At 35.8% G+C, this 72,089-nt stretch overlaps 2 protein-coding genes across 4 annotated transcripts; both read left to right on the forward strand.

Annotated features, from left to right (window-relative positions):
• Positions 1-6,211: 6,211 nt before the first annotated feature.
• LOC123390071 (NKG2-A/NKG2-B type II integral membrane protein-like) lies at positions 6,212-13,252 on the forward strand. Its single transcript, XM_045073465.1, has 5 exons — positions 6,212-6,574; positions 7,742-7,795; positions 8,309-8,457; positions 12,482-12,585; positions 12,814-13,252. The coding sequence occupies exons 1-5, from the start codon at positions 6,376-6,378 to the stop codon at positions 12,938-12,940; spliced, it is 633 nt and encodes a 210-aa protein (XP_044929400.1). The 5' UTR covers positions 6,212-6,375; the 3' UTR covers positions 12,941-13,252.
• Positions 13,253-31,037: 17,785 nt separating this feature from the next.
• LOC101692724 (NKG2-A/NKG2-B type II integral membrane protein) lies at positions 31,038-59,063 on the forward strand. Of its 3 annotated transcripts, XM_045073074.1 has the most exons (6): positions 31,330-31,885; positions 32,290-32,367; positions 32,855-32,908; positions 34,000-34,151; positions 57,033-57,136; positions 57,380-59,063. In XM_045073074.1, exons 1-6 carry the CDS (start codon positions 31,681-31,683, stop codon positions 57,498-57,500), a joined length of 714 nt encoding a protein of 237 aa, XP_044929009.1. In that variant the 5' UTR covers positions 31,330-31,680; the 3' UTR covers positions 57,501-59,063. The 3 variants fall into 3 exon arrangements, with proteins under 3 accessions (XP_012905006.2, XP_044929010.1, XP_044929009.1); XM_013049552.2 differs by lacking the exon at positions 32,855-32,908 and having other exon boundaries at positions 31,038-31,885; XM_045073075.1 differs by lacking the exon at positions 32,290-32,367 and having other exon boundaries at positions 31,316-31,885.
• The last annotated feature ends 13,026 nt before the right edge of the window (positions 59,064-72,089 follow it).

The raw sequence follows: 72,089 nt of genomic DNA on the forward strand, positions 1-72,089 counted from the left end.
AAGGCTGTGCACAGTAATCTTAGTATAGCCACTCAGAAGAAACTATAAACAGGGAGAGCCTAGAAGCCAATATATTAATTGAAATGGAGTTCTAAAAATTATTCAAATAATCCCAGAGAAGGCAGGCACAAAGTGCACATAGTAAAAATAAATTACAAATCCAGAAGTATATAACTTGGGGAATTAACAGTTCCATAATATGAATCATATACATATGATGACATAATTAAGAAAAGAATTCTTCTATCCCAAATTCTTACTTTGATTATTCCTCCCCATGAGTGTGTGTGGCCTAGCTTCAGTTAGTATTCCTTTGGTAGATTCAATTTAAGCTATTTTCCCTTAAAATTGATATAGTGTTTTCCAGACTACAAAAGATGGATTTTGAAAAATACTTATATTCCTTATTTTTCAATTTCAAAATATATATTAACAGATAAAAAATAAAGTTCTAGTCTTTCACCCACATATCTTTGCTATTATCTTTTTCATATTAAAATCCTCTAAGTGTATATTTTGTCACAGGCAAAATTATTTCCCATATTTTTTTTAAAGATTTTATTTATTTTCATTTATTTGACAGACGGAGATCACAAGTAGGCAGACAGGCAGGCAGAGAGGGAGAGAGGAGGAAGCAGGTTCACCGCTGAGCAGAGAGCCTGATGCGGGGCTCGATCCCAAGTTCCTGAGATCATGACCTGAGCTGAAGGCAGAGGCTTTAACCCACTGAACCACCCAGGTGCCCCTACTTCCCAGATTTTAATGATCATTGTTGCTAAAGAAAAACTTCTGCAGTTTTTCTCAACCCAGGCCATTTAGGATATGGAAACTCTGCTCGAAATTGAAGATCAACCAGGAAAAAAAAAAAAAGGAAAAAGGGCAAAAAGCAAAAGAAACACACACACACACACACACACACACACACACACCAAATGACGAAATTCTTGAATATTGATTATGAAGTACACATATTTAGAGTGAATAAAAGTATAATGGATACAGAATGACTGCCAAAAAAAGAGGTTAGTTTCTGATGGTTAGACTTTGGAAAAACCCAGAGTAATTTTTAAAAATCAAAAAGAAGAATTCTACAAATGAAAACAAAAACATTTAAATGAATAATAGATGGAGTGATTAAAGAACAAATTAGAAAAGATTAGGAAGGAAGGAAGTAAATTTAAAGAACACTTGAAGGCAAAAGAAAAAGAGGGAGAAACTATAAAAGCTACAGGTGTGAGGGACAACATTTGCAGAGAGGATCAAACTGATAGGGAAAATGCAGACAAGCCATACTGGAAGAGAGCCTAAGTGATGGTAGTCAGGACTGGTTGTACATTGGATCATCCCATTCAAGAAACACAGTTTCTCATTTTTGGAAAAGATACCTTTAATGAACACCGTGCTGCATCATACTGCATAGTAAAACTATTTTTAATTCCCATCTTTCCATTTTCTGTTGAATCTATGACAAATTGGATTTATGCTCCAACAGCTCACTGGAACCATTCCCTGTTCTGTACACAAAATAACAAAATCTCATCTTACTTGACTAGCAGCAGCATTCAGCAGAGTGGATCATTCATTCCTCCCGGAAACACTTTTTCACTTGGAATCCATGGCAACATAGTTTTATGGGCTTGATTCCTATCTCATCATTGTGCTTTTGGTCTTGTTTGCTGATTTCACCTCTTCTCCTCTTCCTCTTTACAAGAGAGAGTCCCAGAGCTTATCCTAGAACTTCCTCTTATTTACATCCACTTTAAGTTTCTGGGTGACAATCTCTGTTACTTTGTTTTAAGCAGCAGATGCAAGCTGAAAAGCCCAGTTTTATACTTTCTTGCCCATATCACACCATTCACCTTAGGGCATTGCTATCTGAGTCCTTAGTCAACTGTTCCATTTGTGTGTTTCACACAAATTCACTCTTCGGATGTCCAATCCAAACACAGACTCTTAATCACACCTACTTCATGTATAATCCTTTCCAGCTCATTGAATGGAAACAGATTCAGTCTGTTTTCAGATACTCAAGGTAAAGCACATGCTTCATCCATCACCCCTTTCCTTCTTTCTCAGGCCACGTTCTCACATTAAGAGGCTTCTTTTTTTAAATTGTTTTAATTTTTTATTTTTAATAAACATATATTTTTATCCCTCGGGGTACAGGTACGTGAATCACTAGGTTTACACACTTCACAGCACTCACCATAGCACATACCCTCCCCAATGTCCATAACCCCACCCACCTTCCCCCAAACCCCCTCCCCACAGCAAACCTCAATTTGTTTTGTGAGATTAAGAGTCACTTATGGTTTGTCTCCCTCCCAACCCCATCTTGTTTCATTTATTCTTCTTCTAACCCCTTAACCCCCCATGTTGCATCTCTACTTCCTCATATCAGGGAGATCATATGATAGTTGTTTTTCTCCACTTGACTTATTTTGCTAAGCATGATACCCTCTAGGTCCATCCACGTTGTCGCAAATGGCAAGATTTCATTTCTTTTGATGGCTGCATAGTATTCCATTTTGTATATATACCACCTCTTCTTTATCCATTCATCTGTTGATGGACATCTAGGTTCTCAATAGCTAAACTATGGAAAGAACATTAAGAGGCTTCTTAACACTGACTTCAAAGTATTCCAGAGTCCAGTCTTTCATCGCCATTGCCACTCTTTACCTCAGCCCAAGCTACCACATCCCTGTAGTATTTTGAGTCTCCCTGTTTTTGTTCTTAATTTTTTATTTCTTTTTATCTGCCAAATTGAGACTAGTATAATGTAGTTAGAGTATGCTACTCATCTGTTCCTGCTTCTTGAAAAAGAAATTACAGACTTACCTATCAAAAATATTCATGTATATTACTTTAGAATACAACATTTCTCAATTTTTACTTCATTATCTCCCCCAAACTCAACTGACCAAGGAGTCTTTACAGACACATTATCTCCATGAAAATCCAAAGCCAAATACATGTTATGTCTCTCTTCATGTACTATATGTGTAACGCTGCTTAGATAAGATGGGCTAGAATTTTTTTGCTACCAACACAACAGAAATACAGTTATAAGAGAATATTATTTTCCTTAAAAGAAGAAGAGAGAGAGAGCACAGGCAGGCAGTGTGGTGCAGAGGCAAAGGGAAAAGCAGGTACCCCACTGAGCCAAGAGTCCAATGCCTAGGTCCTAGGACTCAATTCCAGGACCTTGGGAATCATGACCTGAGCCAAAGGCAGACACTTAATAACTGAGACACCCAGGTGCCCTAAGAGAATAGTACTCAAAAAAATATTTAGAGCTACAAATGAAGACAACATGGAAGAAATGGATAAATTCCTAGAAACATGAACTATGAAAACCAAAACAGGAAGAAATGGAAAACATGGAAAGCCAGCAAAGAAATTGAATCAGTCATCAAAAATCTCCCAACAAATAGAACTCCAGGGCAAGATGGTTCCCAAGGGGATTCTGCCAAACATTTAAAGAAGAATTAATACCTATTCTCCTCAAAAAATTCCAAACAAATAGAAATGGAAGGAAAACCTCCTAATTCATTCTATGAGACCAGCATTAGCCCAATCGCAAAACCAGACCAAGACTCCATTATAAAAGAGGAATGTATGCCAATATTCCTGATGAACATGGGTGCAAATACTCTTAACAAAATACTAGCAAATCAAATCCAACAAGAACTAAAAGAATCAAGTGGAATTTAATTTTTGGCTGCAAGGGTTGGTGAGTATTCACAAAGAAAACAATGTGATACACCATATTCATAAAAAAGTATAAGTACCATATGAAGCTTTCAAGAGATGTATAGAAAGATTATGACAATGCACATTCCAAATATTTGGAGATAAATATCAATAAACCCCTGTTGTTAATGGAGTGGTGTTTACAGATTTAAATGACATCAGGAGAGTATAAGGGAAAGAAGCATGTTATGTCAAGATTTAGCAACCTGTGTTAAAATAGAACTGACACACCTACGGTACTCTTCAAAGACCTGAATTTTCAGGTCTCAGCATTTGTGACTGAGAAAAAAGCAAGTTAACAGCATAGGTGGTCAAGCTTCTGACCCCAATACAAACATTTCTCAGAGTCACATCGCAATTAACTGACACTCTACAAGCTGAAAGTCTTGGACATTCTGGAGATGTGATGAGATAAAGTGACTTCAAAACTGACCAAGTGTAAGGATTTCCTGTTTAAATTTTCAGTGACACGTTGATGAGAAATCTACTTTTTCCACTATTGCCTCACTCTGAGCGCTCACAGGGCCGGTAGTCTGTGAAGACCACAGATACTGTCTTTTTACAAGAGTAACCTGGTCTCCCAGTGGAAGATGTAGGACTCTGGCCAACAGAAGGTATGTGTCACTCCTCTGCTGTCTCTCTCCTAGCCACCTCACTTAGTGGGAGATACAGATGCTGGATGGAATACAACAAATACACAATGAAATCACAGAGAACACTGGTTAACTCTATTCCAACAACTCAGGGTAACAGGAATAAATATGATATATGTCAGAGAATATCTTAAAATATTCATATTCTTGCCTGTGGAGAAGTAGTCAAATGTATACACATGTAGATGATAAGGGTTTATAAATCCATATAGCATCACGTGAAATCTCATAAACATCATGCATGACAAGGACCAGTTAATTTGGATTTGTCATCAACATAGGAATAATTTCATATATTACTTGATATTTAGCCCAGCCTTTAAAAATAAATTCTTAAATAAAATTATATAATCATGAAGGTCAAATATAATTCTTCATATACTTTCTTAAATAAAACTGCTTAATTTTTCCTAATAGCAGGATGAAGTAACTTTCCTAATATGCTAATTTAAGTTTACATTTACCTATAAATAATTATAAGATTTCTAAAAAGAAAAAAAAAACAAAACTTTGCAAAAGTTTGCACTACACTGATGAAAGATTTCATCACACCACCTCTGTGAATCATGGTATATAGTACGATATGATTCAGAAACAATAATATGGCAATTGTGGTAAAAATAGAAATAAAATAACTAACATATTATTAAAATTTTATAAAGACCTGCTTGAATCTTAAGTGTTTTACATGTATTAGAGCTTACATATTTTCATCTCAATGATAGATTAGTAACCTGGATAGCTAGACACAAAGTAACTTTTAAAAGATCAGACATTGTAACTTTGAGAGCCAGAAGGGATTCTAGAACTCATCCATTGTAGAGCTAATTATGTGAATTATTAGATTATGTTTATTTGAGTTATTATACTTGCTTGCACAATAAAGCTGCCTTCACTGCCCTTGACAGCCATAGATTATTTCTGAGTTCATACCAACACTATTCTTCCATAAATGATCTCTAATTTTTTTATAATTTTATACTTGCATATGTTGGCCATTATCAATTACCCTTTCTTGGTGTCAAATAAGGATTTTTAGAAATCTTTTCTTTTATGGTCTTTTCTTGGTTTTCCGTATTGTCTAGACTTTGGATAAGTTTAGTGTTTCATGTAGCATTTTTCACTATATACAACCCATTTACAGTATTTCTTTAAAACTTAGTGATTTCCAGAATTCTACATTCATTCAAAATGAAAGGTCAATAATAAGACCTCAACATATTTTACTAAGTATACAGAAGTCACCAAATAAAACTAATTTACTGCAAGAATTTCCTGTATCTGCTAATACCATTGTTTAGGTTTTAGATAAGTTTAATGTGTCATGTAGCATTTTTCACCATATACATTATTTGTTTAAAATTTAATGATTTCTCAAATTCCACAATCATTCAAAATGAAAGGTCATTTAATAAGACCTTATCCCCTTTTACTAAGTATACTTCAGTCACCAAATAAAACTAATTTACTGCAGGAATTTCCTGTATACTCTAATACCATTATTACCCCAATTACTTTAGAACATTCAAACATTAACCATTCATGGATTTTAAAAATTGTCATAAAAATTAGTTTAATTATTTTATAATAATAGCATTTTAGTTTTAACTCTGTTATTCTAACCCTGTTTCTATGGAAATTGACTTTAAGTTAATAAGGGCATCATTCTTCGTGTTTCTTTGTTCCTCACTAATTTATTGCTTTTCATGGCTACAATCAATAATATTGCAGAAACATAAAATATCACTTTAAAAATCACTTATTCTCTGACGAAACACTTATTTCAAGCTCTGAGGAAATCAGAACGAGAATTTTACATCATTCAACTGCAAAGGAGTGTTACCACTTACCTCACACTCCACCCAGTGTGACTCTAGCAGGGCTCTTGTCGTTACCTACACTGTTTGTCAACTACATCAGTCCAGTTTCCATACAGCACAGGCCCTGAGATCTCTCAGCTGCTGAAATGAATAACCAAAGAGAAAACCTCTCAGAACCAAATCTGGTTAAGAACTCAAGAAGACAACAGTCGAAAGGTAAGGGCACTAAAAGCTCTAATTCAGTAACTGAGCAGGGAATCGTCTGTGTAGAATTAAATCTTCAAAATGTGTCTGAAGACCTGCAAGGGAATGACAAGAATTCCCACTGCAAAAATAAAGCACACAGTTAAGGGACAAGGTACAACTGTTCTAGGATGTGAACTTGGGGTGTAGATGTGTGGGGAAGAGTAGGGATTGATCTCATATATTTTTCATTTGTGAGGATTAGAAGTTGAAGCTGGAATAGGGTATTGTTTTTGAGATCTGAGGACTAATTCACTCCAGAATTGTTGTAAATCATAGTCCATGACCAACAACTCATGGAGCATGATGGTTACTGACAGTTAAGTGGTATATTGTGAGGAAGATTACAATGGTAGATATGGGTTTGTGGTCCATGTTTATACTTATGATTCCCTGTGCATCTTTGGTTCTCTTGTATGTAAACCATCTAAACTTTAGTCTTTATCCATCCATCCTTTCTCACTGTTTCACTTCTCTCCCCACAAATTTTCCATCATCTCTAGAGAAGCTCCTTGCTGGGATTTTGGGAATCACATGTCTTTTCTTGACATACGTTGTAGCAAGAATGATAAGTTCTCTTCCCTGTGAGTAAACCTTTGAATGATTATGAGAAATCTTTTCATTTTAATAATCAGCAGTGCCTGTAAATATTTCAAGTGTTGTGGGATGGAACTTTTCCTTTTCATGTATGCATTTAGACTAAATGTGGAATGCTTATTCTGAATTTATCAAAAGTATAAATAACAAAAATTATAGAAAATATACATATATATAATTGAGAAACACAAATTAACTCTTTAGATTGGTTAAACAAAATACTGTAAGAGATGCTGTAGTGTTCCACTACCTAAAAATATAAATTAAGGAAATAACGAGGAAAAAAAATCATTATAACCATTTATTTCTTTTTTTTTTGAAATTTGGTCTATTTTTTAAGATTAGAATACTCTGGAATATAATAAAATTGATTTATTAGGATCAGTTAATAATATCATGATGATTTGAAGAGAAATCAATTCAAAAACTTAAACAATTAACTTCAGCATCTCTTAGCGAGAGAGAGAGAGAGAGAGAGAAAGCCTGAAGTTAATTAAGTTTTTGAATTGATTTCTCTTCAAATCATCATGATATTATTAACTGATTGTAATAAATCAATTTTATTTTATTCCAGAGTATTCTAATCTTAAGAAATAGGCCAAATTTCAAACAGAAAAAATAAATGGTTACAATGAATTTTTTCCTCGTAATTTCCTTAATTTATATTTTTAGGTAGTGGAACACTACAGCAGAACAATTCATACCCAGTTACAAGAATCCAAAAAGGTATGCAATGATTTTCATAGTTCTGATAGTAGTACTGTTTATATTTTGTCTCCATCTAGGCTGTGAAATATCAAAACAGTTTCGGGAGAGACATAAACTATAAAATACAGATAATAGATGTTAATAAGTAATGTTATAAGATAGCATTCTTATGCAACAATATGAAAAAAAATCCCATTTTAAAATCACCACACCCTTTGTTACCAGTTGCCTCAAGTTTCCTCCTGCTATAACACAAGAGAGAAATCATTTTACAATGGCAAAAAGTGCTTTTGTTCAGTGACTCAAAGGACATGTAGAGATGGACATTTTCATGTATTTGCTTTATATGGGCGCATAAATTAGGGAAGACAGCTTGACTTTCCAGAAGTGTGCTTGTGTTTTATTTTTGCCAGCATGTGAGGGTGCATGGATATGCTATATACACATGTGCATACATACACATGCAAGTTGTAAATTTGTGTGTTTTAATAGTTAAAGCTGTTTGGATAATATCTCATAAACTTTCTTTAGCTGATCCATGTGGTCATTGTCCAAAAGAGTGGATTACACACTCCAACAACTGCTATTACATTAGCACTGAAGGAAAACCATGGAATGAGAGTTTGATGTTCTGTGCTTCCAAAAACTCTACCCTGATCTCCATAGATGAAGAGGACATGGTAAGATTTCAAATGTTTCCAGCATTTTACTAAAAGTTGAGGAATGACTTATCAGTTGAGGGATGCTGGGTATCCCAATCCATTAAGAATCTGTCTTCAGTTGAGGTCATGATCCCAGGGTCCTTGCTCAGTAGGGAGCCTGCTTCTCCCTCTGCCTGCCACTCCCACACCTTCTGTCCCCTCAGTCTCTTGCTGATAAATAAATAAATAAAATCTTAAAAAAAAGACAGCTTATCAGTTGATATTATACTGGTAGAATTCATCCATATTTTTGTACACTCCAGGTCTGTTACTATTCCATAGATTGACTCTACAATATTTTATTTATATTTTTATACCTTTAATATACATTTGGTATTTTCCAGGTCGTGCTTTTCATTGAAAACCATGCTTCAATAGATGCTCTTTTGCTTGAAATAACTTTACTATTTAATTTTACCATTATCATCAAGGCAACTAAACATATGATTCTGCAACTAGGTCACAAAGTAGTTGGAAACATGTAATTACAAATCAGAGCATGAAATAGAAGTTTAGAGTCTCTGTCAGCCCTGCCCATTTTAATATTATAAAATATATTTGCATATTTTTGGATCTTACATCAATGGGATCATGCAGTGTGCATTTTTATGTGTATCTCCTTTCAGTCTTACGTGCTATTGTAGTTCATCTATACCACTGCATTTGTCTATAGTTTGTGAATTTTCACTGCTGTCTTATATGAATATAACCTTTTAAAATCTATTCTCAGAAATGTAATTCCTTTTTAGTCAGTGGGTATTATGAATAACTATTTTATGAAAAGCCTTTTCTATGTCCTTTTAAAATATTTATTTATTTATTTATTATTTGAGAGAGAGAGAGAATGTGGGAAGAGTCAAATGGAAAGAGAGAGACAGAATCTCAAGAAGGCTCTGTGCTGAGTTCAGAGTCCATGGCGGGGCTGGATCTCACCACCCTGAACTCATGACCTGTGGTGAAAACAAGAGTCATTGCTTAACCAACGAGCCAACCAACCTTACATATTTTTTTCCACAAATCGCATTTATAATAATTTTATTATACTTTACATAGAAAATAGTCTATTATATTTATGGAATATAAATATTGTATTTGTAATAATAAAATACTATTGTATAAATATATTATAATGTTATTTATAATTATAATACATTTTCTTCTAAGCATTAGTATGAAATTGTATGAACATAGATATGTTAAATTATCCCTACACTTTTCTAGTGTTTTGTGTAAATATACATTATACAAGGTAGTCCCTCTATCCAAAACTCAATTGTCTCAGAGAAACTAATAAAAAAATTCTGTTGATTATATAACAGTATCATTTTTCTGGTCTGTGAAACATTAAGATTTTCTCTTCAATAAGAATGACAAGTACTCAGGTGTGTCTCTTGCCCATTTCACCTAGATGGTGTATTCTCTCCCTTCTTAGTCCTTGTAATTTTTTTTTAAAGATTTTATTTATTTGAGAGAGAGAGCCCAAGAAGGAAGGAGAGGGAGAAGCAGGTTTCCCATGGAGCAGGGGGACTGATGTGGGGATCCACCTCAGACCCTTGGGATCATCTGATCTGAAGGCAGATATTTAACCCGCTGAGCCATGCACACACCCTAGTATTGTCATATATTAAATAGAAGTGCTTTTGTGAGTTGATGAGATGGAAATAGTTGTGACCTGCATTTTTACTCCCCTACTGGAATCCTTTAATGATCAGAATTTCAATGTTATCATGATCCAACTTATCAATTTGGGGTGTTAGTGATTATTTTCGATCTATTTCAGAAGGTAGTCAAAGTTCATGATTATAATTTCTTATATTACTTCTTGAATTTACCTTTTTTTCTTTATTATTTAACTTTTATTTATTTACTTATTTTTAAAGAAGCTGGGGGCTTCCTATTGCTCTATCTTTCTAAGGTTACCTCTTCTCCATAGTCTGAAATAGTGTCCAGGGCAGATATGGATTCTAACACTGATGAAGATATATCACCCATTGCCTGATTTTCATACTTAAGTCACATCTTAATCCACCCTGTTCCCTCAAGAGTATTTCTTTGTGTTCTCCAGCCATCTTCCTGAGATGCTGATTTATTTTTTAACTTATTTTTTAAAGATGTTTAAATCTACATATTTTTGCAATAGAGAAAGACAGAAAGCACGTGGAAGTGTGAAAAGGGGGATGCATAGAAGGAGAGGAAGAAGCAGACTCCCTGCTGACAGGAGTCGGATAGGGGACTCTATCCCAGGACCCTGGCCCAAAGGCAGCTGCTTAACCGACTGAGTCACCGAGGCACCAGAGATGTGGATTTCCATGTGCACATCTCTCAGTTTACTAAACCTCTGAGGTCTATAAATATTTTTAAATAATATTTGGAAATTATTCATACATTGTGACATAAGATTGATTTTCTTGTTTTTTTTTTCCTGCCTCTCTTCTCTTTCCCATATTGTATTTAGAACTATGCTAGTTTTCCTGATACTGTTTTGAAGATTTCTGAACTCTGTGAATTTTTCTCTCTCATACTATGGGGTGAAAAATACTCTTACTTCTTTTTCAATTTCATCAACATTTTGCTCTGTGTCTCAAATTTTCTGTAGAGCCAATTTATTAAATTTTTAATTTCAGGTACATATAAAGCAAGAGTTTCTCTGTGGTCTAGGCATATAGTTTGATTTCTTTATTGATAAATCACACTTGCTATATTGCTGCCATCATATTTTCATTTAATTATTTGAACAAAGTTTTATTTAATTTATATATATATATATATATATTACTTTAATTACTTCTTTCTAATAATGTAATATCTTATCCCAGTAAAAGTTCTATTGATGTGGCTTTTTTTCCCCTTAATGTGGGAAACATTTTCCAGTTTCTTTTCAGGTAGATGTTATTGACAATACAGTTCAATTTTTTAGATAGATTTTCTTGACAATAGAGTTCAATAAACCTGCATTCTCTTTAATTTTTCATAGATTTATTATTTTTTGTAAGTTGCATAAACTTTACTGTAGAATCTTCTCCTCTTAAGTTGGCTTCCTGATATTTTTGTTCAGTTCTTCCAAATTCACATTAATTTTTTTCTTTTTTAACCTATCTTCCTGGGTACGATCCTTATGATTTTGTACCTTAAATATCAACCACTACTTCTTTTAAAAGTCTGTGTTTGAACACTTCAAGTCATCAGGGCTTCACCCTCTGCCATATGGTATGTGTGCATGTGAGTATGTGTGTGTGTGTGAGTGTGTGTGTGTTTGGGGGAAAATGCTCATAACTTCACTAGCAGTTCTCAAGTATCCTTCAGCTTTTACTTTCTACTGGGTTCATCTTGGTCTCTCCCTGTGCACAGATTTTTTTTTTCCATCTGCCAAGAATGTGTAGAGAGCTCAGGTCAACTATTCTGTCATACTTTGCCTTACAGTGTCTTCCCATTGTATTTATGGGAGTCTGAGCGATTGACCCAAAGACCACAAGCTCTGACTAAAAAAAAAGTAAGATTTTTCCTCATCATGACTGAGCAAAATTAACACTTTGAGCTAGAAAACCAATGGACTCCTATTCCCCCTTCCCAACTGCTAACCAAGTCTCCCTGTGGCACCAGCACCATTGCTACTTGCAGCTTCTCCAACTGTAAAAACTACAATTCTTCTTGATCACTGAGCTAGGGTGATAGGGGGTTGGAAGGAGGCACAGGAGCTGTCCTACACAAGAAAATCACAGGTGCTTCTTCTTACTTGAATCTCTAGGATTTTTCCCAATGTACACATTTCACAAAGTATTTTTAAACTTTTTGTCACTTATCAGAAACCCAAAATTGTTATCTTTGTCAGTTTCTCCTCCTACTTAGTCCTAGTAGGATATTTTTTTTAGTGTGTCCAGTGTAATACAAAAAATATAGATATAGACAGATACTATAAGGAAAGAATTAACTTTATTGTTACTACAAAATTCAAACGAGTATGAGAGCTCCTATTTGATTTCTAATAAAATCTGCTTTCTCACAGTATTTGTTGCACTTCTTCCTTCCATCTTCATGGATTAGAAGCTCCCAGAGAATCAATAATAATTCATCTGTGTGGCCAAAAGGCACAACTTTCTTCTCCAAAACGTAAGTTTCCTGAGAATGTTTATATTTTAGGATTTAAAAGAATTAATCTTACAAGAAAAAGTGTTAATATGTGAGCAACTAGAAAACACAAATGTTGCAGTGTTTTCATAGAACAATGACAAGGGAAATATTTAGAGTTGTTACTTAACTATTAGTCAAAATAAATTATTTATTCATCAAAATATTATGGTATTTATTACTAAATTAATGTAATTCTCTGTATTTCAGACCAGCAGTATCTTCAGAGAGTGACAAGAATTGTACATTTTTCATCTTCAGTTCAAAGATAATATCTAATGAATATTGCTTAGAATTAAGACCATATGTTTGTAAGCACCAGAAGTTAGTTACTTAATTTGGGGATAACGCTCTGTCACCATCTAAAGAACTATCTAATTCCTCCAAAAACAATGCCGTTGCTTTCTCAGAATATTTTTAAGATCTTATTTTAAGAGCAAATTTAGGTTCGCAGCAAAATTAAGACAAAAGTACAGAGATTTCCTCTATTGCCCATGTCTGCACACGTGACAGATTCTCCCATCATCAGCAACACTCAGTAGAATGGTCATTTTTTACAAGGATGAAATTGCAATGATGCATCATATCTTCCAAAGTCCAAAGTGTACCGGGAGTTTCAACCTTGGTGTTGGTGTCATACTAATATAAAAAATAAATACTCATATACAGTTCATGTATTTCTTAAGCTTTTGCTATTTATTAAAATGAATTCTATTTAAATTATAAATCATAATATCAAGCACTCTTTTTGTAAATTCCTCAATAAGGTGAATAATTCTACTGATAATTCCAAAATAATTGATTTGTCCTAGTTCTTAAAGGGGCTATAAATGAGTGTTGAACAGCCCTGGATGGCAAGGTTATCAGTCAGAATTAAGTCAGGACACAAAAAACCAGGGGAACTTTGGGGCAAACAATTATTATCTATTTGTAAAAGAAAGCCTACTAAGAGGAAAGGCTACTAAGATAAAATAAGAATAACTTAGGATTGAAGGAGAGTAATCAAAGGAGAGATCACAGGGAAGCCAGGTCTACTCTCTGAAGATGGAATTTAGATACAATTGAAGACAATGTAACCACACACAACTTCATGGAAGACATGCTCATGGGATTGGCCTGGGACAGAGCAATTCCATAGTCTACACCTGTCCATGGTGAGGATGGATCCCAGCTGTGACTAGCAAGCAGGAAGAATTTCCCCACCAGAGTGTTAGGAGGCACTTCTTAGAGGACAGGAAATTGACTGGGACTGGCCGCCAAACTTGCTGGAGGCTGAATACACGGGACTTCTGCCTGCATGTACCTGGCAACCAAGCCATAGTGGCCAAACACCCTGAAACACCATGAAACCAAAAGAGCCTTTTCTGTTGCTGTGTCTTGACAATGCCTTTACCAACAAAACTCAACCTCTTCTGAGTTGACATGCAAGAGTAGTTCATAGAATCTAGCTCCATTGTCTGAGAACAGGGCACTGAGGGATCCATTTGGAGCCGAGTACTAAATAATTAACAGGCACTCAAGGTTATCAGGCAACAATCACAGGGTAGCTATATAAGAACAATTCCCATCCATCCCAGGTCCTCAGAGAATGGAATGTATATTCTGAATTACTTTTAGTACAATACTACCAAAATTGTGTTCATTACTTAGTAAAGATAGATTTTTTTCATTGAATAATAACCACTGTCCTTTGATACTCCTTTTTTTTTTAATTTCTTTTCAGCCTAACAGACATTGTTTTTGCACCATACCCAGTGCTTCATGCAATACATGCCCCCCTTAATACCCATCACCTGGCTCCCAATTTCCCATCCCCTGCCCTTTCAAAGCCCTCAGATTGTTTTTCAGAGTCCATAGTCTCTCATGGCTCATCTCCCCTTCCAATTTCCCCCAACTCCCTTCTCCTCTCTATCTCCCCATGTCCTCCATGCTATTTGGAAGTTCTATTTTTAATATCTTAAGGAATTTCCACACTGTTCTCTAAAGTGGCTGCACCAACTTGCATTCCCACCAACAGTGTAAGAGGGATCCCCTTACTCCACATCCTCTCCAACACACGTTGTTTCCTGTCTTGTTAATTTTGGCCATTCTAATTGGTGTAAGGTAGTATCTCAATGTTTTAATTTGAATCTCCCTGATGGCTAGTGATGACGAATATTTTTTCATGTTTCTGATAGCCATTTGTAATGTCATCGGAGAAGTGTCTGTTCCTATCTTCTGCCCATTTTGTGATATGATTATCTGTTTTGTGCGTGTTGAGTTTGAGAAGTTCTTTATAGATCCTGGATATCAGCCTTCCCCTTGAGATCAGGAACACGACAAGGATGCCCACTCTCACCACTCCTGTTCAACTTAGTATTAGAAGTCCTAGCAACAACAATCAGACAACAAAGAGAAATAAAAGGTATCCAAATTGGAAATGAAGAAGTCAAACTCTCTCTCTTCGCAGATGACATGATACTTTATATGGAAAACCCAAAAGATTCCACCCACAAACTACTAGAACTCATACAGCAATTAAGTAACGTGGCAGGATACAAAGTCAATGTACAGAAATCAGTGGCTTTCTTATACACTAACAATGAAAATACAGAAAGGGAAATTAGAGAATCGATTCCATTTACTATAGCACCAAGAACCATAAGATACCTGGGAATAAACCTAATCAAAGAGGTAAAGGATCTGTACTCAAGGAACTATGGAACACTTATGAAAGAAGTTGAAGACACAAAAAGATGGAAGATCATTCTATGCTCTTGGATCGGGAGAATAAACATTGTAAAAATGTCTATACTGCCTAGAGCAATCTATACTTTTAATGCCATTCGGATCAAAATTCTACCGGTATTTTTCAAAGAGCTGGAGCAAATAATCCAAAAATTTGTATGGAATCAGAAGAGACCCCAAATCACTAAGGAAATGTTGAAAAACAAAAATAAAACGGGAGGCATCACGTTACCTGATTTCAAGCTTTACTATAAAGCTGTGATCACCAAGACAGCATGGTACTGGCATAAAAACAGACACATATACCAGTGGAACAGAGTAGAGAGCCCAGATATGGACCTCAACTCTATGGTCAAATAATCTTTGATAAAACAGGAAAAAATATACAGTGGAAAAAAGACAGTCTCTTCAATAAATGGTGCTGGGAAAACTGGGCAGCTATATGTAGAAGAATGAAACTCAACCATTCTCTTACATCATACAGAAAGATAAACTCGAAATGGATAAAAGACCTCAATGTGAGACAGGAATCCATCAGAATCCTAGAGGAGAACATAGGCAGTAATCTCTTTGATATCAGCCACAAAAACTTCTTTCAAGATATGTCTCCAAAGGCAAAGGAAACTAAGAGAAAATGAACTTTTGGGATTTCATCAAGATCAAAAGCTTCTGCACAGCAAAGGAGACAGTCAACAAAACAAAGAGGCAACCCATGGAATGGGAGAAGATATTTGCAAATGACAGTACAGACAAAAGGTTGATACTCTTTCTTGTGTGTTGTTTTCCTCAACCGGATTTCAAAAATATTGGAAGAGATCTTGTCTTATTAAATTATCCACATCACCACCTCTGTCACTTTTTACTACTATGCTAAAAAAACACTATGAATTGAAAAAATAAACATTAAATAGTAAAGAAAAGGAGAATTAAGTGTATAGAGATATTTGTGTGTGTTGAACAGGTAGTGATTGCCAGAATTCAGGACAAACATTATTACTTTGATCATGATTCAGAGCTATTTCTACCCTAATTCAAATACATCAGGGAAAGAGGTTAAACTTGATAGTTACTTACAAAATAAATCCATATTTTACATACATTTAGCTCTTTGAAGATATATTCATATTCTTTGTACTTATTCCTCATGATTAGATAGAGAAATCATGTGAATATTCTAAATCAATTTCATATACATGTAAATGGCAGCTGTAACTAATTGCTAACGTTGAGTTACAAACAGCCCAAAATTGTATTGACATTTTAAAAATAAGCATTTATTTCTCATTCACCAGTTTGTGGTTCAGTTATGTTTTAGTTGATTGGGGCTGGGCATATATAGATTTGGCTCCAGCCTACAGATTCAGCCCAGATCTTTTTTTCCATATTTTATTTTTAGAAGAACAGACTATCTTATATATTCACTAGATCAGTCATTTTGACTTAAGAACTTGATCTTTGTGTTTCACCTCCTGTGACATGATGATGATAATTGTAGCCACCTCATAGGGCTGATCTGAGGATCAATAATATAATGTCTGAAGATCCTTAAAATACAGCTTAACTACATGATGTTCTGGTTATATGTGATGTCTTCATACCTTGCTTTACCAACTATTCAATAAAGGCTGTTTTCCAAGAAAACCAGTGATCTATAACTGTGTTCTTCTTTGCATTCAAAGAAATAGCCAGGCATTAGAAATATAATCTGAATTAACCAGTCTGATATTTGCATTTTTTTTTAGATTTTATTTATTTATTTGACAGAGGGAGATCATAAGTAGGCAGAGAGGCAGGCGGAGAGAGAGACGGAAGCAGGCTCCCTGCCAAGCAGGAAGCCTGATGCAGGGCTCTATCCCAGGACCCTGAGATCATGACCCAAGCCAAAGGCAGAGGCTTAACCAACTGAGCCACCCAGGTGCCCGATATTCGTATTTTCAAACAGATTTTTGAGAAATTCAGTATGTCATGTATGGAGAATTAATGGGAGTAATTTTTTTCTGGGCATGCATATCCATTTTGGAAATCAATTCTGTTCTTTCTCTCATTGGTCAAGAACCCCAGTCTTCACATTCCGTGTTCTAGTTGGACATATGTAAGGGCTATCTCTTTGAAATTGAAGAAATCTGAAACAAATTGTCAAGGTTTGATAAGGTAGCCCTTTTGATACTGACACTTGGGGAACCTACATGGTCCTAGAGGATGAAAACACTGACATGCCCTTTTCCTTTGAATTCTGGAGCATTCCATCAGCACATGCATTTCTTGCTTTTGTAAATGGAGAAAAATAAGAGGCTGCTTAATACATTCTGGTGTGAAACACCTTCCAAAGTTCCCCCCAATTTTTTATCTATCTAAACACGTGCATAAAAAGGTGCCTAACGTCTTATGTGTACCCATAAAGCCATGGGAATTATTTTGTGAATTGAGCTTGATCTAGTGGTTCCACTAAAAGCAATGGAGATATATAAATATGGAGCAATACTAAGAGCATGTTGTATTCAAGAGTGAATACAGAATAGAAGGAATCATGCAGAAGTCTGGAATAAATGATCAAAATGGTCATTTTCTGTGTCTAACTTTCTGAGAGTATACATTAGGTGTTGAACATAAAGGCTTGATTCTAGATCCTGAGTTAACAATATTCACTTCAGTACTAAATTTAGTGGAACATGGTGCCCTTTTAAAATTTACTGTTGCAGCAGAGCTGAAAATGTATTCTTTCCAGGCACTCGGTTTCAGAGATAATGCAAGAAGGACTGAGCTGTGTTGATCCAATCTTCTGTACCAAATTTACTAATCAGAAAATTTTATTTCTGGGTAACTAATGGTTGTAAATTTATGAATAAGATAAGTCATTACATTTAAATAGTGTCGCTCTACCCTACATTTAGGAGCATTTCTCCTTAACTACAACCATTATTACTTTGTGGCTCCTCCTAAGGCAACATGATATCTTGGTACCCACAAATGCTTTGGACTGGATAGAGTAACAATCCAATCTGAGATGAGGAGCAAAAATATTTTTAAAGCAGATCAATGTGATAACATCAAAAGTTTGACACGTGTAATTAGGATCTTACAAGGAGAGGGAAATATTTAGCAGGAAAATATTTGAAAAAATGGTGAAGACTATGTACTTCAAAAATCCATTTTCACTTTTGTTTCCTTTGCCTTTGGAGACATGTCTTGAAAGAAGTTGCTGTGGCCGATGTCAGAGAGGTTATTGCCTATGTTCTTCTCTAGGATTGTGATGGACTCCTGCCTCATGTTGAGGTCTTTTATCCATTTCAAGTTTATCTTTGTGTATGATGTAAGAGAATGGTTGAGTTTCATTCTTCTACACATAGCTGTCCAATTTTCCCAGCACCATTGATTGAAGAGACTGTCTTTTTTCCACTCTACGTTTTTTTTCCTGCTGTGTCAAAGATTACTTGATAATAGGGTTGAGGGTTCATCCATATCTGGGCTCTCTACTCTGTTCCACTGGTATATGTGTCTGTTTTTGTGCCAGTACCAAGCTGTATTGGGTGATCACAGCTTTGTGGTAAAGCTTGAAATTGGGCAACGTGATGCCCCCACGTCTGCTTTTCTTTTTCAACATTTCCTTAGCAATTTGGGGTCTCTTCTGATTCCATACAAATTTTAGGATTGTTTGATCCAGCTCTTTGAAAAATACCAGTGGAATTTTGATCAGAATGGCATTGAAAGTGTAGATTGCTCTAGGCAGTATAGACATTTTAGCAATGTTTATTCTTCCAATCTATGAGCATAGAATGCTCTTCCATCTTTTTATGTCTTCTTCAACTTCTTTCATGAGTGTTGTGTAGTTCCTTGAGTACAGATCCTTTACCTCTTTGGTTAGGTTTATTTCCAGGTATCTTATGGTTCTTGGTGCTATAGTAAATGGAATTGATTCTCTAATTTCCCTTTCTGTATTTTTATTGTTAGTGTATAAGTAAGCAACTGATTTCTGTACATTGATTTTGTATCCTGCCACATTGCTGAATTATTGTATGAGTTCTAGTAGTTTGGGGGTGGAGTCTTTTGGGTTTTCCATAAAAAGTATCACATCATCTGTGAAGAGAGAGAGTTTGACTTCTCCATTGCCAATTTGAATACCTTTTATTTCTCTTTGTTGTCTGATTGTTGTTGCTAGGACTTCTAATACTAAGTTGAACAGGAGTGGTGAGAGTGGGCATCCTTATTGTGTTCCTGATCTCAAAGGGAAGGCTGTCAGCTTTTTCCCATTGAGGATGAAATTCCCTGTGAGTTTTTCATAGATAGATCTATGAAGTTGAGGAATGGTCCCTCTTTCCCTATATTTTGAAGCATTTTAATCAGGAACAGATGCTGGATTTTGTCAAATGCTTGTTCTGCATCAACTGAGAGGATGATGTGGCTCTTCTCTTTTCTCTTATTGATTTGTTCTATCACATTGAGTGATTTATCAGTGTTGAACGACCATTGCAACCCAGGGATAAATACCACCTGGTCATGGTGGATAATCTTTTTAATGTACTGTTGGATCCTATTAGCTAGGATCTTTTTGAGAATCTTGGCATCCGTATTCATCAGGGATATTGGTCTGAAATTCTCCTTTTTGGTGGAGCCTCTCTCCCTGGTTTGGGTATCAGGGTAATGCTGGCTTCATAAAAAGGGTCTGGAAGTTTTCCATCTTATTCAATTTTTTTTGAAACACTTTTGCACAGCAAAGGAAACAGTCAACAACACCAAGAGGCAACCCATGGAATGAGAGAAGATATTCACAAATGACAATACAGACAAAGGGCTGATATCCAGGATCTATAAAGAACTTCTCAAACTCAACACACACAAAACAGATAATCATGTCAAAAAATGGGCAGAAGACATGAACAGACACTTCTCCAATGACAACATACAAATAGCTATCAGACACAGGAAAAAATGTTCATCATCACTAGCCATCAGGGAGATTCAAATCAAAACCACATTAAGATACCACCTTAAACCAATTAGAATAGCCAAAATTAACAAGACAGGAAACAACGTGTGTTGGAGAGGATGTGGATAAAGGGGAACCCTCTTACACTGTTAGTGGGAATGCAAGTTGGTGCAGCCACTTTAGAGAACAGTGTGGAAATTCCTCAAGAAATTAAAAATAGAACTTCCCTATGACCCTGCAATTGCACTACTTACCCCAAAGATACAGATGTAGTGAAAAGAAGGGCCATCTGTATCCCCGTGTTCATAGCATCAATGGCCACAGTCGCCAAACTGTGGAAAGAACCAAGATGCCCTTCAGTGGACAAATGGATAGGAAAGATGTGGTCCATATACACTATGGAGTATTATGCTTCCATCAGAAAGGATGGATACCCAACTTTTGTATCAACATGGAAGGGACAAGAAAAGATTATGCTGAGTGAAATAAGTCAAGCAGAGAGAGTAAATTATCTTATGGTTTCACTTATTTGTAGAGCATAACAAATAACATGGGGAGATGGAGAGGAGAAGAGATTTGGGGGAAGTTGGAGGGGAAGATGAACCATGAGAGACTGTGGATTCTGAAAAACAATCTAAGAGTTTTGGAGGGGCAGGGGGTGGGAGCCTGGTGGTGGGTATTAAGGAGGGCATGTATTGCATGGAGCACTGGGTGTGGTGCATAAACAATGAATTCTGGAACACTGAAAAGAAATTTAAAAAATAAATAAAATTTTTTAAAAAAAACTATGTATTTCAAATTTTTTGCAAAATGTGTTAAATTCAGGAAGCCCAGCAAAACCCAAATAAGATAAATAAAAACTAAGTCACAAGTGGGCATACTATAGTTATGCTTCTCAAAAAGATAAAAAGAAAATCTTGAAGCAGTGAGAGAATAACAACAATTCATATGCCCAAAAAATAACTACAAACAATGAAATTCAGAAGATAATAGAATATTCATCTCAGGAAAAGGAACTTGCCAACCCAGAATGCTATGTCACTAATAGCCTTCCAAAATAAATGTAAATTAAGTCATGCTCAAATAAGTACTCATCCACCAACAGCAAGCCTGCATTGGAAGAGGTGCTACAGGAAGGGAACTCTTCAGGCTAAGGGTAATAGTACCACATGGAAAACTAAGTATTTGGGAAGGTAATAAGGGCATGAAATATTATAAATATCTGTATAAAGATATAAGACAAGTGGTGCCTTCTTCCCCACACCACCTGCCTTCCTTTCTGCCTACTTGTGATCTCTGTCTGTCAAATAAATAAATAAATAACCTTTAAAAGAAAAAAAAATATAAGACAACCTTTTATAATTGCTTTAAGTATGCATGTCTATTCACAGCAAAGTTTGCAACAGGGTCTTCCAGTGTTTACAAAGTTTCTAGATTGTAATACACACAACTGTATCATAATGGTTGGGGGATGTGATCAATATTTTTGAAGTGTTGTTATTCACTAGTGATGCCATATGACTTCTGAGTAGAATGATTTTGTAAGAAAGTTTATATAATCAAGTCGAATTCTTTAACACATGGTAGATTTGCCCAAGTTGCTTTTTATTATACTTTACTTTGGTAATTTTCATTTTCTGGGAATTTTCTATTACCTATGGATTTTAAAACCTATTAATAATATGTATTTACTGCCTTTTAACATTGTTTTTATTTAAAACAATACTGTATTCTCAAATTTAATCTGGATATAAATGATTTCTGTCTTTAGTTTTTTGGCAGTCTTGTCCATTTTGTCTTTTCAAAGAGAATCTCTTTTTTGATCCTCTCCACTGCACTTTTGTTCTTTGTCATGATTTTTTACTATTCATTGTTTTCTTTCATCTTCCTTATTTGGATTTAATTTCACCTAATTTTTTGCTTTGATGTTTTAAATTTGTATTTATTTTTTAATTGTCTAACATTTTTATTTTCCATAAAGTATGACAGTATATGGAATTGTGGCATCTTCCTATTCTATAAAACATTTAAAGAAGAATTAATACTTGTTCTTCTGAGGCTGTTTCAAAAAATAAAAATGGAAGGAAAAATTTCAAACTCATTCTATGTGGTCAGCATTACCTTGATCCCAAAACCAGACAAAGTCCCAGCCAAAATGGGAAATTACAGACCAGTATCCATAATGAACATGTATGCAAAAATTTTCACCAAGATACTAGCAATAGGATCCAACAGTACATTCACCACAACCAAATGGGAAAACAGTATAGAGGTGCTTCAAGAAATTAAAAGTAGAACTATCCTACAACCCAGCAATTGCAGTACTGGTGTTTCTCCCAAAGATATAAATGTAGAGATCCCAAGGGGCACCTGCACCCCAATATTCATAAACAGCAGCAATGTCCAGAGTAGCAGAACTTTGGAAAGGGCCTAAATATCCATCGACAGATAAATGGATAAAGAAGATACAGCATATAAATTCAATGGGATATTACTCATCCATCAAAAAGGATGAATACTTAACATTTATATTGATGTGTATTGCAATAGACAGTATCTTGCTGAATGAAATAAGTCAATAAGAGAGAGCCAATCATTATATGATTTCACTCATCTATCGAATATAAGAAACATCATAGAGGATCATGGGAGAAGGGAAGGAAAACTGAATGGGAAGAAATCAGAGAGGGAGACAAACCATGAGATACTCTTAACTATAGGAAACAAACAGAGGGCTGCTGGAGATGAGGTAGTAGGGAGATGATGAAGATTAAGGAGGGCATGTGATGTGATGAGAACTGGGTTCTAAGTTATAAGTGACTAATGAATAACTGAAATCTATATCTGAAAATAATGATGCAGTATATGTTGGTAATTATATTTAAAATAAAAAAAAGAAGAAGAAAATTAAAACTCCCTGGAGAAAAATGAAAATCACAATGCTTCAAAATCTATGTGAGTGGAAATAAATGAAATTGAGAGTAAAAAAAAATAGAAAAAAATCAATGAAATGAAGAATGGTTTCCTTGAAAAAATATATAAAATTGATAAGACTTGGGGGACCTGGGTGGCTCAGTGGGTTAAAGCCTCTGCCTTAGGCTCAAGTCTGGGTCTCAGGATGCTGGGATCTAGCCCCGTGTCAGGCTCTCTGCTTAGCAGGAAGCCTGCTCCCTCCTCTCTTGCCTGCCTCTGTGTCTACTTGTGATCTCTGTCTGTCAAATAAATAAATAAATAAAATCTTTAAATTAAAAAAAAAAATGATAAGACTTTAAGCAGAATTATCAGGAAAAAGAGTGGCAACCCCAAAAATACATTCAGAAATGAAGAAAACTTACAACAAACACCTCAAAAATACAGAAGAGTGTAATAGACTTACTCTGACCAATCATATGCCAACAAACTGAAATCTAGAAGAAATGGACCAATTCTTACAAATCTACAAATTTTCAAGATTAAATCAGGCCTAAACAGACAATCTAAACAGACTAATAGTAAAGGAATTGAATCAATAGTCAAAACACTCTCAACAAACACATATCCAAGACCAGTTGGCTTCACAGATGAATTCTAACAAACTATTATCATATTTTATTTTTTCATCATTTTTTTATTGTGTTACATTAGTCACCATATAGTACATCCTTAGTTTTTGATATGGGCGAGCCTGATGATGGATATTAAGGAGGACTTAATACATGGATTCCATGGAGCACTGGGTGTTACAAAAAGAATGGATCTAACAAACTTTTATTACTTTTTTATTAAAGATTTTATTTATTTATTTGACAGACAGAGATTACAAGTAAGCAGAGAGGCAGGCAGAGAGAGAGTAGGAACCAGGTTCCCTGCTGAGCAGAGAGCCTGATGCGGGGCTCAATCCCAAGACCCTGGGATCATGACCTGAGTTGAAGGCAGAGGATTTAACCCACAGAGCCACCCAGGAGCCCCTCTAACAAACTTTAAATTAAGAGATAATACCTCTTCTTCTCAGATTTTTCCCAAAATGAAGACAAAGGAAAGCTTCCAACTTCATTCTGTGTGGACAGTATCACCATGATATCAAAACAAAACAAGCATGCAACACACACACACACACACACACACACACACACACAGAATATTAGAAGAGAAAATTCCTGATGAACATGCAAAAATCTTCACTAAAGTTTTAGCAAACTGAAGTCCACAACACAATGAAAGGATCATACACCATGTTCAAGAGGGATTTATTCCATGTATGAAAGGATGGTTCAATATCTGCAAATCAAGCAACTTGACACACGACATTAACTAACTGAAAGATCAAAATCATATGGCAATCTCAATAGATGCAGAAAAAGACTGACAAAATTCAACAACCATTTATGATGAAAACTCCCAAAAGTGTGTAGAGAGGGAACATACCTCCATATAATAAAGGTCATATATTACAAGTCCACAACTAACATCATTCTCAAAGTGAAAAGACAAAGGGTTTTCTTTTAAGATCACTTGTACCAGTTTTATTTAAAAAGTAGTGGAGGTCCTGAAAAGACTGTAATCTGCAAAGAAAAAGAAATTAAATACATCCAAATTGATAATGAAATTGTTAAATTGTCACTATTTTCATATGACATGATTCTCTAGATAATTAACCTAAAGACTCCACCAGAAAACTATTACAACTGATACTGAAATTAGTTAAAAGGCAGGATAAAATTAATATGCAGTAATATGTTGCATTTCTATACACTAGTAAAAAGCCGGGAGAAATAGAACTTAAGAAAACAATCCCCTTTATAATTCTATTTATAAGAATAAACTCCATAAGAATAAATTTAACCAAGGAGGTAAAAGTCCTATAGTCTGAAAATTAAAATTCACTGATAAAGAAATTTGAATATGACACAAATAAATAGATGGGAAGATATACTTTGCTTATGGAGTAGAAGAATTAATATTGTGAAAATATCCATATTTTGCAAAAAAACATAAAGATTCAATGTAATCCCTATGAAAACCCAACAGCATTTTTCACAGAACAAGAATAAATTATCTTAACAGTTTGTGTGGAACTTTTAGAACAAAACTGGAAGTAACATGCACATACACTTCAAACTATACTACAAAGCTTTAGCAATCAAAGCAGTATGGCACAACAATAGAAACAGAGATCAAAGGAATGGAATACAAAGCCCAGAAATAAACCTGTTTATATGATCAACTATATATGACAAGAAGGCACGAATAGAGAATGGGGAACAAAGAGTCTTCAGTAAATGGTGTTTAAAAAACTGGAAAACTATGTGCTAAAGAATAAAACTGGACTTCCTTTTTACACCATAAGCAAAAATAAACCTAAAATGAATTAAAGATGTAGGTGTAAAACCAGAAGCCACAAAACTCCTAAGGAAAGCACAGGCAATAAACTCTGGAGATAGGCCTTAACTTTATTCTTTTGAGTCTGGTTCCATAGGAAGGGCAACAAAATGAGAAATAAAAAGTACATCAAACTATACGGCTTTAAAAAAAAAAAAAAACAATATTTATTCTTCCAATCCAGGAGCATGGAACATTTTTCCATTTCTTTGTGTCTTCCTCAATTTCTTTCAGGAGTATTTTATAGTTTTCTGAGTATAGATTCTGTGCCTCTTTGGTTAGGTTTATTCCTAGGTATCTTATGGTTTGGGGTGCAATTGTAAATGGGATTGACTCCTTAGTTTCTCTTTCTTCTGTCTTGTTGTTGGTGTAGAGAAATGCAACTGGTTTCTGTGCATTGATTTTATATCCTGACACTTTACTGAAGTCCTGTACAAGTTCTAGCAGGGGAACACTCCTCCACTGTTGGTGGGAATGCAAGCTGGTGCAGCCACTCTGGAAAACAGCATGGAGGTTCCTCAAAATGTTGAAAATAGAACTGCCCTATGACCCAGCAATTGCACTACTGGGTATCTACCCTAAAGATACAAACGTAGTGATCCAAAGGGGCACGTGCACCCGAATGTTTATAGCAGCAATGTCCACAATAGCCAAACTATGGAAAGAACCTAGATGTCCATCAACGGATGAATGGATCAAGAAGATGTGGTATATATACACAATGGAATACTATGCAGCCATCAAAAGAAATGAAATCTTGCCATTTGCGACAACATGGATGGAACTAGAGCGTATCATGCTTAGCGAAATAAGTCAAGCAGAGAAAGACAACTATCATATAATCTCCCTGATATGAGGAAGTGGTTATGCAACATGGGGGCTTAAGTGGGTAGAAGAAGAATCAATGAAACAAGATGGAATTGGGAGGGAGACAAAACATAAGTGACTCTTAATCTCACGAAACAAACTGAGGGTTGCTGGGGGGAAGGGGGTTGGGAGAAGGGGGTGGGATTATGGACATTGGGGAGGGTATGTGCTTTGGTGAGTGCTGTGAAGTGTGTAAACCTGGTGATTCACAGACCTGTACCCATGGGGATAAAAATATATGTTTATAAAAAATAAAAAAATAAAAACAAAAAACAAAACAAAACAAAACTACAAGGCTTTTGCTCAGCCCAGAAAACCATCAACAAAACAAAAAGGCAGTAAATAATGGTAGATGGTATTTGTAAATGATATATCTGACAAGAGCTTAATATCCAAATATATAAGGAATTCCTACATCTCAAAAAAATGCAAACATTAAAAAATGGGCTGAGGACCTAAACAGATTTCTTTGAAAGAAAATATACAGACCAACCAACACCTGAAAAGATGCTCAACATTATACTTGCCAGGAAAAAGAAAATCAAAACCACAGTGATTGGCAAAATGCTCTCAGAGTTAAAAATATAAGCAATAATAAATACTGGTGAGGATGTGCAGAAAAGAGAACCTTGTATACTTCTGGTGGGACTTTTAATTGGTGCCATCATGATGAATAACAGTATAGAGATGCCTCAGAAAATTAAAAATAGAAATACCATAGATCCAGAATATCCATTTCAGAGGATCAAAAGACAATGAAAACATTAACTTGCGGAGATGGGTGCCCCCTATGTTTATTCAGCATTACTTATAATAGGCAGGATATGGAAGCAACCCAGGTATCCATCTATGGTCGAATGAGTAAATAGAAACAGTACATATACACAATGGAATATTACTCAGCAATAAAAACAAATGTGTGTCATTTTTTACAAAACTGATAGAACGAACTAGAGGATTTTATGCCAAATGAAGTTAGTCAGATAAAGGAAGTTAATACCATATGTTTTGACTAACAATATGCAATCTAAAACAAACAAAAAAAGTGAAACAGAATCATATAAAGAGAGAGCAAAACTGTGATTGCCATAGGGCAGGTGCATGGAGGGATGGCTGAAATAGGTAAAAGGAAGTAAGAAATACAAAATTTCAGTTACAAAAGAAGTCACAGGGCTACAAATTATAGCACAAGGACTACAGTCAATAACACTGTATTAATTTTATATGGTGATAGATGGTAATGAGTTTTATAATGATCATAAAAGTATATAAACGTTGAATCACTGTATCTACACCTGGAGGTAATATGATATTGTATGTAAACTACACATTATTAGAAATAAATTAAAAAAGTAAAAAATAGGGGCGCCTGGGTGGCTCAGTGGGTTAAGCCTCTGCCTTTGGCTCAGGTCATGATCTCAGGGTCCTGGGATCGAGCCCTGCGTCGGGTTCTTTGCTCATCAGGGAGCCTGTTTCCCTTCCTCTCTCTCTCTGCCTGCCTCTCTGCCTAATTGTGATCTCTGTCTGTCAAATAAATAAATAAAATCTTTAAATAAAAAAAAATTTTAAAAAAAGCAGAAAATATTCTCAACTACTTTGCAAAACTAAACCAAAACAACAGAACTACAGAGCAATAGAAACATATTTGCAAATATCTTTAAAAATTATGTGATGTTTGGGGGAGCCCAGTGGTGGGTATTAAGGAGGGCACATATTGCATGGAGCACTGGGTGTGGTGCCAAAACAATGAATTCTGTTATGCTGAAAAAAAATTTTTAAAAAAGTCCAAAAAAATTATGTGATGTGCACATGATGTTTAATTGTGTTTTAAAAGTACCTTCTCTGTCCATCTTAATTTTTTGAATTAAGTGAAATTTTTAAGTATTGCTTTCATTTTCCTGCTATATAGTAAGACCTATAGTTTTTTCATTTACAATCATTATTCTTATCAAAATACAACTATTCTCATTAAAATAGTTATCATTGGGGGATGAATCAATGAATAATATGAATAATTATTTAATATTCAAATCTCTGGGATGCTGTTTTTTTTTTTATTTTAATGCTTTATCTCCCACAAGCATAATTGTTTCAGGAGAAACCTAAATAACTTATTTAAAAATAATAAAAATAAAAATTCAGGAATGTTAAAAATGAAGGTAGAAAAATTGAGAAGGGAAGTTTGGAAGTTATGTCCTTGTGGCAGTTACAATAAGGATGAAAATGTAGTGAGTCTTAAGAATTAGTGTCAAAAGCATTAAATACCTGTTAAAGGGATGATTATTTTAAAATATTTTCAGTTTAATAGATATGACATAGCAAAGGTGCAAGAAAAACAAGCATGATGTCATGCTGGGGCGCCTGGGTGGCTCAGTGGGTAAAGCCTCTGCCTTCGGCTCAGGTCATGATCTCAGGAGCCCCACATCAGGTTCCCTGCTCAGCGGGGAGCCTGCTTTTTTCCTCTCTCTCTCTGCCTGCCTCGCTTCCTACTTGTGATCTCTGTCTGTCAAATAAATAAATAAAATCTTTAAAAAAAACATGTAGAAACCCTAACAGTAAAATTTAAACATCTAAAACATTTTTCACAAGCCCAAGTTCTCAAGTATTTGTGGTTGAGATGGAAGCAAGTTACCAGCCTAATGGTTAAGTCTCTGACCCCAATATCTTGTGGAACATAAGCATTTCTCAGAGGCACTTGCCAAGGGACAGACTAAATGACACACTATAAGCTGAAAGTCTCAGACATTCTGGAGGTGTGTGATGAGATAAAGTGTCTTCAAAATAGCCCAAGTGTAAGGATTTCCTGTTCAAATTTTAAGTGACACATTGATGAGAAATCTGCCTTTTTCCCTTATTGCCTCACTCTGAGCTCTCTCACAGGGCCGGCAGTCTGTGAAGACCACAGATTCTGTCTGTTTACAAGAGTAACCTGGTCTCCCACTGGAAGATGCCTGACTTTCTGGCCAGCAGAAGGTAAGTGTCACTCCTCTGCTGTCCCTCTCCTACGCCCCTCACTTAGTGGGAGATACAAATGCTGGACGGGAGGCACCTGAGGCACAACTAAAACACAATCAAATCACAGAGAACATCGGTACCTTTATTCCAACATTTCGGGGTGACAAACAAAAATTAATTTGAAATATACTGGAGAACTTCTTAAAATATCCAAATTCTTGCCTGTAGAGAAGTAATTAAGTATATATCCACAGGCATAAATTGTGTTTGTAAATCAATATAATTTTAAGTGAAATCCTATAGGCATGATGAGAAGGAACAGTCTGGATTTGTGATCAATTATAGGTATAGTTACTATATTATTTGATATTTACCTTGGGCTTTAAAAATAAATTCTTAAAATGAATCAATCAAATCATAATGGTCAAATGGTCAAACATTTGCTTTGATAAATTAAGACAATTTGGTTTTTCATAAAAAGGAAGATGAAGTACCTTCTGTAAAAATGCTAATTTAAGCTTAGATACAAATGTTCAAGTCAAAGCTTGGCAAAAAAAGTTATTTGATATTGAAAGACACTCCTGTCTAATGTTACATGCTCTAAAGGATATGAGTCAGTAATGATAAAGTGGCCATTGTGTTAAAAATAATTAAAATAACTGATATATTTTTGAGAGCTTAGAAAAGCCAGATGAAATACTAACTGTTTTATCTGCACTATGTTTTACGTATTTTATTTACCATTTTAGATTAGTAAAAACTAAATAACTAGACAGGAAGTAACTTCTTAAAACTCATACTTTGTAAGACTGAGAGCCAGGAGTAATTCCAGCTTTTACTAACTGCAGAGCTCATTGACTGAATTATGAAATTAATTTGAAATTATGAAATTACATTGAAATTACTGAATTATGAAATTACATTGATTTCAAATAGTGGAATCAGTTATACAACTAAAGCTACCCTCACTGCCTTTGACATTCGTAGACATTTCTAGAAGTTTGTGCCACCAGTGTTCTTTAAATGACCTACACTAATTTTTTAAAGGATTTGTTATTTATTTATTTGTTTGTTTGTTTATTTACTTATTTGACAGAGATCACAAGTAGGCAGAGAGGCAGGCAGAGAAAGAAGAGGGAAGAAGGCTCCCTGCTGAGCAGAGACACACCCCCCACGTGGGGCTTGATCCCAGGACCCTGAGGTCATGACTTCAGCCAAAGGCAGAGACTTAACCCACTGAGCCACCCAAGTGCCCCACAATCTACACTCTTATTTATCATTCTAAGCTTTCACTCTTTGCCATTAAATCAACTGTCAACTTCTGGGTTAATAAGTGCTTTTTAAAAATACGGGTTTGGGGGCACCTGTGTGACTCAGTCAACTGATTAACCATCTGCCTTTGGCTCAGGTCATGATCTCAGGGTCCTGGGAGCGAGTCCAGTGTCAGGCTTTCTGCTCTGCAAGGAGTCTGCTTCTCCCTCTCTTCTATGTTCACACAAACACTCTCTATCTCTCAAGTAAATAAATATAATCTTTAAATATGTATATGGGTTTTTTTGTTTTGTTTTGTTTTGTTTTCAATATGGTTCAGGTTTTGGAAAAGTTTAATGTGTCATGTGACATATAAAATCTTTCTTTTAAAATTTAATGATTTCTCAGAACTCCATAATTATTCAAAATAAGAGTTCACTTGATGGGGCTGCATTACCTTTTAGGTAAAGAAATGTAATTGTTGAAATAAAAGTAATTTACTCCAGGAAATTCCTATATGTACTAAACTTGTATTCCCAATCTCAGAATACCAATTTTTAACCAACACCTGATATAAAAATTGCCCCCCAAAATTGATGCAGCACTTTTTTTTTTTCTAATTTGGCATTTTAATTTTAAACCAGTTATTCTAATAATGTTGAAATGTTTTAGGGGATTCTGACCTTAAACTAATAAGGACAATATTATTCCTGAATTCTTTTCCTCTTCACTAATTTATTGCTTTACACTTTTCCAACTAATACTATTGTGTCAAGCATAGAATATCATTGTAAAAATAACTTATTATATCATGAAATGCTCTAAGAAAATTAGTACCAGATTTTACATTGTTCAACAGCAAATGAGTACTACCAGTCACCACACACTCCACCCACTGTGACTATCTCAGCAATCTTTTCATCACATACACTGTTCATCAAGTCCTTCAGTACAGTCCCATTCAGCCCTGTGCCTGACACCACGCAGCTGCAGAGATGAATAACCAAGGAGTTACCTATGCAGAACTCAGTCAGGTTAAGGGTTCCAAAAGACAGCAAGTGAAAGCTAAGGGCACTAAAAGTCCTATTTCAGAAACTGAGCAGGAAATAACATATGCAGAATTAACTCTTCAAGACGCTTCAAATCTTCAAAATGCTTCTCAGAATCCTCAAAGGAACAGCGAGAACTCCCATTGCAAAGGTAAAACATGTAATACACACACAGTATAACTGTAGTATATGTACTATGATGTGCAGTTGGGCAGTAGAAGTGCAGAGAATGAGTGGGGAATGACACCTATTTTTCATTTCTGAAGATCAGAGCTTGAAGTTGCAATATAGTGTTGTAATTGATATCTGAAGACTAACTTTGTTCCAGTTTTGTTGTAATTTGTAATCTTTACCAACATCTCCTGAGGTAATAAATTTACTGCCACAGAAATGTTACATTCTGAGAAGATTATAATGGGTTTGGAGTGAAAGTTTTTATATGATTCTCTGCGCATCTTGTTGGTTCTCTTGTATGTACAGTTCCTAAAAGATTATTTCTGCCCATCCTTTCTCATTATTTTCATTTCTCTTCCAACTGTTTACCTTTATGTCCAGGGAAGCTCATTGCTGGGGTCCTGGGGATCATTTGCCTTATCTTAATGTCCACTATGGTCACAATAGCGGTTACTCCCAGTAAGTAAGTGTTTGAATGTCTAAAAGAGAATTTTTCACTTTAATGATCATCAGTAAATCGAAATATTGCACAGTACTATGGTATTGTCTTATCTCATTTTAATGCATGTGTGCTTTCAGTGTGGAATGGTTACTCTGAATTTGCCAAACGTAGAAATAATAGAATAATTATAGGGAGTATTATATATTCAGACTTCATACCTCAAAAGCAAGTTATAGGAGGCAACTTATAGAGACATACAAATTACTTCTTGAGATTGTTTGAACAAAATGCTGTAAAAAGTGGTGAGCTTTGGTTCTTTAAGCTTTTGAGTTTTTTCCCCCAACATGTTCATTACTTCATTAACCACTTACTGGTAAAATCAATTTTATTATAGAATTTTCTAATTCTAAACAATATACCAACTTTCAAACCAAGAAACTCAAATCATTCTGTTTTATTTAGTTTAATATTAAGTTTGTATGAGTATTGCTTTAATTTTTCTAGTTACTGAAGGACCGAAACAGAACAAAACATCCCTGGAAACTAGGATCCAGAAAGGTACAAAATTTTCAAAATTCTGTTATTAGTATAATTTCTATTTTATCTCTATCTTAGGTTAGGAAAAGATGGTAATTGATTCTTTTTTTTAATTTTTATTTATTTATTTGACAGACAGAGATCACAAGTAGGCAGAGAGGCAGGCAGAGAGGGGGAGGCAGGCTCCCTGCTGAGCAAAGAGCCTGATGTGGGCTTAATCCCAGGACCCTGATATCATGACCTGAGCCAAAGACAGAGCTTAACCCACGGAGCCACTCAGGCACCCCTGATAATTGATTCTTTTGAGGAAAACAAATTAGAAAATCATGTAATAAACTCTCAGAAATAATAATTATAGGAAAGTATTGCTTATTGTTACTTATTATTACTTATTATTATTACTTCTATTACTTATGAAACAGTATGATGAAATACTATTTAAAATCACCATACCCATGGAATGCCTGGGTGGCTCAGCTGGTTAAGTATCAGCCTTAACAGCTGCTCAGCTGGTTAAGTATCAGCCTTAACAGCTGCTCAGCTGGTTAAGTATCAGCCTTAACAGCTGCTCAGGTCATATCTCAGGGTCCTGGGATCCAGTTCAGCATCAGGCTTCCTGCTTCATGGGGAACCTGCCTCTTCCTCCTCATGCCACTGCCCTGCTTCTGTTTGCTCTCTCTCTGACAAATAAATAAAATCTTTTAAAAAACTAAAATATATAAAATAAATAAATAAAACCTTTAAAAAATTACAAAATCATCATACCCATAGTTATTGATTATCTTAAATTTCCTCCTGCTATAGCATGATAAAAGATAAACCATTCTACAATTCCAAAACAGTTGTTTTATTCAGTACTCAAAAGACATTTAGAGATTTTGTGTGTGTGTGTGTGTGTGTGTGTGTGTGTGTATTTGCTCTATATGAGCACATATATTAGGGCAAAAGCCTCACTCTTCTGAGTGTATCACGTGTGTATTTTGTTTTATTTTTGCCAGCTTGTGAGGGATCATGGATATGTTATATACACATGTGTATACATATGTCAGTTGTCAATTTGCATTTTTTAATATTTGAACCTTTTTGGAGAATATCTTATAATTTTTGTCCAGCATATTACTGTGGTCATTGTCCAAAAGAGTGGATGACATATTCCAACAATTGCTATTACATTAGCACCGAAAGAAAATCATGGAATGAGAGTTTGTCGGCCTGCGCTTTGGAGAACTCTACCCTGTTCTCCATAGAGGATGAAGAAGAATTGGTAAGATTTCAGATGTTTCCAAATTTTATTAAAAGCTTATCAATTAATATTATATTTTAGAGTTCATCCATCTTCGTGTATGTATTTCTAGCTTATTTAAAGTCTGTTACTATTCCATAGTTTAACTCTGTGATATTTTATTTATATTTTTAAATTTTTATTGTACACTTGACAATTACCAGTTCTTGCTTTTCATAGAAAACCCTGCTTCTATAAATGCTCTTTTTCCTGAAATAACTTTATTGTTTAATTTTATCACATGTCAAGGAAACTAAACATATGATTGTGCAACTTGTTCACAAAGTAGTTAGAACCATGCAATTATAAATCAGAGCATGAATTAGAAGTTTAAAGCCTCTATCAGCCCTACCCATTTTTAAAAAGATTTTTATTTATTTATTTGACAAACAGAGAGATCACAAGGCAGGCAGAGAGAGAGAGAAAGAGAAGCAGGCTTCCTGCTGAGCAGAGATTCCCGATGCCGGGCTCGATCCCAGGACCCTGAGATCATGACCTGAGCCGAGGGCAAAGGCTTAACCCACTGAGCCACCCAGGTGCCTCAGCCCTCCCCATTTTAATAATGTGAAATAACTTTGTTTATTTTCAGACCTTACATCAATGGGATAATGGAGTATGTATTTTTATGGGTGTCTCCTTTCACTCTCACATGATATTGTAATCCATCTATACCATTGCATTTGTCTAGAGTTTATGAATGCTCACTGCTGTCTAATATGAATAGGACCTTCTAAAAGCTAGTCTCAGAATTTTAGTTCCTCTTTAGTATGAAAGCACTATGAATAATTATTTTATGAAAAGCCTTTTCTATTTTTTCCATATATTATATTTATAATTTATTATACATAATGACTTAGTATATAATATAATTAGGGAATAGAAATGTTTTGTCATAATAAAATAATAATGTAGAAATACAGCATTATATCCCTGTGTGTATTCCTTGCCCATTTCTCCCAAATGGTGTTTCTTTTCCCTTATTAGTTTTCATCATGCTTTTAGATATGAGCACTTGTTTGAGTTTATGAGATGAAAATAACTGTGACTTGCATTTTTACTCTTACTGAAGTTTTTTTATGATCAGAATTTTAATAAAAAAACTAATGATGTACTATACCTTGGCCAATTAAATTTAAATTTAAAAAAAAATAATGTTACCATCACCCAATTTATCATTTGGGTGTTAGTGAGTACTTTGGACTGATTTCAGAAGTTAGTCAAAGTTCGTGAATATAATTTCCTACATGACTTTCCTGGATTTACCTTTTTCTTTATTTCTTTATTTTTTAAACTGTATTTAAGGTTTATGATCCAATTGGAATTTATTTTTAGTGATGTATTTACGATGCTATGAGATAAAAGTGAAGGTTATACTTTTCTATGTCATGACCTAATTAAGAAGATCCAAGTGGATAAAAACTTTAAAACTTTATCTTAAAACTTAAAAATCTTTAAAACTTAAAAATTTAAATTTATAAAAGCTTTAATTATACATCCATATAAAGTTATAAATATACATCCATATATGCTCTAACATACTTTATATAAGTAGTATAGGTATTAGATATGTTTATATGGGTAATTGTATACACATATATCAGTCTACACAGTCTACACAACCCACAACACTCTCAGTAAAATGTAAAGCCTTACTTTCTGTTATGTACTTTACTGTGTCCCATTTATACTAAAATTGTCTTAAATATTTCTCTACTTATGCTGAGAATCATGGATGTTATAATTTTGCTTCAACCGATGATTTTGCTTCAAATATCAAACAATTTAGACATCACAGGAGGTGAAGGAAAGTCCATTAGCCCTAATGGTAGTTCTATTCTTTAATTTATTGTCCCTTTCTTCCTGATGATCCAAGATTTCTTCTTTCATTGTTTAATTTCTGTTTAGATATTTCCCTTTAGCAATTCATTCAGAGTGAGTCTGGTGGTGACACATTTTCTTAGTTTTCCTTTTTCAGAGAATGCTATAATTCACCTGCATTCCTGAGCAGTATTTTTCCTGGACAGTTGAAGCATTTGATTGAGATAATGCACTAGTCTAAAACTTTTCTGTCTTTCTAGCATGCATTTCTTCCATTATTTTGCTAGAGAGAAAAAAATATTTTGAGGGCTGTTGCCTGTACCCCGTGGGTCTGTGAGTTGTCAGCCTCTCTGGCACCAGACTGGGACATCTAAAAGAAAGAGAAATTCTAGGGAGCTCATTGCCATGTCATTCCTTGGGTCTGAAGTGTGCAGGTCTATCTGCTTTCTCATCATCTTTCTGAATCTTCGTATGTTGTCCTGTATGTAAAGTCCAGGGGTTTTAGCAATATTCAGTAGAAGGAAGAGGACGTCTGATCTACAGATGTTTTAATATGAATTTTCCTAAGACTAATATTGTTGGACTTCTTTCACTGTACTCATTTGCCACCCATACACATTTTTTGATGAAGTCATTTCTTGAAATATTTTGCTTATTTTATTTTTAGTTTCTGTTACTGTATTTTGAGAATTCTTTTTATATCTTGACAGCAAGGCTTTTTACTAGATGTATGATATACAAATATTTCCTCCAAGTCTATGACTTGTCTTTCTTTTCTCTTCAAAAAGTAGAAATTATCCTGATGAGCCACGCTTCATCAATTTATTCTTTCATGGATCATATTTTTGGTGTTCTGAGAAATGTCTGCCCAGTTTTAGGTCAGGCATTTTTTTCTCATCCATCTTCTTGAAATTTTATCATTTACACTTAAGGATGATCAATTTTTAATATTTTTGTACATAGTATAAAGTATATATTTATTAGTAATATTGATACTCCATTGTTTTCACAACATATGCTGAAAAAACTTACTTTCTCCACTGAATGACTGCAATGTTGTTGAAACCTGCATTCCATTTGTATGTGGGTATAGTTTTGCACTTTATAATCTATTTTATTAATATCATTATGTATTTTTATGTCAATATCACACTTTAAAAACAACCTCTTTTTTAAACAGTGGGTTTATAATAGTTCTTTTTCAGAGTTATCATATATATTCTGGATCATTGAATCATTTCATATTTATTTCTATCTTTGTAAAGATATTTTAAAATTAAGAATGAACATTAGGAAGTGGTGATGCAACATGGGGGCTTAAGTGGGTACGAGAAGAATAAATGAAAGAAGATGGGATTGGGAGGGAGACAAACCATAAGTGACTCTTAATCTCACAAAACAAACTGAGGGTTGCTGGGGGGAGGGGGTTTGGGAGAAGGGGGTGGTATTATGGACATTGGGGAGGGTATGTGTTTTGGTGAGTGCTGTGAAGTGTGTAAACCTGGTGATTCACAGACCTGTACCCCTGGGGATAAAAATATATGTTTATAAAAAATAAAAAATTATATTAAAAAAATAAAAAAATAAAAAGAATGAACATTAGTTTTATCTGTAGCCTTTTGCACCACAGATGTCACATTATTTGACCTTGTTTACTCTGCTAATATGACAGACTAAGCTGATGGAATTGTAAATGTAAATCCAGGATGGTATTGCTTTAATAAATCTACTTATGTCATAATCCATTATTTTTATATATTGTCTGAATATATTTATTATTGCCACTGACACATAATTTCATTTTTTAAATATTCCCATCAAAAATAATGAATACTGTTATGCTGAAAATAAAAAATAAATTAAAAAAAACATAGGAGTCCAAAAAAAATGCACATATCACATATTCTATTAGCTTCTTTTTCTACCCTACAAGGGGTCTTTGGTTTTTAATTGCCTTACATTTTCTTCATTCATAAACATCTCAATATTCTGTCACTGAGTGTGGAAAGCTTTCAGAATGACAGATAAAAATGTATTAGAAGTTATAAGACACTTGATATTTTTATTTCTTTTTGTTTCAGTCTTCACAAGTTGTATTTCTAGGATTTTTTCAATTTTATGAAAATCCCGTTTTATTTTTATTTTTTTTTTAATTTTTTATTTTTTATAAACATATATTTTTATCCCCTGGGGTACAGGTCTGTGAATCACCAGGCTTACACACTTCACAGCACTCACCAAATCACATACCCTCCCCAATGTCCATAATCCCACCCCCTTCTCCCAAACCCCCTTCCCCCGGCAACCTCAGTTTGTTTTGTGAGATCAAGAGTCACTTATGGTTTGTCTCCCTCCCAATCCCAACTTGTTTCATTTATTCTTCTTCTACCCACTTAAGCCCCCATGTTGCATCACCACTTCCTCATATCAGGGAGATCATATGATAGTTGTCTTTCTCTGCTTGACTTATTTCGCTAAGCATGATACGCTCTAGTTCCATCCATGTTGTTGCAAATGGCAAGACTTCATTTCTTTTGATGGCTGCATAGTATTCCATTGTGTATATATACCACCTCTTCTTGATCCATTCATCTGTTGATGGACATCTAGGTTCTTTCCATAGTTTGGCTATTGTGGACATTGCTGCTATAAACATTCGGGTGCATGTGTCCCTTTGGACCACTACATTTGTATCTTTAGGGTAAATACCCAATAGTGCAATTGCTGGGTCATAGGGCAGTTCTATTTTCAACATTTTGAGGAACCTCCATGCTGTTTTCCAGAGTGGCTGCACCAGCTTGCATTCCCACCAACAGTGTAGGAGGGTTCCCCTTTCTCCGCATCCTCGCCAGCATCTGTCATTTCCTGACTTGTTGATTTTAGCCATTCTGACTGGTGTGAGGTGATATCTCATTGTGGTTTTGATTTGTATTTCCCTGATGCCGAGTGATATGGAGCACTTTTTCATGTGTCTGTTCGCCATCTGGATGTCTTCTTTGCAGAAATGTCTGTTCATGTCTTCTGCCCATTTCTTGATTGGATTATTTGTTCTTTGGGTGTTGAGTTTGCTAAGTTCTTTATAGATTCTGGACACTAGTCCTTTATCTGATATGTCGTTTGCAAATATCTTCTCCCATTCTGTCAGTTGTCTTTTGATTTTGTTAACTGTTTCCTTTGCTGTGCAAAAGCTTTTGATCTTGATGAAATCCCAGTAGTTCATTTTTTCCCTTGCTTCCCTTGCCTTTTGCGTTGTTCCTAGGAAGATGTTGCTGCGGCAGAGGTCGAAGAGGTTGCTGCCCGTGTTCTCCTCAAGGATTTTGATGGATTCCTTTCGTACATTGAGGTCCTTCATCCATTTTGAGTCTATTTTTGTGTGTGGTGTAAGGAAATGGTCCAATTTCATTTTTCTGCATGTGGCTGTCCAATTTTCCCAGCACCATTTATTGAAAAGGCTGTCTTTTTTCCATTGGACATTCTTTCCTGCTTTGTCGAAGATTAGTTGACCATAGATTTGAGGGTCTATTTCTGGGCTCTCTATTCTGTTCCATTGATCTATGTGTCTGTTTTTGTGCCAGTACCATGCTGTCTTGATGATGACAGCTTTGTAATAGAGCTTGAAGTCCGGAATTGTGATGCCACCAACGTTGGCTTTCTTTTTCAATATCCCTTTGGCTATTCGAGGTCTTTTCTGGTTCCATATAAATTTTAGAATTATTTGTTCCATTTCTTTGAAAAAGATGGATGGTACTTTGATAGGAATTGCATTAAATGTGTAGATTGCTTTAGGTAGCATAGACATTTTCACAATATTTATTCTTCCAATCCAGGAGCATGGAACATTTTTCCATTTCTTTGTGTCTTCCTCAATTTCTTTCATGAGTACTTTATAGTTTTCTGAGTATAGATTCTGTGTCTCTTTGGTTAGGTTTATTCCTAGGTATCTTATGGTTTTGGATGCAATTGTAAATGGGATTGACTCCTTAATATCTCTTTCTTCTGTCTTGCTGTTGGTGTAGAGAAATGCAACTGATTTCTGTGCATTGATTTTATATCCTGACACTTTACTGAATTCCTGTATAAGTTCTAGCAGTTTTGGAGTGGAGTCTTTTGGGTTTTCCACATATAGTATCATATCATCTGCGAAGAGTGATAATTTGACTTCTTCTTTGCCGATTTGGATGCCTTTAATTTCCTTTTGTTGTCTGATTGCTGAGGCTAGGACCTCTAGTACGATGTTGAATAGTAGTGGTGATAATGGACATCCCTGCCGTGTTCCTGACCTTAGCGGAAAAGCTTTCAGTTTTTCTCCATTGAGAATGATATTTGCGGTGGGTTTTTCATAGATGGCTTTGATGTTATTGAGGTATGTGCCCTCTATCCCTACACTTTGAAGAGTTTTGATCAGGAAGGGATGTTGTACTTTGTCAAATGCTTTTTCAGCATCTATTGAGAGTATCATATGGTTCTTGTTCTTTCTTTTATTGATGTGTTGTATCACATTGACTGATTTGCGGATGTTGAACCAACCTTGCAGCCCTGGAATAAATCCCACTTGGTCGTGGTGAATAATCTTTTTAATGTACTGTTGAATCCTATTGGCTAGTATTTTGTTGAGTATTTTCGCATCTGTGTTCATCAAGGATATCGGTCTATAGCTCTCTTTTTTGGTGGGATCCTTGTCTGGTTTTGGGATCAAGGTGATGCTGGCCTCATAAAATGAGTTTGGAAGTTTTCCTTCCATTTCTATTTTTTTGGAACAGTTTCAGGAGAATAGGAATTAGTTCTTCTTTAAATGTTTGGTAGAATTCCCCCGGGAAGCCGTCTGGCCCTGGGCTTTTGTTTGTTTGGAGATTTTTAATGACTGTTTCAATCTCCTTACTGGTTATGGGTCTGTTCAGGCTTTCTATTTCTTCCTGGTTCAGTTGTGGTAGTTTATATGTTTCTAGGAATGCATCCATTTCTTCCAGATTGTCAAATTTATTGCCGTAGAGTTGCTCATAGTATGTTCTTATAATAGTTTGTATTTCTTTGGTGTTAGTTGTGATCTCTCCTCTTTCATTCATGATTTTATTTATTTGGGTCCTTTCTCTTTTCTTTTTGATAAGTCGGGCCAGGGGTTTATCAATTTTATTAATTCTTTCAAAGAACCAGCTCCTAGTTTCGTTGATTTGTTCTATTGTTTTTTTGGTTTCTATTTCATTGATTTCTGCTCTGATCTTTATGATTTCTCTTCTCCTGCTGGGCTTAGGGTTTCTTTCTTGTTCTTTCTCCAGCTCCTTTAGGTGTAGGGTTAGGTTGTGTACCTGAGACCTTTCTTGTTTCTTGAGAAAGGCTTGTACCGCTATATATTTTCCTCTCAGGACTGCCTTTGTTGTGTCCCACAGATTTTGAACCGTTGTATTTTCATTATCATTTGTTTCCATGATTTTTTTCAATTCTTCTTTAATTTCCCGGTTGACCCATTCATTCTTTAGAAGGATACTGTTTAGTCTCCATGTATTTGGGTTCTTTCCAAACTTCCTTTTGTGGTTGAGTTCTAGCTTTAGAGCATTGTGGTCTGAAAATATGCAGGGAATGATCCCAATCTTTTGATACCGGTTGAGTCCTGATTTAGGACCGAGGATGTGATCTATTCTGGAGAATGTTCCATGTGCACTAGAGAAGAATGTGTATTCTGTTGCTTTGGGATGAAATATTCTGAATATATCTGTGATGTCCATCTGGTCCAGTGTGTCATTTAAGGCCTTTATTTCCTTGCTGATCTTTTGCTTGGATGACCTGTCCATTTCAGTGAGGGGAGTATTAAAGTCCCCTACTATTATTGTATTATTGTTGATGTGTTTCTTTGATTTTGTTATTAATTGGTTTATATAGTTGGCTGCTCCCATATTGGGGGCATAGATATTTAAAATTGTTAGATCTTCTTGTTGGACAGACCCTTTGAGTATGATATAGTGTCCTTCCTCATCTCTTATTATAGTCTTTGGCTTAAAATCTAATTGATCTGATATAAGGATTGCCACTCCTGCTTTCTTCTGATGTCCATTAGCATGGTAAATTCTTTTCCACCCCCTCACTTAAAATCCCGTTTTAAATAGTTGTGCACGTTTTCATAATATTCTCTTGTGGTAATTTTATTGTGATATAATGTACTTACAGATGGATGCCCATGGGACACTTGCCACCTGATGGCTGCATTTTCAAGTGTCACCATCACCAGCAATGTGTAAATTAATTTTAGCAGCACTGCAAATTGTCCCTTTCAAGTTCTTACCTGTATTTAAAAAAAGACATTTATATAAATGGAACCATATAGTATGCAGAGTTTATTTTTGATATTTTCAAGAGAAGCTAAACTTGTGCAATTCATCCATAGAGTTGCATGAAGTTTCCAAATTGTCCAAACTCATTTCTGATCTATTGCCTGATTCTACTACAAAGTATTTATCCATCCTATTGCTGATGCCCTTGGATATTTGGGTATTGATCCATTCGAGGCTTCCCTGAGTTATTCTACTATACATACCTCACAATCATCTTTCAGCTAAATGTATGTTATTATTTCTTTCTCTGTAGTTCTAATTGGTTCTTTTCTTTATATTTTCTTGAAAGGGAACTCTTCAGACCAGGCATTTTATAACATTTTTTTCTTTTGAGTGTAAATGACAAAGCTACAAATTGTCTCTAAACACTACATTCAATCCTACATAAGGTTTTGATGTATTCTTAGGTTAGTATCATCCAGTAAAGGGTATTTTCAAAGATTTCACCCTTGAACTGGAGATTTTTCAGAAATGTATCTTTTTCCACGTTTGAAAATAGCCCATATTTCCTTCTGTTGTTGCTTCTAATGTTCCTTTGTCTTCAGACACTATACTTTGAAAATTTCCATCCCTGTTTATGACCTAGACCCCTTTCTATACATGTCAGTTATGTAAAACCGGTTCTTACAGAACAGACTTCCATAGGGTTCCTGAGTTTCTGACTAGCTGTTCTCTCACTACTGACAGAAGAGCTTTTAAATCTTCAACTATGCTCATTGAATTATTTATCCTTCCAAATCTGTCACTTTCTATTTCATGTGTTTGAGGCTTGGATTCTGTTGTCAGGTGAATAATCTATGTTTATCATTGCTTTATCTTCCTCTTATATTGAGAGCCTTAACATGTTGAAATGTTTCTTTTAATTTCTAATAATATTTCTTATTTTAACAGCTACTTAGGTATTAAGATAGCCCTCTTTGCTCACATACACAGTTACTGTTTGTCAGGGGTATATTTTTCTAATCTTTTCTTACACCTATTTGTGCTTTTGATTCTAAAGTGTGTCTGTTACAGAAAGTATATAGATGGATCTTCCTTTTTTGTTTGGGATGACAACTTCTATATTTTCATTAGAATATTTATTTAATTTACATTAATGTGAATATTGGGCTAGTTGGATTTAAGTCTGACATTTGTTATTTATTATGTATTAATCTCTTGGTTTCTTCCACATTATGTGATATCTTTTGAATTAAATATATATTATTTTAGTGTTCCATTTTAATTCTTCTATTAATGTCTTAGCTATATTCTTAAACTATTTCCTTGGTAGTTGGTGTAGGTATCACAAATATAGCTTATGTCTGGTTTTATTGAGATATAGTTTACATAATGCATTCTATGTATTTTAGACATACATTGTGTTCATTTGATACACTGTGTATTGCAGTATGATCACAATGATTATGTTAGATTACACCTTGACTGAGTGCTGGCCAGTCATAGCCATGTGTCAGGACTGAGGGAGCTGGGATGGAGCTCTTGCAATGGTAGTTTAGGTTGTGAAATGAGAACTGAGTGTCTTGGGATGCGGCAGTATGGTATCAGTAATAAGGACTCAGAGCCCTGCTATGGGCACCTAAAAGATGGGGTCAAGACAGTCGGAGCTTGCCACTAGCAATGATGGGTCACTTAAACTGCCTTAAACTAGGTGAAGGAAAATGTCCAAGTAGCAGCAACCTGGTATTAGCAATGGCAGTTCAGAGTCCAAGCCTGGGATAGGGGTGTGGTTCAGAGCAGCAGGAGCACCTTTACAGTGAAGACCCAGACGCTTGACATGGACCCAGTGGATGGGACTCAGCACAGCAGCAGCATCTGCCCAAACCTAAGAGTAACAACTAGGGTCCCTGAAGTCATGTCTCGCAGTAGCAACAGCTCCAGCCTCTGGGGTAGATGCAGTGTAAGGCCCTCTGGGGTGTTCCATCAATCAGGATCAGCATTGGTGGGCACTTTTGATGCAAAAGCCACAGACGTCCCTAAAGGTGAAACTTCCTGGAGTCTCCCGCTCTCTTTCTCTCCATGTGGTGACTTCCTCTGAGGGGATTCCTGCAGGGCTCAATCACTCTCAGCTAAAGGGTTCGGTGATACAGTCAAAATTCTTGCTTTACTCTCTATGGCGTCATCCTGGACTTTTGAACTCTATCAGGTTTCTTGCTGGTTTTTGGTTTAGAGATTTTCCTGAGTTGTATTTAGTTTGAAGCTGTTTAGTAATTATTCTTATTGTTTGTTGTGAGACAGATAAACATTGGGACATTCTAGTTCTCCATCTTACTGATGGGACTCTTTACACACATGTTATTAACTGGTCGCCATCTACTTCAAATGAATTCTGACTAAATTCTGATAAGATATATTAAATGAACAGTAACATAACCCATTTCCTGATCCTAATTATTACAGGTATACCTCAACTTATCAAAAATTTGTGTAATGTCACTTTGCTTTTATGAAAGACCTATGTTAGTGGCAGTTTTTCCCGAGCAACAGAAATCTGAAGGGGATTTTTGTTTTTAGGGAAAACGGCAAAAAATGAAAATTGTGTTCAGTGCTGGGTTTGCTGTTACAGAGGCAGCACACACCCCAAGTAGTGAGAGGGACCCCATCAGGTTCCTTCCTAAGAAACGATACTCAGCATCTCAGTATCAAGCATAACTTTGAATGGTGTTTTTCAGCATCTATGCTTCATTTCAATTTATTTTATGCATGCATTAGCAAAATGTGTCTTAAAGTATAAGAAAAACCTGAGAAGTTATTTTTTGGATCAGGGAATGCTGAACAAATTTTCCATGTATAATAATGGTAATTGCTTCTTCTATTTACACCATTTCAACATAGACAATATTTACAACATTTGGAAATGTTTCATTGAACACTCTACTTTCAGAAAGATTGGAAAACATGTACTTCCAACCATGTTGTACTGAAGCGAGCTAGTACTGGTTTCTGAACACCCATCATGCATGTGTTTTCCTACACTCTGTTCATGATTTCATGTTAATGATTTGAAATGAAGCATTTAAGGTGACTTTACACAAAAAAATTAACAAATGCTAAAAATAATAAGGTATATGATATACATCCAACTATATATTGTTATAATGATGGCTTTAAATAATCTTATCCTTTAAAGCAATTAAGAGTTGAAATACATAAACATATTTTAAAATTTACCAACATACTATTTCTGCTGATCTATTCCTTCTCATGTATATGCATTACCATCTGCCATCATTTGCATTTAACTTGAAGAATATTTTTGGATAGCAGGTCTACTAAGTAGAAATTTTCTTAAGTTTTGTGTCCTGGGGTCTTTATGCACCCTCTATTCCTTTTTAGAGATTTGTTTATTTATTTGACAGAGAAGGAGAGGGAGCAAGTGTGAATGTGGGAGGGCAGAGCGAGAGGGAGAAAAATCCTCAAGCAGAGTTCCCACTGAGCAAGGAGCTTATCATGGAACTCAATCCCAGGACCCTGATATCATAATTCGAGCCAAAAATCATGAGACCCACACTCAAGGTGCCTCTATGCACCCTCTTTTTTGAAAGATGGTTTTGCTGAATTTACAATACATATCTGAAAAGTCTTTTTCTTTTTGTGTGTTTATATGGGGGTTTTGTGTGGGAGAGAAGTTGTTTTCTTTCTTCTTCTTTTCATATTTCAGCTCTTGATTTGACCTGCCTTGTCTCTTATTCCTCCTTGTTACTGTTGAGAATTCACCTGTTAATCATATTGTTATTTTCCTAAATATAAGAATTAGTTTTCTCCGCCTGTTGTCAAGATCACCCTTTTTGCATATTTGCCTTTTATTTTATAAATTGTAGCAAAAAAAAAAACCACATAATGTAAAATTTACCACATTATTCATGTTAAGAAATATGCTGTTTTCTTAGTGCAGTTTTAGGTTCACAGGAAATCAGAGACAAAGCACAGAGATTTCTTGTGTTCTCCTACTGTCTTTGAGTCTGTACACCCACAGTGAGTAGACTTCCTCATTTTCCGTATCCCTCAGTGGAGTGGTTCTTTTAATACAGTTAATAAAAATATATTGACACCTCATTGTCATGCAAAGGCCATAGTGTACTTTGAGGTATCTCTTGATATTGTGCAGTTTATGAGTTTGAAGAAATATGTACTGACAAGTACCAACCATTGTGAAGTTATACAGAATAGTTTTGTTGCTTTGAATCCTTTGTGCTCCACCTATCCATCCTCCCTTCCCCACAAAACACCATTAACCGATTTTCAATGTCTCCAGAGTTTTGTTTTTTTCCATGCTGTCATATGGTGGGAACCATACACTCTCTCACATCTTACATTACATTTAAATATACCACACATTTTCACCAACTTTAAGCACACAGTTTAGGAGTGACAAGTATATTCACATTGTTGCCCAACAGATCCCTAGAACTTTCGCCTTCTCAAACTGGAACTCTCTACTCATTAAACAATAATTTCCCTTCTGTACTTTACCCTCAACCACCATTCTTCTTTCTGTTTCTCTCAGCTTGACTGCTTTAGATACTTCATATAAGTGGAATCATGTATTTTGTGTGTGTGTGTGTGTGAGAGAGAGAGAGAGAGGGAGACTGGCTTATTTCACTGAGCATAACAGCCTGCAGTTTCACCCATGTGATAGGATTTCCTTCCTTTTTAAGGTTGAATATTATTATGTTATGTGTGTCCTATGTTTTCTTGATTCCTGCCTCCCTCAGAGGGCACGTGGCCTGCTTCTACCACTTGGCTTTTATGAATAATGCAGCAGTGAGCATGGGTGCCCAGAGAGCTCTTTGAGATCTTGCTTCCAATTCTTTTAGATATTTTCCTACATGTGGGATTGCTGATTCATATGGTAATCCTATTTTAATTTCTTCAAGAAGTTCCATACTCTTCTTCATAATGGCTGACCAGTTTGTACTTCCAACAGTGTACAAGGGTCCTCTTTTTCCACCTTCTCACTGACACTTTTTTTCTTTGATAGATTCCATCCTACGGAGTATGAAGAAATATCTCATTGTGGTTTTTATTTGCATTTATCTGATCATTAGGGATACTGAACATCTTTTCATAAGCCTTTTTACTTTTTATTTTCATGGACAAAATGCGTATTTAATTCTTTTGCCCATTTTTTAATTGGGTTATTTGGTTTTGTTTTTGTTACTAACCTGTAGGATTCCTTATATATTTTGGATGTGAACCCCTGTCTGATGTATGATTTGCAAACATTTTTCCCCATTATGTCTTTTCATTGCTTTGGTCATGCCCTTTGATGCACAAAAATGTTTTGATGTTCTACATTTGCCTACAGTGAGCTTTTCCTTTGTAGTCTATGATTTTGGTGATATACCCAAGAAATCATTGCCTAATATGATGTTTACTTTTCTCCATGATCTCTTTAAGAAATGTCATAGTTTTACATCTTAGGATTAAGTCTTCAGTCCATTTTGAGTCAATTTTTGTGCATAGTGTAAATGGTAACCTCCACCTTCATTCTTTTGCATGTGGATAGTAAATTTCCCAGCATCATTTATGAGAGATTCCATCCTTTCCCTATTGAATGGACTTGGCACCCTTATCAAAACGAATATACATGAACTATGTGTCTGGGTGTATTTTGAAGTTTGGTTCCATAGAGGATGTAGGACCTGCGGCTTTGTGTTTCTTTGGCTGAGGTTACCCCCTCCTGTCTGAAATAGTGTGCAGGGACAAGACAACTGGAATGATTGCCAATACATATTGGCCTATTCTGATATCCAAAAGTAAGATTAATATTTGTTCCCTCCTCTAAGGGCAATAGAGGCAATCTAGGATCCAAAATTCCAGGTACCCATTTTGAAGCATTCAAATAAATTGGTATGTATCTTCTCCCCACTCTACTGGACAGAGCAGAAGAAAATTGGATATATAAGCCCAATAAGTAAAGTTATTTATTTGTGCATAACATCCAGGATGACTTACGGCTACCGTGATGAGAGCCATAATAGTTACCACCATGTTGTTAGGGGTGAGAGGATGTTGCTCACTCTCCAGAACTTCCTCTGCTTTCTTGGTCAGTTTCTTTATCTGGCCCCAAGTTGGAATCTTTGCTCTGTCTGTCCCAGGTAACGTGACCTGAGTGTTCTTTAAGGTGAGATTCTCGAAGTTGATGATAGGTGAGACCGGTTCGAATTTGAACTTCTTGTTCATGACGAACCTTTATAAAACAAGAGGGCACCCACATGGGCTCGACAGCCTCATTGGGTAATACACATGCATATCCCTTTCCCCAGGTAACTAAGTTACGAGGGAGCCATTGATTAGAAGTAATATTTTTCCACCAGATTGGAAGATAAATTTTATCTTGTTTTAGTTTACTAAAATGTCTTTCTTTTTTTTTTAATTTTTAATTTTTTATAAACATATATTTTTATGTCTTTCTATTGCTGCAGTGTTTTTATCATCACGATTCAAAAAATTAAGAGTAAATAAAAGTTGCGCTAATACCTCTTGAGGAGAACCATGTATTTTCTTATGTTTATGAAGCTGTAATTTTAATATTTGATTAGCCCGTTTGACAGTTCCTTGACCTTGAGGATTATATGGGATGCCAGTGGAATGTTTAATATTTCATAGTTTAAAGAAGGACTGTAACTTATAGGAAACATAAGCAGGTGCATTATCAGTTTTTATGGCTTTAAGCATTCCCATGACTGCAAAAGCAGAGTGGAGATGTCTGATAACATGTGCAGCAGTTTCTCCTGTTTGAGCTGTAGCCCATATGAAGCGGAGTATGTGTCTATAGTGACACGAACAAAAGATTGTTTCCCAAATGAAGGGATGTAACATCCATCTGACATATCTCATTGGCTGTTATACCTCATGGGTTGATACCCGCTGGCTGTGTAGGCAGATTGATGGCAGCACAAGAAGGGCAGGAGGGGACAATAGAATTTCTTGCTCCTGGGGCGCCTGGGTGGCTCAGTGGGTTAAAGCCTCTGCCTTCGGCTCAGGTCATGATCCCAGGGTCCTGGGATCGAGCCCCGCATCAGGCTCTCTGCTCAGTGGGGAGCCTGCTTCCCCCTCTCTCTCTGCCTGCCTCTCTGCCTACTTGTGATTTCTGTCTGTCAAAAAAATAAATAAAATCTTTAAAAAAAAAAAAGAATTTCTTGCTCCTTAATAATAGGGAATTTATGCCGAAGTCCTTTTTGATTAACATGCGTAAGACAGTGAAAATTGGAGGCTTCCTGAAAAGCTGAGCAAATGAGAGAATCAGCTATTTCATTACCTCTAGCTAATGGCCCTGGAAGGCCAGTGTGACTTCAGATATGAGTAGCATAAAAAGGAGCAGAGCACTGGTGAATAAGGGATTGCAAATGATAAAATAATGAATGGAGGGAGACATCAGAAGTAGAAATAGTAGCAGTTTCAATAGCTGCAAAACATACACTGTATATAACAGATCAGATGGCAGATTAAATGCAGAAGAAATATCTTGAAACAATGCAATAACCACCATTAATTCTGATTTTTGCGCTGAAAGACCAGTAGTAGATATGACTTTCCAAGTAGGACCATAATAACAAGCTTTACCTTTAACAGAGCCATCAGAAGAGTAAGTAGGGGCATCTGTTATTGGATTTTAGAAGTAATTCTAAAAAGGAAACAATAGGTAAAGAGGGATAATGAGAAGAAATGTCTCCAGTAAAGCCACTAAGAACAATTTGCCAGTTTAAATTATTTTGGAATGCAATTTCAATTTGTGCCTTATATAAAGGCAGAACAATAACCTGTGGATGATAACCCTGTATTTGCCGAGTTCTTTTCCTTCCTAATTGAATAATACTGCCAATATGGTCTATATAGATAATGAGTGTTTTAACAGTATTATTTGGGAGAAAGATCCATTCTACAATTAATTTTTCCTGGATAATTAATCCAGTGGGTGTATGTGGGGTATGAAAAATGAGAAGATTTATCAGTATTCCAGGTTGAACTCTGTCCGTTTGCATTGAATGAATCTGGCTTTCAACAAACCGTAATTCTTTTAAAGCCTCTTTTGATAGGGTCCTGGGGCTGTTTAAATTAGGATCCCCCTTTAAAGAGGCAAAAAGATGCTGTAAAGCATATGTGGAAATTCCAATTTTAGGTCTTATCCAATTAATGTTTCCCAATAACTTTTGCAAATCATTCAAGGTTGTAATTTTATCTCTACGGATTTGAACTTTTTGGGGTTTAACTGACGTCCTGTCCATAATGAACCCCAAATACGAGAAAGGTGTGGTAACTTGTATTTTTTCTGGAGCTATAATTAGTTTGTATTTCTCAAATTGCATTTGAAGCATTCTAAATGCATCCTGCAATTGCATGTTATCGGAGGCTGAACATAATATATCATCCATACAATGGATAAGATAAACTTGTGGAAATTGATCTCTAACTGTCTGTATAAGTTTTGTCATACTCCTGACAGATAGTGGGGCTATTCAGCATTCCTTGTGGAAGAACTTTCCACTGATATCGTTTGGCTGGTTCTTTTAAATTTATACTGGGAATAGTAAAAGCAAAACGAGGACAGTCTTCCTTAGCAAGTGGTATAGTATAAAAGCAACCCTGTATATCTATGATTACTATTGATCATTCATGTGGGACTAGATTAGTCGAAGGCAATCCAGGTTGGAGAGACCCCATGGGTTAGATAGTAGAATTAACTGCACATAGGTCTGTTAAAAGTCTCCATTTCCCTGATTTTTTTCCTAATAACAAAAACTGACGAATTCCAAGGACTATGAGATCCTTCAATATGTCCTTTTTCTATCTGTTCCTCCACGAAGGCTTGCAAAATAAGTAATTTCTCTTGTGGTAAGGGCCACTGCTCCACCCAAACCGGTTTGTCATCCTTCCAATTTAACTTAATGGGTTCAGGAGCAGTGGCTCTCAGTGAAAAATCTGGGAATCCTGCTTAGGGGAAGGTAAAACCAGAGAGGCTTCCCATTGACTTAGTAAGTCTCGCCCCCAAATGTTAATGGGTAAGTCTACAATATATGGCTGTAGATAACCCTTTTGACCCTCGGGGCCTTCACAGAAAAGAATACTGGCGCTTTGATGCACATTGCCAGTCTGTCCTAATCCTATAATAGTAACAGGAGAGGAATTGCATGGCCATTTCTTAGGCCAGTGTAATGAGCTTATGATAGACACATCAGCTCCAGTATCAATTAGACCTGAAAATTTCTTTCCTTGTATTTTAAGATGACAAATTGGTCTTCTTGATATATTTTCTCAGTCAAATATGCTCCTGCCTTTCCAGTACACCCAAACCCATCGGAGTTTCTTTATTTATTTTTAGATTGACCCCAGAGATAGGGTAAAAGCAACAACTGAGCAATGCAGTCTCCTTTTTGAAAACGGTATGGCGCCACAGTAGTTAACACCACTGAAATTTCACCAGTATAATCTGAATCAATAACACCAGTATGAACTAGCACTCACTTTAAAGTAAGGCTTGATCTTCCCAAAAGTAACCCAGTGGTCCCCTTTGATAGAGGGCCATAAATGTTAATTAGAATTTTAACGGAAAGCTTGGTAGGCATTAAAAGATCATCTCTGGGGATGGGGAGATCTAATCCAGCACTACCAGGTGGGGCATGTAATAAATTTAAAATGATACATTTGTCTGAAAGCTGGGTGTTATGGCAGAATTGGCCCTCTTGTTTTTCGGGGCTGAGGGCTTGCACTGAAATAAGTTTCCCTGAAAGGGGTATCCATCCTTGCCAACTCTAGAACGACACTGACTCGCCCAATGGTTTCCCTTTTTACATTACATACAGAGACCAGGTGTTTTATTTTACATTTTGCAGAGGGAATTTTCCTCTTTGCCTACACTGAGCTTTAGTATGCCCTGCTTGCCCACAGTTGAAACACTGTCCTTTAAATTTTCCTGTGGTCAGAGCAGCCATTTCTTGAGCTAACAAATCAGCTTTATAGGTTTCTGTTCCTACTCCTTGGCATAGCTTAATATAATCTGTCAATGTTCCCTTGCCTTTAAAGGGTGCTAGCAACTTCTTACAATCAGAATTAGCATTCTCATAAGCCAACAGTTGCATAATGGTATCCTCAGCCTCAAGATTATTTATCTGTCTTCTGACAGCCTCTGTAATCTTGCAATAAAATCAGTATAGGGCTCTCTTGGACCCTGTACCACTTTTTGAAAAGAAGAGCATTTATCTCCCTGAGATTCTATTCTTTCCCATGCTCTCAAACAGCAACGCCAGAGCTGCTCAACAGCTTGATCATTCATTAATACCTGGTCTTGAACCTGGGCCCATGGTCCAAGACCCATGAGCTGTTCTATGGAAATAGGAATGTTATAAGCTCTATTATGGGCAGCTGCTATTTCTGCTTGATCTTGCCACCATGTTTTGAACTGCAAGAACTCACTTGGAGATAGAACTGTTCTTGCTAGCAATGACCAATCCGTCGGAATAAGTCGATTGCCTTCTGCGATGCCTTGAATGATTCCCATTGTAAATGAAAAATTTGCCCCATAGTTTTGTACTGCCTGTTTTAGTTTCTTCAATAATTTGAAGGGAAATTGCTCATGCTTGGCCTCATAGATACCATTAGGGTTGTTAGGACATATACCATTAGGGTTGTTAGGATCATGTCCTGGAACAACATGTTCTGTAATAATAACTGGGAAATTAAAATGTAAGACATCTAGGTCTCCCGCTCACTGTGCTTCAAGGAGGCCTTTCTGAACAGCAGATAGCATGTACTTTTCATCTTTTTCATTAAATGGTGCCTTCTTATAGAACAGCAGAGCTGTTGGCGACAGTGCCGTGGGCACCTTTTGTTCTGTTATTGGAGGAGGAGGAGTTGTTTCCTCCTTTCTATATTTCTTTCTGGTGGCCTTAATAGTTTCTTTCTCCTCCTGGATGGCATGTTCACGTTCCTCTTTTTCACTTTCTCCTGAACATTCATTATCGCTCTCCGAATCAGGGGTTTGTAAAGGCTCCAAAACGGAGCGAATGAGGGTCCAAGTAGGCCATATAGTAACTGGAATTTGCTTTCCTTTAGTATACAAAGGTTTTAATTCGTGACCTACTTTTTCCCATGTTTGTAAATCTAAAGTCCCTAATACAGGGAACCAGGAGCAATGTTCTTTAATTACCTTTAAAAGCTCCATAAGTTGGCCCTCGCTGACTTTTGCTCCTCCCGCTTTCTGGAGCCTTCTCAATAAATAAACATAAAGGCGATAACCGTTTCTGCTCTCTAGATTACCCATACCCTGCGATAATGGCCCACAACCCACCAGTGGGAAAATGGCACAGCTGTGCAAAACTCACGTTGGGGCTTCTTCTCCTGTTTTATTTCTGATCAGATCGGGTCTGGTCTGGTCCCTGTTCAGGCGCCACTTGCCGCTTCCAGCCGGCAACGAGAGAAAAATTAGGCACAAACAAGTCAGCTGCAAGAGACTGGCAGCAGTCCTTTTCGACTGTTGTCCGCTGCTCCCAGTCTCTTGCAGCTGACTTGTTTGTGCCTAATTCTTCTCCCATCACCGGCTGGAAGTGGCACAGGGCAGATATGGATTCTGTGGTAGATAATGTGGTCTAAGGCTGCTAGAGGTGGAGGATATTATCACCCATTCCCTGATGTTCACACTGACTTAAGTCACCTCATAATCCATCCTGTTCCCTCAAGAGCATTACTTTGTGTTTGAAAATGATTTTTGGTGGTATCATTATGACATCTTGAGATGTGGATTTGTATGTAATCATCCTATTAGTTCTCTAGCCTGTGGTTTCCATAAATATTTTTAAAGTGGTATTTAATAAGTTTTTTGTTCATTGTGACTTAATATTGTTGTTCTGCTTTTTTTCTGTCTCTGTGGTTCTCAGTTTGTACTCAGATCTTCTGGATTTCCTGAAGCTCTTTTGAAGATCTATGAACTCTATTAATTTTTTTCTCTCATTCTATAGGATGAATAAATTCTGTTATACCTTTCTCAATTTCACCAACTTTTTCTTCTGCATATCACATATTCTGTAAAGCTAATAAGTGAACTTTTCATTTCAAATATGTATTCATAAACTCAGAATTTTCTGGGGTTTATTCATATATTTTTATTATTCTGTTGATACTTGTTACTCTTATATTGCTGCCATCATATATTCACTTAATTATTTGAACACTGTTTCTTTATAATTTACATATATTTGTAAATATCACTTTAAAATAATTTTTTCAAGATTTTGTTATTTGACAGAGAGAAAGAGAGAGAACACAAGCAGGGGGAGTGGCAGGCAGAAGGAGAAGGAGAAGGAGAAGCAGGCTCCCTGTAGAGCAGGGGAAGCCTGATATGGAACTCAATCACAGGACTCTGGGATACTGACCTGAGCTGAAGGCAATGGTTAAGCAACTGAGCCACCCAGGCGCCCCTAAAATACTTTTTTTCTAATAAATGTAACATCTTATCCCAGTAGAAATTTCTGTTGGCATATGCTTTCTCTTAGCATGGAAGATATTTTCATGGGCTTTGTATGTATTAATTCCTTTAAAGATATATTTATCTTATTTTAGAGACAGAGCAAGAGAGATAAAGAGAGTGCAAATAGCGGGAGGAGCAGAGGGAGAGGACAGAGAAAAACCCCAGCACACTCCATGCTAAGCGTGGAACTTGATGTGGGGATTGATCCCAGGACCCTGAGATCACGACCTGAGCCAAAATCAAGAGTTAGTTGCTTAATCGCTAGTGATGATGAACATTATCACTAGCCATCAGGGAGATTCAAATTGAGATATCACCTTACACCAGTTAGAATGGCCGAAATTAGCAAGACAGGAAACACCATGTGTTGGAGAGGATGTGGAGAAAGAACCCTCTTCCACTGTTGGTGGGAATGCAAGTTGGTGCAGCCTCTTTGGAGAACAGTGCGGAGATTCCTCAAGAAATTAAAAATAGAGCTTCCCTATGACCCTGCCATTGCACTCCTGGGTATTTACCCCAAAGATACAGATGTAGTGAAAAGAAGGGCCATCTGTACCCCAAAGTTTATAGCAGCAATGGCCACGGTCGCCAAACTGTGGAAAGAACCAAAATGCTCTTCAATGGACGAATAGATAAGGAAGATGTGGTCCATATACACTATGGAGTATTATGATTCCATCAGAAAGGATGAATACCCAACTTTTGTAGCAACATGGATGAGACTGGAAGAGTCTCACTGCTAAGTGAAATAAGTCAAGCAGAGAGAGTCAGTTATCCTATGGTTTTACTTATTTGTGGAGCATAACAAATAGCATGGAAGACAAGGGAGATGGAGAGGAGAAGGGAGTTGAGGGAAATTGGAAGGGGAGGTGAACCATGAGAGACTATGGACTCTGAAAAACAATCTGAGGGGTTTGAAGGGGCAGAGGGTGGGAGGTTGGGGGAACCAGGTGGTGGGTATTAGAGAAGGCACGGATTGCATGGAGCACTGGGTGTGGTGCAAAAACAATGAATACAGTTACGCTGAAAAGAAATTAAAAAAAAAAAAGAAATGTTAACTTAAAAAAAAAAAGAGTTGCTTAACCGAATAAGCCACCCAGCTGCCCCATTTTTTAATTTTTTGAAAGACATTTTTGATAATGTAGCTTAGTGAACATTCAATTTCATTTTTCTTAGATTTATTATTTTCTTGTAAGTTGCATAAACTTACAAGTTTGCATAAACCAACTTATCTAAAGTTGGTCTCCTGATATTTTTGTTTAGTATTTCCATATTCATCTTGTTTATTTTTATTTTTTAACCTATCCTCCTGGGTATGATCCTTGTGATTTTTAGCTTAGATGTCAACCACTATTTTTTTTTTAAAGACTGTGTTAAAATGCCACAAGTCACTAGGACTTCCACCCTCTCTCAGGTGATGTGTGTGTGTGTGTGTGTGTGTGTGTGTATGAATGTGTGTGTGCACACACACGCACACATGTGTGGAGAGTCCTCATAACTTTATAGCAGTTCTTAAATCTTCTTCACATTTACTTTCTACTAGGATCTTTTTAATTTTTGGTCTCCTCTCCCCAAGCACATATTTTCCATCAGTCAGGAGTGTGTAGAGAGCTCATGTTATCTCTTCAGTCACACTTCATCATACCTTCTTATTATATTTATGGGGGGGGCACAGTGATTGACACAAAATTATATTTATGGGGGGGCATCACAGTTCTTGACACAAAACCACAACCTCAGACTAGTAAAAGTATACATTTTTCTCATTACCAAGCAGAATAATCACATTGAGCTGAAAAGTCGATGGGCTCTCTCACTCTCTTCCCCACTGCTCATCAAGTCTCCTGTGGCACCAACACCAGTGCTTTCTGCAGCTTCTCCAAACTGTAAAAACTACCACTTGTCTTGATCATTGAGCTGAGGTGGGCAGGTGGGGAGCAACAAAGCAATCCCAGACAATAACAATCCTAAGCAACAAATAAAATGTTTCTTACTTGAATATCTAGGGTTTTTTTTCCACTGTAAATATTTCATGAATTATGGAGCTTTTATCAATTTTCAGAACCCTGAAATTATTATCTTTGTAATTTTGTTATCTTCTCTTACTCCTACTTATAAGGTAGTTTTATAACATGTCTACTGTGTAACATTAAAATTTGAAAGATTCTATAAGGCAAGAATTAACTTTGTTACTACAAAATTCAAATGAATATAAGAGCTTCTATTTGACGTCTAATAAAATTTGTTTTCTCACAGCATTTGTTAGGCCTCTTCATTTCTTCTTCATGGCTTGGAGTCTCCCAGAAAAGCAATAATAATCCATCTGTGTGGCCAAAACACTCAACTTTCTCTTCCAAAGCGTAAGTTTCTTAAGAACTTTTGTATTTTGTACCTTAAAAGAATTAATCTTACAATAAAAAACAGCAATATGTGAACAATTATATAAACACAAGTGTTGAAGTGTTTTCATAGTAAATTATATGGGAAATATTCTGATTGAGGTATACAACTATTAATTGAAATAAATTGTTAATTCATCAAAATATTGTGGTATATAAGGTATATATTGGTAAGATTAATGAGGTATAATTCTCATATTTCAGGTTGGCAGTATCATCAGAGAGTGACCGGGTTTGTCCATATTTCAATTTTGGACTGGAGAAAGTTTTTTCTGCATCTTGTTTAGAAATTAAAACCTACATTTGTAAGCACCAGGCATTTTAGTTACCTAATTTTGGTATAACGCTATGCTACCATATATAAAGAACATGTTTCTCATTTCTCCAAAAGCCATGCAATTATTGTCTCAGAATATTTTTCAGATATATTTTTAGAGAAGTTTTATGTTCACAACAAAATTAAGAGGGAGTTACAGAGTTTTCTTCTATTGCCCCTGTCCACACACCTGCCTCTCCCCCATTATCAACATCCCTCACTAGAATGGTTCTTTTATGACCAAAAATGAATATCCATCGATGTGTTATAATCATACAAAATTTACTTTGTACATGAGGTTTCACCCTTGGTGTTGTTGGACTGTTTTTCAAGATTTATTTATATTAAAGTAAAAAAATATATATACTCGGGTACATATTACACATTTCTTAAGATTTTGCAATTCACTAAAATAAATTATATATATATATATATTACAAATCATAATATTATTGTAAAGTTCCCAATAAAGTGAATTTTACTCATATTTCCAAATAAATTGGTTTGTCCTCACCCTTATAGGGACTGCAAATGAGGGCTAAACAACAAGAGTGGTAATGTAATCAGTCAGAATTGAATCAGGGGAAGATGGATGCAAACAACTATTACCTATTTGTAAGGGAAAGCCTATTAAGAAGAAAGGCTACTAAGATAAAGGAAATCATAAAGAATTTCTTAATGTTGAAGGAGAGTACCCCAAGGAGAGATCACTGTGATACCAGGTCTACTCTGAAGATGGAATTTAGATATCATTGAAGACAAGATGGATACACACATTTATGGCAGAGATGCTCATTGTGTTGACCTGGGACAGAGCAGCTCCACAGTCCACAGGCTGAAATTGGTGAGGCTGGATCTCAGGCTGTGACTGGCAGTCAGGAAGAACCTTTGTTAGGAGGGATGGAGCACAGGGCAGGAAGCTTTGACTGGGACTGGCCACAAGTACTTGCTGGAGGGTGAATACACAGGACCTCCCCGTGAATGCAGCTGACAACCAAGCCATAGTGGCCAAACACCCTGGAAATACCATGAAACCAGGAAGAAGAGCCGTTTCTCTTACAGGGTCTCTCAATTGTCTTTTACCAGCAAAACTCAACCTCATATGAGCTAACAAGGGAGAGAAGTTTATAGGATCCTGCTCCATTATCTGAGAACAGGGCACAGAGGGATGGGTAGATTTGAAGCCAAGAATACTAAATTGTTAAAAGGCACTCAGGGTTATCAGGCAACAACCACAGGGTTACTATATAAGAGCCATTCACATCTGTCCCACATCCTTACAGAATGGAATGAAAGGGTATTTTATGAATCTTTTTTAGTGGAGCACTACCAAATTAGGTTTATTTATGGTAGAGATTGGTTTCTTCTCAATCATTAATAACCAATGTCCTTCACTACTTTTTCTTGTGTGTTATTTTCCTTACCTGGATTTCAGATATTTTAAAAGACATCCTGCTTTATTAAATTCCCCAAGTCCCCACTTCTGTCGCCTTTACCCAAGCTAGAAAATATTTTGATGCAAAAATAAAATGTTAAATGTTGACAAAAACAAGAATAAAAGTATAAAGATTCTGTGTGAGTCAAATAGCTAGTTCTTGCCAGAATTCATGACAAACCTTAGGAATTTGATAATGATTCAGACATTTCTACCTCAGTTCAATTACAAGAGGGAGAGAGATTGAACACAGTTATTACTTGCAAAATAAATCCATATTTTATAAATATTTATCTCTTTGAATATAGACATTTTCTTTTTACACATATTCTTTTTTAATTGCTAAAGTCCAGAGTTTATTTAGATTTCTGTAGTTTTTACCTATGTCCTTTCTGTGAACCAGAATTCTATTCAGGACACCACATTACTACATTGAGTTGTCATGTCTCCCTAGGCTTTTCTTTCTATGGCAGTTTTTCAGACTTCCCTGTTTTGATGATTTTTTTTCTTTTTTTTTGTCATTTTTTTTATTAAGTATCATATAGTAAGTACATCATTAATTTTTGATGTAGTGTTCAATGATTCATTAGTTGGTTGTCATTGATTCCCCCCTTTTTCTCAATTATGTTCAATTAGCCAGTGTATAGTACATAATTTGTCCTTGATTCAGTTTTCAGTGATTCATTAGTTAAGTATAACACCCAGTGCTCATCACAGCATGTGCCCTCCTCAATACCCATCTCTCTGTTATCCCTTCCCCCACCTTCCTCCCCTCTGAAACTTCCAGATTTTTTCTTAGGGTCCATAGTCTCTCATGGTTCATCTCCCTCTCTGATTTCTCCTCCTTTGGATTTCCCTCCCTTCCCCTATAGGCCTCCATACTATTGCTTATGTTCCACATATGAGTGAAACTATAATTGTCCTTCTCTGTTTGCTCACTTTACTTAACATAATCCCCTCCAGTTCCATCCATGTAGATAGATGCAAAAGGTGGGTATCCATAATTTCTGATGGCTGAATAATATTCCATTGTGTATATATATTACATCTTCTTTATCCATTAATCTGTTGAAGGACATCTCAGCTCCTTCCACAGTTTGGCTATTGTTGACATTGCTGCTATGAAAATTGGGGTGCACATGCCCCTTCATTTCACTATGTCTGTATCTTTGAGGTAAATACTCAGTAGTGTAATTGATGGGTCATAGTGTAGCTCTATTCTTAACATCTTGAGGAACTTCCATACTGTCTTCCAGTGTTGTACCAACTTGCATTCTCACCAAAAGTGTAAGACGGTTTCTGTTTCTTCTCATCCTCACCAACTTTTGTTGTTTCCTATTTTGTTAATTTTTGCCATTCTAACTGGTATAAGGTGGTTATCTCAGTGTGGGTTTGATTTGCATTTCCCTAATGGGTAGTAATGTTGGATATTTTTTCATGTGTCTGTTAGCCATTTGTATGCCTTTTTTGAGAAGTGTCTGTTCATGACTTCTCATTTTTTGACCGGATGCCCACTTTCACCACTATTGTTCAACATCATACTAGAAGTCCTAGCAACAACATTCAGAAAACAAAAGGAAATAAAAGTCTCCAAATTGGCGAAGAAGAAGTCAAACTCTCCCTCCTCACAGAAGACATCATACTTTATGGAAAACCCAAAAGATTCCACTCCCAAATTATTAGAACTCATACTGCAATTTAGCAATGTGGCAACATACAAAATCAATGCACAACAGTCAGTAGCTTTCTTATTCAGAAACTATAGAAAGAGAAAATAAAGAATCAATTCCAGTCACAATAGCAACACAAACAATAAGGTACCTGGGAATAAACCTAACTAAAGAGGTTAAGGACCTATACTCTAGAAACTACAGAACAATTATGAAAGAAATTGAGGAAGACACAAAAAGATGGAAAGATATTCGATGCTCATGGATTGGAAGAATAAACATTGTTAAAATGTCTATCCTCCCCAGAACTACTGATGCTTTCAATGCCATCCTGTTAAACTACCATTGTCAGTTTTTTTAAAAAGCTGGAACAAAACATCCTAAAATTTATATGGAACCAGAAAAGACCCTGAGTTGCCAAGGGAAGGATGAAATTCAAAAACAAAGGTGATGGAGACATCACCTGCCTAACTTCAAGCTATATTACAAAGCTGTGATCACCAAGATGGCATCAGCAATACAGCATGGTATTGGCACAAAACAGACACATAGACCAACAGAATAGAATAGAGACTCCAAAAATGGACCTTCAATACTATGGTCAAATAACCTTTGACAAATCAGGAAAAAATATCCAATGGAAAAATGATAATCTCTTCAGTAAATGGTGCTGGGAAAATTAGTCAGCTCTATACAGAAGAATGAAACTGGACTGTACCTTTATACCATACAAAAGATAAACTCAAAATGGATGAAAGACCTCAATGTGAGGCAGGAATCCATCAAAATCCTAGAGAAGAAAATAGGAAGTTACCCTTTGATATAGCCACAGTAACTTCTTTCAAGACATGTCTCCAAAGGCAAGTAAAACAAAAGCAAAAATGAGCTTTTGGGACTCCATCAAGATAAAAAGCTTATGCACAACAAAGGAAACAATGAACAAAACTAAGAGGCAGCCCACAGAATGGAAGAAAATATTTGCAAATGACATTACAAATAAAGGGCTAATATCCAAGATCTATAAAGAACTTCTCAAACTCAACACTCAAAAACTAATAATACACTTTCTTTTTAAAAGATTATTTGATTTGGAAGAGAGAGAGAAAGAGAAAACAAGCAGTGGGAGCAGCAACTAGAGAGAACAGAAGAAGCAGTCTCCACACTGAGCTGAGAGCTTGATATGGGGCTGGATTTCGAGATGATGGGATCATGACCTGAGCTGAAGGCAGAAGCTTAATTGACTGTCACACAGGTGTCCCTGAACTTATTCTTTATATTCTCTGTACTGATTTCTTATACTCTGATAGAACAATTATATGAATATTTAAAATCAAATTCATACAATATGTAAATGGGAGCTGTACCTAATTGGTAAAGTTGTGTTATGAACAGCCCAAGACTGTACACTCTCTGAAAAATAAGCATTTATTTCTCATCAACAGTTTGTGCTTTGGTGGGTTTTAGTTGATGGAGGCTTGGCATAGGCTTGACTCCAGACTCCAAATTCAGCTCAGATCTTTTTGATATATTTTTTCTTTGAAGATCAGGATACCTGGTATAGCATTTTATAGTAGAGATTAGCAGTTGGGAGAAATGTGCTCCTTAATGCCTGGACTCTGAACTCATAAGTTATCACATTCCCACTCACATTATATTGTGAAAACAAGTCACAGGGCTGAATCTGTCATTGAATTTCTTCAAGGTGTACTCTTTTTAAAGTGATCAGATAGTAGAAATATAGTTTTATTGAACAACCTAATCTACCATAATAGCTATAAGATTATTTTTTTCATTATTATTTCATGAGATAGAGAAGTTTGTGAAAGAAAAATATTAGGAAATAAATGGAAAACCAAGTACTTTCTTATCTCCCCATCTAGTTTTTTTTTCCTCTGTGCCAAAATTCTTGTAGTTTTGTATAGTACTAAACATCATCACATAGATTCTTGTACTAGGGTCCTGGGTCAATTTACAAATGGAAATACGTAGTATGGGGTAAAGTTTAAGGACATTGACAATGAAATCAGGCCTCTTCAGTGTAATTTCTAAATGCACACACTAGGCTTGTGTGTCAATTACATGACTGCTCTGGGTCAGTGTCTTGTCCTGGAAAATCTGATAGATATAGTTATTCACAGAATTGCTTGAAGATTATTTGAACAGTCCCTCTTGGCACAAAAGTATTCACTAGGTTAGTCATTTTGACTTAAGAACTTGATGCTTCATTTCCATCATCTATAACATGATGACCATAATAGTAATCATCTGATAGGGCTGACATAAGAAATCAATAATATAATGCCTGAAGATCCTTAAAATGCAGGCTAACCACATGATGTTCTTGCTATATGTGGTATCTTCATATTTTGTTTTTTGAAATATTCAAATAAAGACTGATTTCCAAGAACACTAAAGGTCTGAAACTGACTTCTTCTTTCACCCATCCAATTTCTATTGTTATAATATATTTGTTTAACTGGACATCAGATATATATTCTGACTTAATCACTTCCATCATGAAGATCAAAAACATTAGCATTTTTAAATATTTTTTCTATCTTTAGCAGCTTTTATTAATTTGTGTTCCTCTGCCATTCGTTTTTAATGAACTATTTGTTTTTTTATATTATTAAATTCAATTAACATATAGTGCATTATTAGTTTCAGAGGTGGAGTTCAGTGATTCATCAGTCTTATATAATACCCAGTGCTCTTTACATCACATGCTTTCCTTAATGTCCATTACCCAGTTACCCCATCTCCCAATCTCCTCGCCTCAATCAAACCTCAGATTATTTCCTATGGATAAGAATCTCCTATAGTTTGCCTCCCTCTCTGATTTCATCTTGTTTTATTTTTCCTTCCCTTTCCTTTTGACCCTCTGTTTTGTATCTGAAACTCCACATGTAAGTGACATCATAGGATAATTGTTTTTCTCTGATTGACTTATTTCACTTAGTGTAATACCTTCTAGTTCCATCCATGTCTTGCAAATGGTAATATTTCATTTTTTTTAATGGTTGGATAGTACCCCATTGTATAATATATACCACATATTCTTTATCTGCTCATCTGTCAATGGACATCTGGGCTCTTTCCATACTTTAGTTATTGTGGACATTGCTGCTATAAATATTGGGGTGCAGGTGCCCCATTTGGATCACTACATTTATATCTTTGGGGTAAATACCCAGTAGCACAATTGTTGGGTCTTAGGGTAGCTCTATTTTCAACTTTTTGAGGAACTTCCATACTGTTTTCCAGAGTGGCTGCACCACTTTGCATTTTCACCAACAGTTTAAGAGGGTTTCCCTTTCTTCTCATCCTCACCAACATTTGCTATTTCATAACTTGCTAATTTTAGCCATTCTGACTGGAGTGAAATGGTATCTCTTTGTTTTGATTTTATTTCCTTGACGCTGAGTGAAGTTGGATATTTTTTCATGTGTCGATTGGCCATGTGTATGTCCACTTTGGAGAAATGTCTGTTCATGTCTTCTGCACACTTCTTGACTGGACTATTTGTTCTTTGGGTGTTGAGTTTGTTAAGTTCTTTATAGATTTTGAATACTAGCTCTTTATCTGATTAGACATTGGCAAATATCTTCTCCTATTCTATCAGTTGTTTTTTGGTTTTGTCTACTGTTTCCTTTGCTGTACAAAAAGATATTTGAATTTGAAAACAGGGTTTTAAAAATGGAATACATGTTTATGTATGGACCCTAAACAAGAGCAAGATTTCTGTACATGCATTTCCATTTTTGAAATCAAGCTGCAATTATTTTTCTCTTATTGGTCAAGAACCCCATCCTCCTCACCCAGAGTTTTACTTTGGACGTATATAATGGTTGTCTTTCTTGGAATTGGAGATATTTTTAAATGAATTTTCAATGTTTGGCAAGATAGCCTGTTTGGTTACTAGATTTGGGGAACCTAATGGTGCCTAGAAGAAGAAGACAATGAAATTCCCTTTTCCTTCCAGTGCTGAGTATCCCATCTACATATATGTAGTTCTTACCATGGAGAATGGAGAAAAGTAAGAGACAAACTACTTAATATTAACATTCTCATGTGGAAAGCCTTCCAATTTTCTCCCAAAGTATTTTTACATATCTGCATACTTCTGAAAAAGTGCCTAACATCTTACATGCTCCCATGTAAGAAGCCATGGGAAGTCTTTGGTAGAGTGAGCTTAAGTGGAGGATCCACCAAAAGCACTGGAGATATGTAAACATTGAACATTATTTTCAGGAAGTTAATCAAGTGTGAAGTCAGAATAAGAAGAGTCATGGAGGGGTGCGTGGGTGGGGCAGTCAGTTAAGTGTCTAACTCTAGATTTTGGCTCAGGTCATGACCTCAGGATCATAAGAAGGAGCTTGTGTTCAGTTTCATACTCATTGCAAAGTCTGCTTATGACTCTCTTTCCCTCGCCTATACCCAGCCCCTAACTTTCAAATAAATAAATGTTTTAAAAAATGACCATACTCTCTTGATGATTATAGCTTTGTAACATACCTTGAAGTCCAGAATTGAGATGCCTCCTGCTTTGGCTTTCTTTTTTCAATATTCCCTTAGCTATTTGGGGGCTTTTCTTGTTCTATACAAATTTTAGGGTTGTTTGTTCTAGCTCTCTGAAAAATTCTTGTGATGTTTTGGTAAGGATTGCACTGAATGCATGGATTGCCATGGGTAGCATAGCTGTTTCAACAATATTTGTTCTTCCAATCCATGAGAATGAAATGTTTTTAAATTTCTTTGTGTCTTCCTCAATTTCTTTCATAGGTGTTCTATAGTTTTTAGATTACAGGTCCTTTACCCTTTGGTTAGGTTTATTACTGTGTATCTTATGGGTTTTGGTGTCATTGTAAATTGAATAAATTCCTTGATTTCTACTTATTCTGTTTCATTGCTAGTATATTGAAATGCTATTGACTTCTGTGCATTGATTTTATATCCTGCACCTTTGCAGAATTCCTGTACGAGTTCTAGTGATTTTTTTTTTTGGTGTAGTTCTCTGGATTTTCTACATAAACTATCATGTCATCTAATAAGAGTGAAAGTTTGACTTCTTTCCATTCTTGATAGGAATACAAACTGGTGCAGCCACTCTGAAAAACAGTATGGAAGTTCCTGAAAAAGTTCAAAATAGAGCTACCTTATGACCCAGCAAGTAAATACACTACTAGGTATTTATCCAAAGGATACATTGTGATTTGAGGGAGCACATGCACCCCAGTGTTTATAGCAGAAATGCCCATAATAGCCAAAATATCGAAAAAGTCTTGATGTCTGTCAAGAGGTGAATGGATAAAGAAGAAGTAGTATATATAGAATGGAATATTACTCAGCCATCAAAAAGAATGGAATTGCACTGTTTGCAATGATGTGGATAGAACTGGAGGGTGTTATGATAGGCAAAATAAGTCAGTAAGAGACAGTCAAATACCATGATTTCACTCATATATGGAATCTAAGAAACAAAACAGATAAGCATAGGGGAAGTGAAGAAAAAATATAAAATAAGATGAAAATTGAGAGGCAAACTATAAGATATGCTAAACTCTAGGAGAAAAACTGAGGGTTGTTGGAGGGGAGATGGATAGGAGGAAGGAACAACTGGGTGGTAGTCATTAAGGAGGGCACTTGAGGTAATGAGCCCTGGGTGTTATAGCCAAATAATGTATCATTAAATTCTACCTCTGAAACTTGAAAGAAAGAAAGAGGAGTAAGAGAGAAAAGAAAAGGAAAGAAAGAAAAGAAAAAAGAAAGTCTCAGATAATTCAGGGAAATAAAGATCAACATGGTAGTTTTCTCTGTGTCTAACTTTCTGAGAATATACATTAGGTGTTGAATATTATGGGATTGTTATTCTAGTTCCCAGAGATAAGCAATACTCATTTCCATACTAGATTCAGAAAAGATGGTGCCTTTTATAATTTACTGTGGTTGCAGCAGAGGAGAAAGTGTATTCTTTGCAGGCACTCAGTTCCAAAAAAAATGAAAAGGACAAAGCTGTGTCTGTCCACTCTTGTGTAACAAATTTATTAATCTGAAAATTTTATATTCTGAAAATTAATGGGTTTTAAGTTATGGATAAAATAAGAATTTAACATTAAAAGTTGTTCCTCTCCTCTTAATTAAAACCATTGCTTCTTTGTGGATCCTCTTAAAGCAATATGCAAATATTTAGCTTTTGTCCTCCTCAAATGCTCTGGCTTGGATAAGAATAATAATGGAATCTGAGAGGGGATCAAAAATAATTTTTTTAAAGAATTTATTTATTTATTTGACAGACAGAGATCACAAGTAGGCAGAGAGGCAGGCAGAGAGAGAGAGGAAGAAGCAGGCTGCCTGCCGAGCAGAGAGCCCAATGCAGGACTCGATCCAAGGACCCTGAGATCATGACCTGAGCTGAAGACAGAGTCTTAACCCACTGAGCCACCCAGGTGCCCCAAAAATATTTTTCACAAGAGAGATCAACGTGATAATATCAAAAGTTATAACACATGTAATTAGCATCTTACAAGGAAAGGGAAACAATTAGCAGAAGGTTATTTTAAGAAATAATGGCTGAAGCTAATTCAAATTTGTTGAAAAACACCAAGTTGAATTCAGAAAGCCCAGCAAAACCCAAATAAAACAAATAAAAATTAAATTACAGGCATTGTAGTTATACTTCTGAAATAGACAAAAAATATTGAAAGCAATGACAGAATAACAACACTTTATATGCTTAGAAATTCATTAGAAATAATTAAATGTAGGGGATAATAAAATAATCATCTCAAGTAAAAAAAAAACCCTGCTAACCCAGAATTTGATATCATTAATAGCTTTAAAGATGAATGAAAATTAAGACATTTTCAAAAAACTTCTCGGAAAATCCATCACCAGCAGACCTGCAGTATAAGTGTTAAAGAAAGGAAACTTGTCAGGTTTACATGTAAGTTTCATTAGAAAACTGGGTGTTATACTCAACACTATATTAAAAACTAATGATACAGTATATGTTGACTAATTGAACATAATATTAAAATTAATCAATTAAAATTAAAAATATAAAAAAAGAAAACTGGGTATTTAGGGTAGCATAAGGATATGTAAAGTTATAAATATCTAGGTAAATAGGAAAGACACTCTTCTGCTAGTTTCCTTGCAGTGTGCTAACTATTCAAAGCAAAATTTGTAAGATTCTTCCTGTTTTTACAATGTACATAATAAGTAATACATATGACAACTATATGCCATAATGGGTAGAGGAGAAGATCAACAAACCTGTTCCATACAGGATTCTTAAATTGGACAACTAATTCTACCTAGACTGTGGAAAGTTAAGAGTATATACTGGAATGTCTTCCATCTTTTTGTGTCTTCTTCAACTTCTTTTATGAGTGCTCTGTAGTTCCTCGAGTACAGATCCTTTACCTCTTTGGTTAGGTTTATTCACAGGTATCTTATGGTTCTTGGTGCTATAGTAAATGGAATCGATTATCTGATTTCCCTTTCTGTATTTTCATTATTAGTGTATAAGAAAGCCACTGATTTCTGTACATTGACTTTGTATCCTACCACATTGCTGAATTGCTGTATGAGTTCTAGTAGTTTGGGGGTGGAGTCTTTTGGGTTTTCCGTATAAAGAATCATGTCATCTGCGAAGAGAGTTTGACTTCTTCATTACCAATTTGGATACCTTTTATTTCTCTTTATTGTATGATTGCTATTGCTAGGACTTCTAATACTATGTTGAACAAGAGTGGTGAGAGTGGGCATCCCTGTCGTGTTCCTGATCTCAACGAAAGGCTGCAAGCTTTTTCCCATTGAGGATGATATTTACTGTGGGTCTTTCATAGATAGATTTTATGAAGTTCAGGAATGTTCCCTCTATCCCTATATTTTGAAGCATTTTAATCAGGAATGGATGCTGGATTTTGTCAAATGCTTTTTTTACATCAATTGAGAGGACCATATGGTTCTTCTCTCTTCTCTTATTAATTTGTTCTATCACAATCAAAAGCTTCTGCACAGCAAAGGAAACAACCAACAAAACAAAGAGGCAACCCATGGAATGGGAGAAGATATTTGCAAATGACAGTACAGACAAAAGGTTGATATCCAGGATCTATAAAGAACTCCACAAACTCAACACACATAAAACAGAAAATCATATCAAAAAATGGGCAGAAGATATGAACCGACACTTCTCCAATGAAGACATACAAATGGCTATCAGACACATGAAAACATGTTCATCATCACTAGCCATCGGGAAGATTCAAATTAAAACCACATTGAGATGTCACCTTACACCAGTTAGAATGGCCAAAATTAGCAAGACAGGAAACAACATGTGTTGGAGGGGATGTGGAGAAAGGGGAACCCTCTTCCACTGTTGGTGGGAATGCAAGTTGGTGCAGCCTCTTTGGAGAACAGTGTGGAGATTCCTCAATAAATTAAAAATAGAACTTCCCTATGACCCTGCCATTGCACTATTGGGTATTTACCCCAAAGATACAGATGGAGTGAAAAGAAGGGCCATCTGTACCTCAATGTTTATAGCAGCAATGGCCACGGTTGCCAAACTGTTGAAAGAACCAAGATGCCCTTCAACAGACGAATGGATAAGGAAGATGTGGTCCATATACACTATGGAGTATTATGCCTCCATCAGAAAGGACGAATACTCAACTTTTGTAGCAACATGGATGGGACTGGAAGAGATTATGCTGAGTGAAATAAATCAAGCAGAGAGAGTCAATTATCATATGGTTTCACTTATTTGTGGAGCATAACAAATAGCATGGAGGACATGGGGAGATAGAGAGGAGAAGGGAGTTGGGGGAAATTGGAATTGGAGGTGAACCATGAGAGACTATGGACTCTGAAAACAATCTGAGGGTTTTGAAGGGGCAGGGGGTGGGAGGTCAGGGTGCCAGGTGGTGGGTATTATAGAGGGGTTGTATGGACAGAAGGATAGCATGGATTGCATGGAGCACTGGGTGTGGTGAAAAAATAATGAATACTGTTATGCCAAAAATAAATAAAAAATAAATTTAAAAAAAAGAGTATATACTGGAATCTTAGAACAACCACTAAAAATAAAATGTAAACAGGGATAGTCTAGAAGCCAATGTACTAATTGAAATGGAGTTCTAAAAAAATATTCAAATAATCCCAGAGAAGGCAGGCACAGAGTGCACAAAGAACAAATAAATTATAAATCCAGTAGTATGTAATTTTGGAATTAACACTTATATACTATGAATAATATATAAATGATATCATTAAGAAAAGAATTCTTCTATCCCAAATTCCTACTCTGTTTTTTTTGTTGTTGTTGTTGTTCACCATAAATACGTGCTATCTAGATTAAATTAGTATTTTTTGGCATTTCAGTTTAGGCTGCCTTCCCTTGAAATGGATATAGTATTTCCCAGACTACAAAGAAATGGGTTTAAAAAGAAGTGTTATGTTTCTTATTTTTAAATCTCCAAATATAATTAGCAGATAAAAAATAAAGCCCTTATCTTTCATCCACATAATCATTGCCATTATCTTCCACATAGTAAAGAAAAAAAATCCCTATATGTACAGTTTATCATAGACAAAAAAATTTCCCAGAGTTCAGTGATCATTTTTGCTGAAGATAAAGTTCTGTGGCTATTCTCAACCCAGGCCACAGAGGATTTGGAAGCTACAATAAAAATTGAAAATCATTCAAAAAAAAAAAAAAGAAAGAAAAAAGAAGAAGAAAGAGAAGGAGAAGAAAAGTAAAAGAGAAAAAAACCCAAATGATAAAATTCTTGAATATTGATTATAAAGTAAAAATATTTAGGGTCAATAAATGTATAAGGGATACAGAGGGACCATTAAAAAAGAAGTTAGTGTCTGAGGGTTGGGTGATGGGGAAAACCCAGAGAAATTTGAAAAAACCAAAAAGAAGTATTCTAGAAATGTAAATCAAAACATTTAAAAGAATAATTGGTGTAGTGATTAAAGAACAAATTAGAAAGAATTAAGGAGAAAGTAAGTGAATTGAATGAACACTTGAAAACAAGAGAAAAGGAGGGAGAAACTATAAAAGCTACTCAGGCATGAGGGATAACATTTGCAGCATGGGTCAGGATCATAGGGAAAATTCAGATAAGCCATATTGGAAGAGAGCATATGTGGTGGTAGTCAGGACTGGTAGTCCACTGGATCCTCCCATTCAAGAAACACAGTTCATCACTATTGGAAAAGATACCTTTAATGAACACCATGCTGCATCATAGTAAAACTATTTTTAATTTCCATCCTTCCATTTTCTTTAAAAACTATGACAAATTGGATTTTTGCCCCAATTATTCATTGGAATAATTCCCTATTTTATACATAAAATAATAAAATCTCATTTTAGTGATTAGCAGCAGCATTTGACAAGAGTGGGTCTTTCATTCCTACTAGAAACAAGTTTCTCACTTGGTACTCAAGGCAATACCTTTTCTTAGATTTGAGTCCCATCTCATCATTACACCTTTAGTCTTGTTGCTGATTTCACCTCTTCTCCTCTTCCTCTTTACATGAGAGAGTCGCAGAGCTTATTCTAGAACTTCCTCTTACTTATATCCACTTTAAGTTCCTCGGTGGTATTCTCAGTTACGTAGTTTTAAGCAACACATGCAAGCTGAAGAGCCCAATTTTATGCTTTCTGCCCCAAACCTCACCATTCATCTCAGGGCACTGATATTTGAGTCCCTATTCAACTGCTCCTCTTGTGTGTTTAATGGATTAGTCACACTTGACATATCCAATCCAAACACAGTCTCCTAATCACAACTACCTCATGTACAGTCTTTTCCATCTTAGTGAATGGAAACAGATTTTATCTGTTTTCAGATACTCAAGGTACAGCACATGCTTCATCCATGACTCCTCTCCTTTCTCATGCCACATTCTCACATTAGAGTCTTGTTAACACTGACTTCAAAGTATTCCAGAGTCCAATCTCTTATCACCATTGCCATGCTTTACCTTAGTCCAGACCACCCCATATCTTGCCTGTAGGATTTTGCGTTTCCCTTTTTTTGCTCATAATTCTTGAATTTCATCTATCTGCCAAGTTGAGACTAGTAAAGTATAATCAGAGCATCTTACTCATGTGATCTTGCTTCTTGATAAAGAAGGGACAGCCTTACTTAACAAAAACCTGGGTGATTTGAGCCCTCTTCCAACATGCTTTGTAATATAGCATTGGTCAATATTTTCTTCATTATCTACTCCAAACCTCCAACCAAGGAGTCTTTACAGACACATTATCACCATGAAAATTCAAAACCAAAAATATGTTATCTCTCTCTTTTTGTGCTATGTGTGTATCTGTGCTTTTTACATAGAATGAGCAAGATTTTTTTACTACCAACATCACAGGAATTCAATTATAAGAAATATTATTAAAAAACATAGACCAACAAATGGGACAACCTGAAATGGATAAATTCCTTGAAACATGAACTA

The sequence above is a fragment of the Mustela putorius genome, unplaced genomic scaffold (assembly GCF_011764305.1).
Source record: "Mustela putorius furo isolate JIRA1106 unplaced genomic scaffold, ASM1176430v1.1 tig00537227_pilon_pilon_pilon, whole genome shotgun sequence".
NCBI lineage: Eukaryota > Metazoa > Chordata > Mammalia > Carnivora > Mustelidae > Mustela > Mustela putorius.

Excerpts from the sequence above, each read along its gene's own strand:
- LOC123390071 (XM_045073465.1), top strand. The coding sequence starts at position 6,376 with ATGAATAACCAAAGAGAAAACCTCTCAGAACCAAATCTGGTTAAGAAC. Across the intron at positions 7,796-8,308 it reads AGTTACAAGAATCCAAAAAG|CTGATCCATGTGGTCATTGT; the intron begins GTATGCAATGAT and ends AACTTTCTTTAG. Across the intron at positions 8,458-12,481 it reads CCATAGATGAAGAGGACATG|TATTTGTTGCACTTCTTCCT; the intron begins GTAAGATTTCAA and ends GCTTTCTCACAG.
- LOC101692724 (XM_045073074.1), top strand. The coding sequence starts at position 31,681 with ATGAATAACCAAGGAGTTACCTATGCAGAACTCAGTCAGGTTAAGGGT. Across the intron at positions 31,886-32,289 it reads CGAGAACTCCCATTGCAAAG|GGAAGCTCATTGCTGGGGTC; the intron begins GTAAAACATGTA and ends CTTTATGTCCAG. Across the intron at positions 32,368-32,854 it reads CACAATAGCGGTTACTCCCA|TTACTGAAGGACCGAAACAG; the intron begins GTAAGTAAGTGT and ends TAATTTTTCTAG.